Genomic DNA, 58,660 nt, shown 5'->3' with positions numbered 1-58,660 from the left:
CCTTCTTCTTCCACATCCTCAGTCCCTCCACCTTTCTCCCTCCTCCTCCCTTCTTCTTCCACATCCTCAGTCCCTCCTCCACCTTTCTCCTCCTCCCTTCTTCTTCCACATCCTCAGTCCCTCCTCCACCTTTCTCCCTCCTCCCTTCTTCTTCCACATCCTCAGTCCCTCCTCCACCTTTCTCCCTCCTCCTCCCTTCTTCTTCCACATCCTCAGTCCCTCCTCCACCTTTCTCCCTCCTTCTCCCCTTCTTCTTCCACATCCTCAGTCCCTATTCCACCTTTCTCCCTCCCTCCTCCCTTCTTCTTCCACTCCTCAGTCCCTCCTCCACCTTTCTCCCTCCTGCCTCCCTTCTTCTCCACATCCTCAACCTCTCCCACCTTCACCCTCCTCCTCCCTTCTTCTTCCACATCCTCAACCCCTCCTCCACCTTTCACCCTCCTCCTCCCTTCTTCTTCCACATCCTCAGTCTCTCCTCCATCTTTCTCCCTCCCCCTCCCTCCTTCTTCCACATCCTCAACCCTCTCCACGTTCTCCCTCCCTCTCCCTTCTTCTTCACATCCTCAACCCTCCTCCCACCTTTCACCCTCTTCCTCCTTCTCTTCCACATCCTCAGTCCCTCCTCCACCTTTCACCCTCCCTCCCCCTTCTTCTTCCACATCCATCAGTCCCTCCTCCACCTTTCTCCCTCCTCCTATCTTCTTCACATCCTCAGTCCCTCCACCTTTCTCCCTCCTCCTCCCCCTTCTTCTTCCACATCCTCAGTCCCTCCTCCTCCTTTCTCCCTTCCCTCCCTTCTTCTTCCACATCTCAGTCACTCCTCCACCTTTCTCCCTCCTCCTTCTTCTTCCACATCCTCAGTCCCTTCTCCACCTTTCTCCCTCCTCCCTTCTTCTTCCACATCCTCAGTCCCTCCTCCACCTTTCTCCCTCCTTCTCCCCTTCTTCTTCCACATCCTCAGTCCCTCCTCCACCTTTCTCCCTCCCCCTCCCTTCTTCTTCCACATCCTCAGTCCCTCCTCCACCTTTCTCCCTCCTCCCTTCTTCTTCCAACATCCTCAGTCCCTTCTCCACTTTCTCCCTCCCTCCCTTCTTCTTCCACATCCTCTGTCCCTTCTCCACCTTTCTCCCTCCTCCCTTCTTCTTCCACATCCTCAGTCCCTCCTACTCCTTTCTCCCTCCTCCTCCTTCTTCTTCACATCCTCAGTCCCTCCTCCACCTTTCTCCCCCTCCCTTCTTCTTCCACATCCTCAGTCCCTCCTCCACCTTTCTCCCTCCTCCCTTCTTCTTCCACATCCTCAGTCCTCCTCTGCCTTTCTCCCCCCCTCCCTTCTTCTTCCACAGCCTCAGTCTCTCCTCCATCTTTCTCCCACCCCTCCCTCCCTCCTTCTTCCACATCCTCAACCCCTCCTCCACCGTTCTCCCTCCCCCTCCCTTCTTCTTCCACATCCCCAGTCCCTCCTCCACCTTTCCTTCCCATTCCTCCAATTTTTCGCCCTCCCCCTACCTCCTTCTTCCACATCCTCAACCCCTACTCCACCTTTCTCCCTCCTCCCTTCTTCTTCCACATCCTCAGTCCCTTCTCCACCTTTCTCCCTCCTCCCTTCTTCTTCCACCATCCTCCGTCCCTTCTCCACCTTTCTCCCTCCTCCCTTCTTCTTCCACACCCTCAGTCCCTCCTACTCCTTTCTCCCTCCTCCTCCCTTCTTCTTTCCACATCCTCAGTCCCTCCTCCCACCTTTCTCCCTCCTCCCTTCTTCTTCCACATCCTCAGTCCCTCCTCCCACCTTTCTCCCTCCTCCCTTCTTCTTCCACATCCTCAGTCCCTCCTCCACCTTTCTCCCTCCCCCTCCTTCTTCTTCCACATCCTCAGTCTCTCCTCCATTCCCCACCCCTCCTTCTTCCACATCCTCAACCCATCCTCCACCTTTCTCCCTCCTCCTCCCTTCTGCTTCCACATCCTCAGTCCTTCCTCCACCTTCCGTCACCCTTCCTCCACCTTTCTCCTTCCTCCTCCCCTCTCTTCCCACTTTTTTTCAGGGGTGCTGCAGCACATTCAGCACCGCCTAGTTCCCGCGGCTATGCTCACCCCCTTTCCTACTCCACCGCTGGTAGTCTTTGGGAAGGTGGAGTGGAGGTCACTTCTATCGGGGAACCCTGAGGGGAGAGGACCAAAATGGGCTTTTTACCCTCAGAGAGGAGAATGGACTTGACATAAAGGAGGAGAAGAGAGAAGAGGAGAGGAGGAAGGAGGAGGAGGGAGAGGAGAAAATGAAACGAAAGGGAAGAAAGGAGAGGAGAGGAGAGGAGGAGGAGAGGAGAGGAGAGGAGAGGAGAGGAGAGGAGAGGAGAGGAGAGGAGAGGAGAGGAGAGGAGAGGAGAGGAGAGAGGAGGAGAGGAGGAGAAAAAGGAATGACAGAGGGATGAGAGGAGGAGAGGACCCTCATAGGCTTCCTGTGGCTATAATTATTCATGACCTAATGACTACACAACTTGTGACTCTCAACTCTAGAAAACACTGGTTGAAGGATGGAGAGACAGAGTGAGGGAGCCAGGGGGAGAATGGGAGAAAGAGAGAGAGTACAGATATATAAGAGTAGTGAGAGAGAGAGAGAGAGAGAGAAGAGAGGGGGGGGGGGGGGGGGGGGGAGAGGGAAAAAGAGAGAGAGCGAGAGAGAAAAGAGAGAGATAGAGAGAGAGGGGGGAGAGAGAGAGAGAGAGAGAGAGAGAGAGAGAGGGAAAAAGAGAGAGAGAGAGAGAGGGAAAAAGAGAGAGAGAGGGGGAGAGAGAGAGAGAGAGAGAGAGAGAGAGAGAGAGAGAGAGAGAGAGAGAGAGACGAGAGAGGGAAAAAGAGAGAGAGAGAGAGAGAGAAGAGAGAGAGAGAGAGAGAGAGAGAGAGAGAGAGAAGCAGCAGGAGAGAAGCAGCAGGAGAGAAGCAGCAGGAGAGAAGTGAACAAACAGAGATGGAGGGAGTGTGGAGAAGAGAGGACATAACAGTGTTTGTGCATGTGTGACTGTGTGTGTGACTGTGTGTGTGTGTGTGTGTGTATGTGTGTGTGTGTGTGTGTGTGTGTGTGTGTGTGTGTGTGTGTGTGTGTGTGTGTGTGTGTGTGTGTGTGTGTGTGTGTGTGTGTGTGTGTGTGTGTGTGTGTGTGTGTGTGTGTGTGACTGTCTTAAATAGATTTGAGGTATCCTAGCCAGCGCATACAGTACGTGTTGAGATGTGAATGTTAAGTCGCTGTCAGCCCTGTCACAGTCAGACTCATCCTCGAGACTGGGGACAGATCCAGGCCGCAACACACACACACACACACACACATGTCACAGACACAGCCATATGCACGCACACACACAGCCATACACATGAACATGTACACGCACACCTCTCTGCGACCCCGCACTATCAGTGAATGACATGCTTTTCCATCACTAAGTCACATGCCAGGCAGAGAGCAGGAGAAAGCATGCAGGTAGACTACTGGTCACACACAGACTGCTAGACCACAGACTCCTGGACCACAGTCAGACTACTGTACCACAGACAGACTACTGGACCACAGTCAGACTACTGTACCACAGACAGACTACTAGTCCACATACAGACTACTGGACCACAGACTCCTGGAGCACAGAGAGACTACTGTACCACAGACGGACTACTAGTCCACAGACTACTTGAACACAGACAGACTACTGGACCACAGAGAGACTACTAGTCTACAGACAGACTACTAGTCCACATACAGACTACTGGACCACAAACAGACTACTAGTCCACAGACAGACTACTAGACCACAGACAGACTACTGGATCACAAATAGACTACTGGACCAGACATACTACTGGACCACAAATAGACTACTGGACCAGACATACTACTGGACAAGACAGACTACTGGACCAGACATACTACTGGACAAGACAGACTACTGGACTACAAACAGACTCAGTCAAAACGTCAGTTGGTCATGTTGGTTGGATGGAAATATGACCCTTTTACTGAGGCCTGATTTTCAAAAGGTTTGATAAATCCTGCTATTCAAACCTGGTAGCTTTGTCCCTATGCCTATTTGCTAAATGTAGGGAGACATAGGCAGAGTCAGACACATGGCTTAATTGTTGGCATCATAGTTGATTCATTTAAACATCGTTTTGCTATTTTAGATCAACAGACATTTTAATTTCCCCCTCAATATCAACTGAGGATATTGTGATAAATGAAATCACAGCACATGCTGCCAAGTGATGGGAAACTGCTGTACCCCACATTATTGGGGTACAGATTTGATTTGATTTGATTTTGTTTTTATTTTCTAGCTCATCCATTGCTCAGCACCAACCTGGACTCAGGGGTAGTAGACGTAACATATTAAATGTAATCCAAAAGATTTACGGGTATGATATGCTACGTTTCATATGGTACAGTGGCTTGTGAAAGTATTCACCCCCCTTGGCATTTTTCCTATTTTGTTGCCTTACAACCTGGAATTAAAATGTATTTTTGGAGGGTTTGTATCATTTGAGGTACACAACATGCCTACCACTCTGAAGATGCAAAATATTTTTTATTGTAAAATAAACAAGAAATACGACAAAAAAATGGAAAACTTGAGCATACAGAACTATTCACCCCCCAAGGTCAATACTTTGTAGAGCCACCTTTTGCAGCAATTACAGATGCAAGTCTCTTGGGGTATGTCTCTATAAGCTTGTCACATCGAGCCACTGGGATTTTTGCCCATTCTTCAAGGCAGTACTGCTCCAGCTCCAAGTTGGATGGGTTCTGCTGGTGTACAGCAGTCTTTAAGTCATAACACAGAATCTCATTTGGATTGATTCGAAATGCAACTTTTGGGTTGCTATACTTTTGCGTTCTATTTCCACCCATCAACCTTCGCATTAAACATCCACCCATCCACCCGGACCAACCACCCTACTTTAGTTTTTGCCTTAAGTAACCTTCTATCTTATGTAACCACACCAAACATAACATGACTAATTTGAGTATCCCGGATTTATATTTACTATGTTACGTCTATTCTATGAGTCCAGGCTGTTAGCACAACACGGACAGCCAATCCCGCTCGGCTCGACTCGTAAGTATACCTGGAGATTTTAGACACGAATAAAAACTATGTCTGTACTGAGAAGACCTGACGGAACCATGACAGGTACCGAGTGAAGTATTAATAACGGAATATCAAGAAAAGAACACTGCGTGTGTTCCGGAGGCGTTCGAGGTTCGAGTGAGCACCTTTTGGTTCGAAGCGCACACATACGCACGCATCTGAGCAGCGATGGGCGCTTGGACGCTGCTGCTGCTGTGCCTACTCGCCATTGTGAGAGGTGAGTAAGTTGTCTGTCGAGGCTTTGTTAATGGCTCGCCGGAGTCGGGAATGATGCGCTTTTGTGTGGCTCTTCTCGGTACGACCACGAGGTGCTGAAAGCACCATACATTAGTCTTCTATAGATTTAATGGAAGGATGCTTTGAGGGAGGGGTAGTTTGATAAAGGGAGAGGAGAAGACAAGATAGAGATAATGACCGTTTCATTGCTGTGTCACCATCGTTCTCCTAACGGCTGTGTGTGAGTACGTACTAGGCTACAACGGAATGATGATGTTAGGGAGAAATGATACATCATAACTGGCATTACGTTATGCGCTCAACTGGGGTGATCTTTTATGACAACATTACTGAAGGCAACCAGGAAGACAATATTTCTCTTTATGCTACGTGTTCATATATTGTAGAATGCAATACAATGGAGAAGGTGAGTTCCCCTCCTAAAATAAAAGACGCGTTGAATCCTATACCCAAGCAATCCATGATTATTGAGTCCCCTTTACTGTGTGGATATGTCTTCCTTTCTATTGAGAGAATGTTTTTCCCATCGACATAGCCTTTTAGTCTATATTTCTTAGCCATTAATGACGTTACATGACTGATAATGGAAGATTATGTGTCACTGTATAGCTGGCCTTGCTTATAGTACACAGATCAAGTAACATTATCACCCCTAGTTGTGGGATCCAAGGTTAGATGTATGATTTACACACACACACACACACACACACACACACACACACACACACAACACACACACAACACACCACACACACACACACACACACACACACACACACACACACACACACACACACACACTACATGCACACGTGGCAGCAGGTAGCCTAGCGGTTAGAGCATTGGGCCAGTAACTGAAAGGTTGCTAGTTAAAACTGAACCGACAAGGTTCAAAAATCTGTTGATGTGCCCTTGAGCAAGGCACTTAACCTAATTGCACCAGGGACCACCGTTGATAATGGCAGACCCTGGCCATGACTCCACTCCCTGAGGGTGTCTCAATATGGATGTGTACTTGTGTGAAATAGGACAAATATAAGCACTCACATGGCCCACACATACACACATACACCCCCCTACCTACACACATACACCCCCCCTACCTACACACATACACCCCCCCCCCTACCTACACACATACACACCCCCTACCCTACACAATTGAGCCCCACAGTGGACGCGTCATAAAACCTAGCAGTCAAACATAGAAATGGTTCGCTCTCGTGTAAATCTATCTCAGACAAGGAGACGTTTATCTATATATTCAGCTCTATTTACTCTCGGATCCAAAATGCTAATTAGCATCAAGTAGACATCATGACTACAAATCCTTGCAAGCTCTTGCACGTAGACTACAAATCCTAAAGCTCTTGCACTTCACCTCTAGCTGACACGTTTGCTGTCAGCCAGCTATATGAATAAGTTGGCATGGTGTTAGAATGCACTGCTGTATTAAAGCAATTGAGAACTAACTTGTTGACATGTTCTGTTGCAGATTCAAAGCCAAATGAACTCATTGCAGAATGTATCCATAATCATGAATAAATAAGCATATTTTTTTAACCAGAATGCAACAGTCGCCCATCAATCACATCAAACACCTGTGAGAGCGGAATTACAAGATGATGTTATAATACTGTTATTGCATCAAATGGTTGTTTTATAACACTGTCATTCTGGGCATGGTCTTCTGAATTGGGCCCCTGGGGGCTCAATGCTGACCGTGGATTTTACCATGCCTTGGTGATAAAACCTAAAGAATGCATTCCATAGCATGAGTTGGTGTTTGTGTGCTGGGAGGTACCAGGATAGAGATGGCTCCTGTATGCATAATGATGAGAGGAACTTGTTTTTGGGGGCCAGACCCTGGTTTCCGCACATGAGAACAGTCTTTACAGCAGATACTGTCTGCTGTGAATTGTCAATTTATTTTATGCAAATCATTATAACCTATTCCACACATCTGTTGTTTGTCATATAGACTAGGGGGTGATCTCTTTGCTATAAAAGAGATTTGTTTCCTTTGTGTCAGGGCTCTCAACGAATCATATAAGGGTGGTTCGTTGACCAGCCATCACTATTGGCAGGGTACTACATCATGAACTTGTGTGTGTGGTGGCGACCTGCTTTCCTTATTAATAAGTGAATTAAGATTAGTTTATGTATAAATCTGACTTGTGTGATGAGTTTGTCTCTCCTCATTTGATAATAAAGAAATAAACCACCACACACCTTAACTCCAACAATTCAACTTTATACATAAATATAAACATCTGAATGTAAGTAAAGATGAAATTATTTCTTCATCAATGCCACACCAAACCTGGGACATCGAAGAGCACCATATAACTATTATTCCCATCAGAGAACACACAGATTCTTCTGATTTTAGACCAGACAAATAACACCATGTAAAACAGCATATTGTAATTTTTTGGTTGGTGAGTTACAAATGTAGAAACAACTGAAGGTGTAAGGTAGCTTTTATAGAAAATACTATGTCAACTCCAGCAGAATGAGAAACACACCTAACAGACTCAAAACAAGGAAGCCATGCCTAAACACAGCTATATCAACACCCTTCTAGTGTAACAGGTCCATGTAGCTAAGCCTAAACACAGCTATATCAACACCCTTCTAGTGTAAACAGGTCCAATGTAGCCATGCCTAAACACAGCTATATCAACACCCTTCTAGTGTAACAGGTCCATGTAGCTAAGCCTAAACACAGCTATATCAACACCCTTCTAGTGTAACAGGTCCATGTAGCCATGCCTAAACACAGCTATATCAACACCCTTCTAGTGTAACAGGTCCAAGTAGCTAAGCCTAAACAAAGTTATATCAACACCCTTCTGGTGTAACAGGTCCATGTAGCCATGCCTAAACACAGCTATATCAACACCCTTCTAGTGTAACAGGTCCATGTAGCCATGCCTAAACACAGCTATATCAACACCCTTCTAGTCAATGTAACATGTCCATGTAGCCATGCCTAAACACAGCTATATCAACACCTTTCTGGTGTAACAGGTCCATGTAGCCATGCCTAAACACAGCTATATCAACACCCTTCTAGTGTAACAGGTCCATGTAGCTAAGCCTAAACACAGCTATATCAACACCCTTCTGGTGTAACAGGTCCATGTAGCCATGCTAAACACAGCTATATCAACACCCTTCTAGTGTACAGGTCCATGTAGCCATGTCTAAACACAGCTATATCAACACCCTTCTAGTGTAACAGGTCCATGTAGCCATGCCTAAACACAGCTATATCAACACCCTTCTAGTGTAACAGGTCCATGAAGCCATGCCTAAACACAGCTATATCAACACCCTTCTAGTGTAACAGGTCCATGTAGCCATGCCTAAACACAGCTATATCAACACCCTTCTAGTGTAACAGGTCCATGTAGCCATGTCTAAACACAGCTATATCAACACCCTTCTAGTGTAACAGGTCGTGTAGCCATGCCTAAACACAGCTATATCAACACCCTTCTAGTGTAACAGGTCCATGTAGCCAGCCTAAACACAGCTATATCAACACCCTTCTGGTCAATGTAACAGGTCCATGTAGCCATGCCTAAACACAGCTATATAAACACCCTTCTAGTCAATGTAACAGGTCATGTAGCCATGCCTAAACACAGCTATATCAACACCTTTCTGTTGTAACAGGTCCATGTAGCCATGCCTAAACACAGCTAGATCAACACCCTTCTAGTGTAACAGGTCCATGTAGCCATGCCTAAACACAGCTATATCAACACCCTTCTAGACAAATGTAACAGGTCATGTAGCCATGCCTAAACACAGCTATATCAACACCTTTCTGGTGTAACAGGTCCATGTAGCCATGTCTAAACAACAGCTATATCAACACCCTTCTAGTGTAACAGGTCCATGTAGCCATGCCTAAACACAGCGTATATCAACACCCTTCTGGGTAACGGTCCATGTAGCCATGCCTAAACACATCTATATCAACACCCTTCCNTGGAGGGAGTGTGGAGAAGAGAGGACATAACAGTGTTTGTGCATGTGTGACTGTGTGTGTGACTGTGGTGTGTGTGTGTAGTATGCTGTGGTGTGTGTTGTTTGTGTGTGTGTGTGTGTGTGTGGTGTGTGTGTGTGTGTGTGTGTGTGTGTGTGTGTGTGTGTGTGTGTGTGTGTGTGTGTGTGGGTGTGTGACTGTCTTAAATAGATTTGAGGTATCCTAGCCAGCGCATACAGTACGTGTTGAGATGTGAATGTTAAGTCGCTGTCAGCCCTGTCACAGTCAGACTCATCCTCGAGACTGGGGACAGATCCAGGCCGCAACACACACACACACACCCACACATGTCACAGACACAGCCATATGCACGCCACCACACACAGCCATACACATGAACATGTACACGCCACACCTCTCTGCGACCCCGCACTATCAGTGAATGACATGCTTTTCCATCACTAAGTCACATGCCAGGCAGAGAGCAGGAGAAAGCATGCAGGTAGACTACTGGTCACACACAGACTGCTAGACCACAGACTCCTGGACCACAGTCAGACTACTGTACCACAGACAAGACTACTGGACCACAGTCAGACTACTGCTACCACAGACAGACTACTAGTCCAATACAGACTACTGGACCACAGACTCCTGGAGCACAGAGAGACTACTGTACCACAGACGGACTACTAGTCCACAGACTACTTTGAACACAGACAGACTACTGGACCACAGAGAGACTACTAGTCTACAGACAGACTACTAGTCCACATACAGACTACTGCGACCACAAACAGACTACTAGTCCACCAGACAGACTACTAGACCACAGACAGACTACTGGATCACAAATAGACTACTGGACCAGACATTACTACTGGACCACAAATAGACTACTGGACCAGACATACTACTGGACAAGACAGACTACTGGACCAGACATACTACTGGACAAGACAGACTACTGGACTACAAACAGACTCAGTCAAAACGTCAGTTGGTCATGTTGGTTGGATGGAAATATGACCCTTTTACTGAGGCCTGATTTTCAAAAGGTTTGATAAATCCTGCTATTCAAACCTGGTAGCTTTGTCCCTATGCCTATTTGCTAAATGTAGGGAGACATAGGCAGAGTCAGACACATGGCTTAATTGTTGGCATCATAGTTGATTCATTTAAACATCGTTTTGCTATTTTAGATCAACAGACATTTTAATTTCCCCCTCAATATCAACTGAGGATATTGTGATAAATGAAATCACAGCACATGCTGCCAAGTGATGGGAAACTGCTGTACCCCACATTATTGGGGTACAGATTTGATTTGATTTGATTTTGTTTTTATTTTCTAGCTCATCCATTGCTCAGCACCAACCTGGACTCAGGGGTAGTAGACGTAACATATTAAATGTAATCCAAAAGATTTACGGGTATGATATGCTACGTTTCATATGGTACAGTGGCTTGTGAAAGTATTCACCCCCCTTGGCATTTTTCCTATTTTGTTGCCTTACAACCTGGAATTAAAATGTATTTTTGGAGGGTTTGTATCATTTGAGGTACACAACATGCCTACCACTCTGAAGATGCAAAATATTTTTTATTGTAAAATAAACAAGAAATACGACAAAAAAAATGGAAAACTTGAGCATACAGAACTATTCACCCCCCAAGGTCAATACTTTGTAGAGCCACCTTTTGCAGCAATTACAGATGCAAGTCTCTTGGGGTATGTCTCTATAAGCTTGTCACATCGAGCCACTGGGATTTTTGCCCATTCTTCAAGGCAGTACTGCTCCAGCTCCAAGTTGGATGGGTTCTGCTGGTGTACAGCAGTCTTTAAGTCATAACACAGAATCTCATTTGGATTGATTCGAAATGCAACTTTTGGGTTGCTATACTTTTGCGTTCTATTTCCACCCATCAACCTTCGCATTAAACATCCACCCATCCACCCGGACCAACCACCCTACTTTAGTTTTTGCCTTAAGTAACCTTCTATCTTATGTAACCACACCAAACATAACATGACTAATTTGAGTATCCCGGATTTATATTTACTATGTTACGTCTATTCTATGAGTCCAGGCTGTTAGCACAACACGGACAGCCAATCCCGCTCGGCTCGACTCGTAAGTATACCTGGAGATTTTAGACACGAATAAAAACTATGTCTGTACTGAGAAGACCTGACGGAACCATGACAGGTACCGAGTGAAGTATTAATAACGGAATATCAAGAAAAGAACACTGCGTGTGTTCCGGAGGCGTTCGAGGTTCGAGTGAGCACCTTTTGGTTCGAAGCGCACACATACGCACGCATCTGAGCAGCGATGGGCGCTTGGACGCTGCTGCTGTGCCTACTCGCCATTGTGAGAGGTGAGTAAGTTGTCTGTCGAGGCTTTGTTAATGGCTCGCCGGAGTCGGGAATGATGCGCTTTTGTGTGGCTCTTCTCGGTACGACCACGAGGTGCTGAAAGCACCATACATTAGTCTTCTATAGATTTAATGGAAGGATGCTTTGAGGGAGGGGTAGTTTGATAAAGGGAGAGGAGAAGACAAGATAGAGATAATGACCGTTTCATTGCTGTGTCACCATCGTTCTCCTAACGGCTGTGTGTGAGTACGTACTAGGCTACAACGGAATGATGATGTTAGGGAGAAATGATACATCATAACTGCATTACGTTATGCGCTCAACTGGGGTGATCTTTTATGACAACATTACTGAAGGCAACCAGGAAGACAATATTTCTCTTTATGCTACGTGTTCATATATTGTAGAATGCAATACAATGGAGAAGGTGAGTTCCCCTCCTAAAATAAAAGACGCGTTGAATCCTATACCCAAGCAATCCATGATTATTGAGTCCCCTTTACTGTGTGGATATGTCTTCCTTTCTATTGAGAGAATGTTTTTCCCATCGACATAGCCTTTTAGTCTATATTTCTTAGCCATTAATGACGTTACATGACTGATAATGGAAGATTATGTGTCACTGTATAGCTGGCCTTGCTTATAGTACACAGATCAAGTAACATTATCACCCTAGTGTGGGATCCAAGGTTAGATGTATGATTTACACACACACACACACACACACACACACACACACACACACACACACACACACACACACACACACACACACACACACACACACACACACACACACACACACACACACACACACACTACATGCACACGTGGCAGCAGGTAGCCTAGCGGTTAGAGCATTGGGCCAGTAACTGAAAGGTTGCTAGTTAAAACTGAACCGACAAGGTTCAAAAATCTGTTGATGTGCCCTTGAGCAAGGCACTTAACCCTAATTGCACCAGGGACACCGTTGATAATGGCAGACCCTGGCCATGACTCCACTCCCTGAGGGTGTCTCAATATGGATGTGTACTTGTGTGAAATAGGACAAATATAAGCACTCACATGGCCCACACATACACACATACACCCCCCTACCTACACACATACACCCCCCCCTACCTACACACATACACCCCCCCCCCTACCTACACACATACACACCCCCTACCTACACAATTGAGCCCCACAGTGGACGCGTCATAAAACCTAGCAGTCAAACATAGAAATGGTTCGCTCTCGTGTAAATCTATCTCAGACAAGGAGACGTTTATCTATATATTCAGCTCTATTTACTCTCGGATTCCAAAATGCTAATTAGCATCAAGTAGACATCATGACTACAAATCCTTGCAAGCTCTTGCACGTAGACTACAAATCCCTTAAAGCTCTTGCACTTCACCTCTAGCTGACACGTTTGCTGTCAGCCAGCTATATGAATAAGTTGGCATGGTGTTAGAATGCACTGCTGTATTAAAGCAATTGAGAACTAACTTGTTGACATGTTCTGTTGCAGATTCAAAGCCAAATGAACTCATTGCAGAATGTATCCATAATCATGAATAAATAAGCATATTTTTTTAACCAGAATGCAACAGTCGCCCATCAATCACATCAAACACCTGTGAGAGCGGAATTACAAGATGATGTTATAATACTGTTATTGCATCAAATGGTTGTTTTATAACACTGTCATCTGGGCATGGTCTTCTGAATTGGGCCCCTGGGGGCTCAATGCTGACCGTGGATTTACCATGCCTTTGGTGATAAAACCTAAAGAATGCATTCCATAGCATGAGTTGGTGTTTGTGTGCTGGGAGGTACCAGGATAGAGATGGCTCCTGTATGCATAATGATGAGAGGAACTTTGTTTTTGGGGGCCAGACCCTGGTTTCCGCACAATGAGAACAGTCTTTACAGCAGATACTGTCTGCTGTGAATTGTCAATTTATTTTATGCAAATCATTATAACCTATTCCACACATCTGTTGTTTGTCATATAGACTAAGGGGGTGTATCTTTGCTATAAAAGAGATTTGTTTCCTTTGTGTCAGGGCTCTCAACGAATCATATAAGGGTGGTTCGTTGACCAGCCATCACTATTGCAGGGTACTCACATCATTAACTTGTGTGTGTGGTGCGACCTGCTTTCCTTATTAATAAGTGAATTAAGATTAGTTTATGTATAAATCTGACTTGTGTGATGAGTTTGTCTCTCCTCATTTGATAATAAAGAAATAACCACCACACACCTTAACTCCAACAATTCAACTTTTATACATAACATATAAACATCTGAATGTAAGTAAAGATGAAATTATTTCTTCATCAATGCCACAAACCTGGGACATCGAAGAGCACCATATTAACTATTATTCCCATCAGAGAACACACAGATTCTTCTGATTTTAGACCAGCACAAATAACACCATGTAAAACAGCATATTGTAATTTTTGGTTGGTGAGTTACAAATGTAGAAACAACTGAAGGTGTAAGGTAGCTTTTATAGAAAATACTATGTCAACTCCAGCAGAATGAGAAACACACCTAACAGACTCAAAACAAGGAAGCCATGCCTAAACACAGCTATATCAACACCCTTCTAGTGTAACAGGTCCATGTAGCTAAGCCTAAACACAGCTATATCAACACCCTTCTAGTGTAACAGGTCCATGTAGCCATGCCTAAACACAGCTATATCAACACCCTTCTAGTGTAACAGGTCCATGTAGCTAAGCCTAAACACAGCTATATCAACACCCTTCTAGTGTAACAGGTCCATGTAGCCATGCCTAAACACAGCTATATCAACACCCTTCTAGTGTAACAGGTCCAAGTAGCTAAGCCTAAACAAAGTTATATCAACACCCTTCTGGTGTAACAGGTCCATGTAGCCATGCCTAAACACAGCTATATCAACACCCTTCTAGTGTAACAGGTCCATGTAGCCATGCCTAAACACAGCTATATCAACACCCTTCTAGTCAATGTAACATGTCCATGTAGCCATGCCTAAACACAGCTATATCAACACCTTTCTGGTGTAACAGGTCCATGTAGCCATGCCTAAACACAGCTATATCAACACCCTTCTAGTGTAACAGGTCCATGTAGCTAAGCCTAAACACAGCTATATCAACACCCTTCTGGTGTAACAGGTCCATGTAGCCATGCCTAAACACAGCTATATCAACACCCTTCTAGTGTAACAGGTCCATGTAGCCATGTCTAAACACAGCTATATCAACACCCTTCTAGTGTAACAGGTCCATGTAGCCATGCCTAAACACAGCTATATCAACACCCTTCTAGTGTAACAGGTCCATGAAGCCATGCCTAAACACAGCTATATCAACACCCTTCTAGTGTAACAGGTCCATGTAGCCATGCCTAAACACAGCTATATCAACACCCTTCTAGTGTAACAGGTCCATGTAGCCATGTCTAAACACAGCTATATCAACACCCTTCTAGTGTAACAGGTCTGTGTAGCCATGCCTAAACACAGCTATATCAACACCCTTCTAGTGTAACAGGTCCATGTAGCCATGCCTAAACACAGCTATATCAACACCCTTCTGGTCAATGTAACAGGTCCATGTAGCCATGCCTAAACACAGCTATATCAACACCCTTCTAGTCAATGTAACAGGTCCATGTAGCCATGCCTAAACACAGCTATATCAACACCTTTCTGGTGTAACAGGTCCATGTAGCCATGCCTAAACACAGCTATATCAACACCCTTCTAGTGTAACAGGTCCATGTAGCCATGCCTAAACACAGCTATATCAACACCCTTCTAGACAATGTAACAGGTCCATGTAGCCATGCCTAAACACAGCTATATCAACACCTTTCTGGTGTAACAGGTCCATGTAGCCATGTCTAAACACAGCTATATCAACACCCTTCTAGTGTAACAGGTCCATGTAGCCATGCCTAAACACAGCTATATCAACACCCTTCTGGTGTAACAGGTCCATGTAGCCATGCCTAAACACATCTATATCAACACCCTTCCAGTCAATGTAACAGGTCCATGTAGCCATGCCTAAACACAGCTATATCAACACCCTTCTAGTGTAACAGGTCCATGTAGCCATGCCTAAACACAGCTATATCAACACCCTTCTGGTCAATGTAACAGGTCCATGTAGCCATGCCTAAACACATCTATATCAACACCCTTCCAGTCAATGTAACAGGTCCATGTAGCCATGCCTAAACACAGCTATATCAACACCCTTCTAGTGTAACAGGTCCATGTAGCCATGCCTAAACACAGCTATATCAACACCCTTCTAGTGTAACAGGTCCATGTAGCCATGCCTAAACACATCTATATCAACACCCTTCCAGTCAATGTAACAGGTCCATGTAGCATGCCTAAACACAGCTATATCAACACCCTTCTAGTGTAACAGGTCCATGTAGCTAAGCCTAAACACAGCTATATCAACACCCTTCTGGTCAATGTAACAGGTCCATGTAGCCATGCCTAAACACAGCTATATCAACACCCTTCTAGTGTAACAGGTCCATGTAGCTAGCCTAAACACAGCTATATCAACACCCTTCTGGTCAATGTAACAGGTCCATGAAGCCATGCCCAAACACAGCTATATCAACATCCTTCTAGTGTAACAGGTCCATGTAGCCATGTCTAAACACAGCTATATCAACACCCTTCTAGTCAATGTAACAGGTCCGTGTAGCCATGCCTAAACACAGCTATATCAACACCCTTCTGGTCAATGTAACAGGTTCATGTAGCTAAGCCTAAACACAGCTATATCAACACCCTTCTAGTGTAACAGGTCCATGTAGCCATGTCTAAACACAGCTATATCAACACCCTTCTAGTCAATGTAACAGGTCCATGTAGCCATGCCTAAACACAGCTATATCAACACCCTTCTAGTCAATGTAACAGGTCCATGTAGCCATGCCTAAACACAGCTATATCAACACCCTTCTAGTGTAACAGGTCCATGTAGCCATGCCTAAACACAGCTATATCAACACCCTTCTAGTGTAACAGGTCCATGTAGCCATGCCTAAACACATCTATATCAACACCCTTCCAGTCAATGTAACAGGTCCATGTAGCCATGCCTAAACACAGCCATATCAACACCCTTCTAGTGTAACAGGTCCATGTAGCCATGCCTAAACACAGCTATATCAACACCCTTCTGGTCAATGTAACAGGTCCATGTAGCCATGCCTAAACACATCTATATCAACACCCTTCCAGTCAATGTAACAGGTCCATGTAGCCATGCCGAAACACAGCTATATCAACACCCTTCTAGTGTAACAGGTCCATGAAGCCATGCCTAAACACAGCTATATCAACACCCTTCTAGTCAATGTAACAGGTCCATGAAGCCATGTCTAAACACAGCTATATCAACACCCTTCTAGTGTAACAGGTCCATGTAGCCATGCTTTAACACAGCTATATCAACACCCTTCTGGTCAATGTAACAGGTCCATGTAGCCATGCCTAAACACATCTATATCAACACCCTTCCAGTCAATGTAACAGGTCCATGTAGCCATGCCTAAACACAGCTATATCAACACCCTTCTAGTGTAACAGGTCCATGTAGCCATGCCTAAACACAGCTATATCAACACCCTTCTAGTGTAACAGGTCCATGTAGCCATGCCTAAACACAGCTATATCAACACCCTTCTAGTGTAACAGGTCCATGTAGCCATGCCTAAACACAGCTATATCAACACCCTTCTAGTGTAACAGGTCCATGTAGCCATGCCTAAACACAGCTATATCAACACCCTTTTGGTCAATGTAACAGGTCCATGTAGCCATGCCTAAACACATCTATATCAACACCCTTCCAGTCAATGTAACAGGTCCATGTAGCCATGCCTAAACACAGCTATATCAACACCCTTCCAGTCAATGTAACAGGTCCATGTAGCCATGCCTAAACACATCTATATCAACACCCTTCCAGTCAATGTAACAGGTCCATGTAGCCATGCCTAAACACAGCTATATCAACACCCTTCCAGTCAATGTAACAGGTCCATGTAGCCATGTCTAAACACAGCTATATCAACACCCTTCCAGTCAATGTAACAGGTCCATGTAGCCATGCCTAAACACAGCTATATCAACACCCTTCTAGTGTAACAGGTCCATGTAGCTAAGCCTAAACACAGCTATATCAACACCCTTCTGGTCAATGTAACAGGTCCATGAAGCCATGCCCAAACACAGCTATATCAACACCCTTCTAGTGTAACAGGTCCATGTAGCCATGTCTAAACACAACTATATCAACACCCTTCTAGTCAATGTAACAGGTCCGTGTAGCCATGCCTAAACACAGCTATATCAACACCCTTCTGGGCAATGTAACAGGTCCATGTAGCTAAGCCTAAACACAGCTATATCAACACCCTTCTAGTGTAACAGGTCCATGTAGCCATGTCTAAACACAGCTATATCAACACCCTTCTAGTCAATGTAACAGGTCCATGTAGCCATGCCTAAACACAGCTATATCAACACCCTTCTAGTGTAACAGGTCCATGTAGCCATGCCTAAACACAGCTATATCAACACCCTTCTAGTGTAACAGGTCCATGTAGCCATGCCTAAACACATCTATATCAACACCCTTCCAGTCAATGTAACAGGTCCATGTAGCCATGCCTAAACACAGCCATATCAACACCCTTCTAGTGTAACAGGTCCATGTAGCCATGCCTAAACACAGCTATATCAACACCCTTCTGGTCAATGTAACAGGTCCATGTAGCCATGCCTAAACACATCTATATCAACACCCTTCCAGTCAATGTAACAGGTCCATGTAGCCATGCCGAAACACAGCTATATCAACACCCTTCTAGTGTAACAGGTCCATGAAGCCATGCCTAAACACAGCTATATCAACACCCTTCTAGTCAATGTAACAGGTCCATGAAGCCATGTCTAAACACAGCTATATCAACACCCTTCTAGTGTAACAGGTCCATGTAGCCATGCTTTAACACAGCTATATCAACACCCTTCTGGTCAATGTAACAGGTCCATGTAGCCATGCCTAAACACATCTATATCAACACCCTTCCAGTCAATGTAACAGGTCCATGTAGCCATGCCTAAACACAGCTATATCAACACCCTTCTAGTGTAACAGGTCCATGTAGCCATGCCTAAACACAGCTATATCAACACCCTTCTAGTGTAACAGGTCCGTGTAGCCATGCCTAAACACAGCTATATCAACACCCTTCTAGTGTAACAGGTCCATGTAGCCATGCCTAAACACAGCTATATCAACACCCTTTTGGTCAATGTAACAGGTCCATGTAGCCATGCCTAAACACATCTATATCAACACCCTTCCAGTCAATGTAACAGGTCCATGTAGCCATGCCTAAACACAGCTATATCAACACCCTTCCAGTCAATGTAACAGGTCCATGTAGCCATGCCTAAACACATCTATATCAACACCCTTCCAGTCAATGTAACAGGTCCATGTAGCCATGCCTAAACACAGCTATATCAACACCCTTCCAGTCAATGTAACAGGTCCATGTAGCCATGTCTAAACACAGCTATATCAACACCCTTCCAGTCAATGTAACAGGTCCATGTAGCCATGCCTAAACACAGCTATATCAACACCCTTCTAGTGTAACAGGTCCATGTAGCTAAGCCTAAACACAGCTATATCAACACCCTTCTGGTCAATGTAACAGGTCCATGAAGCCATGCCCAAACACAGCTATATCAACACCCTTCTAGTGTAACAGGTCCATGTAGCCATGTCTAAACACAGCTATATCAACACCCTTCTAGTCAATGTAACAGGTCCGTGTAGCCATGCCTAAACACAGCTATATCAACACCCTTCTGGGCAATGTAACAGGTCCATGTAGCTAAGCCTAAACACAGCTATATCAACACCCTTCTAGTGTAACAGGTCCATGTAGCCATGTCTAAACACAGCTATATCAACACCCTTCTAGTCAATGTAACAGGTCCATGTAGCCATGCCTAAACACAGCTATATCAACACCCTTCTAGTGTAACAGGTCCATGTAGCCATGCCTAAACACAGCTATATCAACACCCTTCTAGTGTAACAGGTCCATGTAGCCATGCCTAAACACATCTATATCAACACCCTTCCAGTCAATGTAACAGGTCCATGTAGCCATGCCTAAACACAGCCATATCAACACCCTTCTAGTGTAACAGGTCCATGTAGCCATGCCTAAACACAGCTATATCAACACCCTTCTGGTCAATGTAACAGGTCCATGTAGCCATGCCTAAACACATCTATATCAACACCCTTCCAGTCAATGTAACAGGTCCATGTAGCCATGCCGAAACACAGCTATATCAACACCCTTCTAGTGTAACAGGTCCATGAAGCCATGCCTAAACACAGCTATATCAACACCCTTCTAGTCAATGTAACAGGTCCATGAAGCCATGTCTAAACACAGCTATATCAACACCCTTCTAGTGTAACAGGTCCATGTAGCCATGCTTTAACACAGCTATATCAACACCCTTCTGGTCAATGTAACAGGTCCATGTAGCCATGCCTAAACACATCTATATCAACACCCTTCCAGTCAATGTAACAGGTCCATGTAGCCATGCCTAAACACAGCTATATCAACACCCTTCTAGTGTAACAGGTCCATGTAGCCATGCCTAAACACAGCTATATCAACACCCTTCTAGTGTAACAGGTCCGTGTAGCCATGCCTAAACACAGCTATATCAACACCCTTCTAGTGTAACAGGTCCATGTAGCCATGCCTAAACACAGCTATATCAACACCCTTTTGGTCAATGTAACAGGTCCATGTAGCCATGCCTAAACACATCTATATCAACACCCTTCCAGTCAATGTAACAGGTCCATGTAGCCATGCCTAAACACAGCTATATCAACACCCTTCCAGTCAATGTAACAGGTCCATGTAGCCATGCCTAAACACAGCTATATCAACACCCTTCTAGTGTAACAGGTCCATGTAGCCATGCCTAAACACAGCTATATCAACACCCTTCTAGTGTAACAGGTCCGTGTAGCCATGCCTAAACACAGCTATATCAACACCCTTCTAGTGTAACAGGTCCATGTAGCCATGCCTAAACACAGCTATATCAACACCCTTTTGGTCAATGTAACAGGTCCATGTAGCCATGCCTAAACACATCTATATCAACACCCTTCCAGTCAATGTAACAGGTCCATGTAGCCATGCCTAAACACAGCTATATCAACACCCTTCCAGTCAATGTAACAGGTCCATGTAGCCATGCCTAAACACATCTATATCAACACCCTTCCAGTCAATGTAACAGGTCCATGTAGCCATGCCTAAACACAGCTATATCAACACCCTTCCAGTCAATGTAACAGGTCCATGTAGCCATGTCTAAACACAGCTATATCAACACCCTTCCAGTCAATGTAACAGGTCCATGTAGCCATGCCTAAACACAGCTATATCAACACCCTTCTAGTGTAACAGGTCCATGTAGCTAAGCCTAAACACAGCTATATCAACACCCTTCTGGTCAATGTAACAGGTCCATGAAGCCATGCCCAAACACAGCTATATCAACACCCTTCTAGTGTAACAGGTCCATGTAGCCATGTCTAAACACAGCTATATCAACACCCTTCTAGTCAATGTAACAGGTCCGTGTAGCCATGCCTAAACACAGCTATATCAACACCCTTCTGGGCAATGTAACAGGTCCATGTAGCTAAGCCTAAACACAGCTATATCAACACCCTTCTAGTGTAACAGGTCCATGTAGCCATGTCTAAACACAGCTATATCAACACCCTTCTAGTCAATGTAACAGGTCCATGTAGCCATGCCTAAACACAGCTATATCAACACCCTTCTAGTCAATGTAACAGGTCCATGTAGCCATGCCTAAACACAGCTACAGTGCCTTGCGAAAGTATTCGGCCCCCTTGAACTTTGCGACCTTTTGCCACATTTCAGGCTTCAAACATAAAGATATAAAACTGTGTTTTTTTGTGAAGAATCAACAACAAGTGGGACACAATCATAAATTGGAACGACATTTATTGGATATTTCAAACTTTTTTAACAAATCAAAAACAGAAAAATTGGGCGTGCAAAATTATTCAGACCCTTTACTTTCAGTGCAGCAAACTCTCTCCAGAAGTTCAGTGAGGATCTCTGAATGATCCAATGTTGACCTAAATGACTAATGATGATAAATACAATCCACCTGTGTGTAATCAAGTCTCCGTATAAATGCACCTGCACTGTGATAGTCACCTGCACTGTGATAGTCTCAGAGGTCCGTTAAAAGCGCAGAGAGCATCATGAAGAACAAGGAACACACCAGGCAGGTCCGAGATACTGTTGTGAAGAAGTTTAAAGGCGGATTTGGATACAAAAATATTTCCCAAGCTTTAAACATCCCAAGGAGCACTGTGCAAGCGATAATATTGAAATGGAAGGAGTATCAGACCACTGCAAATCTACCAAGACCTGGCCGTCCCTCTAAACTTTCAGCTCATACAAGGAGAAGACTGATCAGAGATGCAGCCAAGAGGCCCATGATCACTCTGGATGAACTGCAGAGATCTACAGCTGAGGTGGGAGACTCTGTCCATAGGACAACAATCAGTCGTATATTGCACAAATCTGGCCTTTATGGAAGAGTGGCAAGAAGAAAGCCATTTCTTAAAGATATCCATAAAAAGTGTTTGCCACAAGCCACCTGGGAGACACACCAAACATGTGGAAGAAGGTGCTCTGGTCAGATGAAACCAAAATTGAACTTTTTGGCAACAATGCAAAACGTTATGTTTGGCGTAAAAGCAACACAGCTCATCACCCTGAACACACCATCCCCACTGTCAAACATGGTGGTGGCAGCATCATGGTTTGGGCCTGCTTTTCTTCAGCAGGGACAGGGAATATGGTTAAAATTGATGGGAAGATGGATGGAGCCAAATACAGGACCATTCTGGAAGAAAACCTGAACTGAGTCTGCAAAAGACCTGAGACTGGGACGGAGATTTGTCTTCCAACAAGACAATGATCCAAAACATAAAGCAAAATCTACAATGGAATGGTTCAAAAATAAACATATCCAGGTGTTAGAATGGCCAAGTCAAAGTCCAGACCTGAATCCAATCGAGAATCTGTGGAAAGAACTGAAAACTGCTGTTCACAAATGCTCTCCATCCAACCTCACTGAGCTTGATGTTACGAATAACTATGAGTGGTGGGTGGAATCAGGCGCAGAGAGCAGGGTTCTGTCGTTTATCAAATTTATTTCACCGGTGCAACCAAAACGATCACGCCAACACACAGGGCGTATATAAGTTGCCAGTCCAAAACAACAGGACAAAATAGACCGGAGAATAAAGATATGAAAACAAATCACACCATCAAACAACAATTAACAAGCCCGCACAAATACCCGCACAAATACCCAGCGGGCCTAGGGCCCTTAAATACCCTACAAACAAACCCTAATACAAAACAGGTGTACCCAATTAACCAATAACCAACACAAACGGAAAAGGAATCGATGGCAGCTAATAGGCCGGTGACGACGACCGCCGAGCCCCGCCCGAACAGGAAGTGGCACCCTCTTCAGCGAGGTTCGTGACACTCGAGCTGTTTTGCAAGGAGGAATGGGAAAAAATGTCATTCTCTCGATGTGCAAAACTGATAAGAGACATACCCCAAGCGACTTACAGCTGTAATCGCAGCAAAAGGTGGTGCTACAAAGTATTAACTTAAGGGGGCTGAATAATTTTGCACGCCCAATTTTTCAGTTTTTGATTTGTTAAAAAAGTTTGAAATATCCAATAAATGTCGTTCCACTTCATGATTGTGTCCCACTTGTTGTTGATTCTTCACAAAAAAAATACAGTTTTATATCTTTATGTTTGAAGCCTGAAATGTGGCAAAAGATTGCAAAGTTCAAGGGGGCCGAATACTTTCGCAAGGCACTGTATATCAACACCCTTCTGGTCAATGTGACAGATCCATGTTGCTGCTATCAATTGTGGGCAGCACCTTTACCATTGCATTCAGTCTGAACCGCAGCATGAGCAGGAGGACAGAATTTACATAGGTGAAAGAAAGGTAGTAAAAACAGTACACCACAACACTTTTAAATGTGTTTCTGAGTCTAGATATGATCAAATCTGGAGAAGAACAAGTGAAAGAAGCAGCATAGGGAAATTGGGTGAACGTAGGGTGGTTTTACAGCGATAAGATGGAGAGTTAAAAGGGTCTGAAGTTGAGGGACCATGGGGCATGAAAGGCATAGTGTGGAATAAGGGGTAGCTAGAGGGATGGTTGGCCATAGAATAAACATAAAATGTGGTGCTGGTTCGCTTCAACACCCCTTTAGATTGTTGTTACCCCATGTCCAGTCATACTCTGGGCCTCAGAGTGTGTCCCTCGACGTCCTTCCGTCTTAGTTGCAGCATTCAAATCGTGGTCATTGTGTGACATTAAAGACAATGAGTCATCACAGCATTTCCACAAATTGAGCCATAGACAATAGCATTGAGGACAACATTTAGTTGACAACATGGTGGTTTATACTATGTCTACTGTGTGTGAATGATGGAAGAATCTTACCCCAGCTGTAGGTCCATTTGAGTGTGTGTGGCCACTTAGGCCTGCACATCAACCAGTACTGGGTCCATTTGAGACTTGTAATGCTTGCTTTCAAAGTGTTGCTTAAATTTCTTCAGGTCTGCATATATACTGTGCAAAAGTATAAACACAACATGTAAAGTGTTGGTCCCATGTTTCATGAGCTGAAATAAAAGATCCCATAAATGTTCCATATACACAAAAAGCTTATTTCTCTAAAAAGTTTGTTTACATCCCTGTTAGTGAGAATTGATCCTTTGCCAAGACAATCCAGTCCAGAGTGCAGGGGTACCGGTACCGAGTCAGAGTGCAGGGGTACCGGTACCGAGTCAGAGTGCAGGGGTACCGGTACCGAGTCAGAGTGCAGGGGTACCGGTACCGAGTCAGAGTGCAGGGGTACCGGTACCGAGTCAGAGTGCAGGGGTACCGGTACCGAGTCAGAGTGCAGGGGTACCGGTACCGAGTCAGAGTCGGGAACTGAGTCAGAGTGCAGGGGTACCGGTACCGAGTCAGAGTGCAGGGGTACCGGTACCGAGTCAGAGTGCAGGGGTACCGGCTAGTTGAGGTACATGTAGGTGGGGGCGAAGTGACTATGCATAGGTAACAAACAGCAAGTAGCAGCAGTGTAAAGGGGGGGGGGGGTTCAATGTAAAGTTGTTCAGCAGTCTAATGGCTTGGGGGTAGAAGCTGTTAAGGAGCCTTTTGGCCCTAGACTTGGCACTCCAGTACCGCTTGCCGTGCGGTAGCAGAGAAGACAGTCTATAACTTGGGTGCCTGGAGTCTCTGACAATTTCATGGGCCATCCTCTGACATCACCTATTATATATGTCACGTTCGTCATAATGATTGGACCAAGGCACAGCGTGTGTAGAATTCCACATGTTTAATAAATAATAAACTCAACAAACAAATCAGAATAAAAACTAAACGTGAAGCTACCGGGCTGTGGAGACCTGGTGCGTATAGCCGGCATCAATTGTTCTGGAATGTTAACACACTCCTCAGGACGAGTACGGGGAGCTGACTCAGGTGGCACCAAACTGACAACACGTTCCTTTATTCCAAATCCGTGCGTCCTCCACCAACTCAACAACTCCCCCATGTCTCTCTCCTCCAAATTCTCCTTCTTCTCCCAGACTGGCTCTGGTTCACTCCTCGGCTCCTCCGACTGCTCCATGTGCCCCCCCCAAACAATTTCTTGGCGTTTCTGTGGCCTTCCTCCCCGACTTCGTCGCTGTCCCTCATTCGCTGCTTCCGCCTGCTTCCACGGCCGGCTCTTCTCTCCTGCCACTATGACGTGCCAAGTCCAGGATGTTCTCTCCCTAATCTCGTCCAAAGACCAGGATGCCATTACCTCCCGGGCACGCTGCTTGGTCCGTTGTTGGTGGGATCTTCTGTCATGTTCGTCATAATGATTGGACCAAGGCGCAGAGTGTGTAGAATTCCACGTTTAATAAATAATAAACTCAACAAACAAAACAGAAGAAAAACTAAATGTGAAGCTAATAATAGTGCTAACAAGCTACTATCCATAGTCAAGATCCCACAAAGCACAAAAGGGGAAATGGCTGCCTAAATATGATCCCCATTCAGAGACAACGATAAACAGCAACCTCTGATTGGGAATCATACCAGGCCAACATAGATATATAATTACCTAGATGACCAACCCTAGTCACACCCCGACCTAACCAACATAGAAAATACCTGGCTCTCTATGGTCAGGGCGTGACAATATAGGTCCTGGATGGCAGGAAGCATGGCCCCAGTGATGTACTGGGCCGTTCGCACTACCCTCTGTAGCGCCTTATGGTCAGATACCGAGCAGTTGCCATACCTGGTGGTGATGCAACCAGTCAGGGTGCTCTTGATGGTGCAGCTGTAGAATCTTTTGAGGATCTGGGGGCCTATGCCAAATCCTTTCAGTCTCCTGAGGGGGTAAAGGTTTTGTCGTGCCCTCTTCACGATTGTCTTGGTATGTTTGGACCATGATAGTTCGTTGGCGATGTGGACACCAAGGAACTTGAAACTCTCGAACCGATTGGCATGCTGACTGCAGGAATGTCCACCAGAGCTGTTGCCAGATAATTAAATGTTAATTTCTCTACCATAAGCCGCCTCCAAAGTCGTTTTAGAGAATTTAGCAGTACAATCCAACCCTCCTCAAATCTCATGTGACCACGCCAGCCCAGGACCTCCACATCCAGCTTCTTCCCCTGTGGAATCATCTGAGACCAGCCACCCGGACAGCTGATGAAACTGTGGGTTTGCACAACCAAAGACTTTCTGCACAAACTGTCAGAAATCATCTCAGGGAAGCTCTTCTGCGCACTTGCCCTCCTCACCAGGGTCTTGACTTGACTGCAGTTTGGAGTCGTTTTTTTTAATTTTCTTTTTTTATTTCACCTTTATTTAACCAGGTAGGCTAGTTGAGAACACCTTTATTTAACCAGGTAGGCTAGTTGAGAACACCTTTATTTAACCAGGTAGGCTAGTTGAGAACAAGTTCTCATTTGCACCTGGCCAAGATAAAGCATAGCAGTGTGAACAGACAACACAGTTACACATGGAGTAAACAATTAACAAGTCAATAGCACAGTAGAAAAAAAGGGGAGTCTATATACATTGTGTGCAAAAGGCATGAGGAGGTAGGCAAATAATTAAAATTTTGCAGATTAACACTGGAGTGATAAATGATCAGATGGTCATGTACAGGTAGAGATATTGGTGTGCAAAAGAGTAGAAAAGTTAATAAATAAAAACAGTATGGGGATGAGGTAGGTAAAAATGGGTGGGCTATTTAACCGATAGACTATGTACAGCTGCAGCGATCGGTTAGGTGCTCTAGCAGATGTTTGAAGTTGGTGAGGGAGAGAAAAGTCTCCAACTTCAGCGATTTTTGCAATTCGTTCCAGTCACAGGCAGCAGAGAACTGGAACGAAAGGCGGCCAAATGAGGTGTTGGCTTTAGGGATGATCAGTGAGATACACCTGCTGGAGCGCGTGCTACGGGTGGGTGTTGCCATCGTGATCAGTGAGATACACCTGCTGGAGCGCGTACTACGGATGGGTGTTACCATCGTGACCAGTGAGATACACCTGCTGGAGCGCGTGCTACGGGTGGGTGTTGCCATCGTGATCAGTGAGATACACCTGCTGGAGCGCGTGCTACGGGTGGGTGTTGCCATCGTGACCAGTGAGATACACCTGCTGGAGCGCGTGCTATGGGTGGGTGTTGCCATCGTGATCAGTGAGATACACCTGCTGGAGCGCGTACTACGGATGGGTGTTGCCATCGTGACATCGCCGTCGTAACTGACTTCAGTAGGCAAATTCTCACCTTTGTTCACAACGTTGACATCAGCATACCGCTCGCCCACACGACGCCATACTCGCTATCTGCCATCTGCCCGGTACAGTTGAAACTGTGATTAATCTGTGAAGAGCACACTTCTCCAGCGTGCCAACGTTGTGAACAGAGTGCCCCATGGTGGCGGTGGGCATGATGATGCACGGTCCCATGTCGCAAGGATCTGTACACAATTCCTGGAAGCTGAAAATGTCCCAGTTCTTCCATGGCCTGTATACTCACCAGACATGTCACCCATTGAGCATGTTTGGGATGCTCTGGATCAACGTGTACAACAGCGTGCTCCAGTTCCCGCCAATATCCTGCAACTTCGTACAGCCATTGAAGAGGAGTGAGACAACAGGCCACAATAAACAGCCTGATAAACTCTATGTGAAGGAGATGTGTCGTGCTGCATGAGACAAATTGTGGTCACACCAGATACTGACTGGTTTTCTGATCCACGCCCCTACCTTTTTCTAAAGGTGTCTGTGACAAACATACTGTATGCATATCTGTATTCCCAGTCATGTGAAATCCATCGATTTGGGTCTAATTTATTTATTTCAATTGACTGATTTCCTTACATTAACTGTAATTTAGTTATCTTTGAAATTGTTGCATGTTGCGTTTTATATTTTTGTTCAGTGAATAAAGGTCAACTACAAAAAGGAGGAAGTTAACAACCTGTAGCTTTTCTTGAATTCAAAGTTGTCACTAAGCAACCAGTACAATAGCCTACACATTGAGAGGAACCTAAAGGCACATACAGTACCAACCAATACTACTCACCTGACAGACAGGGCAGGTGTGGACCAGTGCTGCCTTGGCTGCAGTCTTCTGGTTCGCAGCTGCTCCCTTCTTAGCAGCCGCCTCCGCGGCATCAGTCAACAAGTTCAACTTGAGTGGAGCATGCATTATATATCAATACCCCCCACCCCGCCTACTAGCTATACTCATGATCTGCTGTCCAGAGGGCAGTAAACATATCAACGTTTCCCGCTGTAAAGACTCCAGAGGATGCTAATCAGTCCATCTCCAAAACCTTTCAAAAATCCAGACTAAAATATCACATTAGGGTAGCTACAAGTCAAGTAGTACTTGAAGTAGGAAACCCGCCCCTCACCCACAGGCACAAACAAACATTATCAAGAACGCCTAGCCCTAGCTTCTCACCATATAAGTTAGCTAGCTAGTTTACTAGCAAATCTAGTTAATCTAGAGATTCTTACCTTTGCCTCAATCTTCAGTCTCGTCGAGGTCATTATGGCCCTGATGACATGAAGCTTGAGACAGGCATCTGTAGTTCTGTATGATAACCTCATTAGCAGCTAATTAGCAGAAATGTGTTCACACTGCTGAGCAATCTGTCTGAGACTAAAGAAAACTACGACTATAGAAAGTTGGGGGGCACAGTGGACCCCTACCTCTACATCTGCATGCCAACTAGGTGGCTGCTGTAAGTCTCTGGCTGCAATAGCAGCCACACCACCCACTCCCCACCACCACCCACTCTCCTCCACCACCCACTCTCCTCCACCACCCACTCTCCTCCACCACCCACTCCCCACCACCACCCACTCCCCACCACCACCCACTCTCCTCCACCACCCACTCTCCTCAACCACCCACTCCCCTCCACCACCCACTCTCCTCCACCACCCACTCCCCACCACCACCCACTCCCCACCACCACCCACTCTCCTCCACCACCCACTCTCCTCCACCACCCACTCCCCTCCACCACCCACTCTCCTCCACCACCCACTCCCCACCACCACCCACTCCCCACCACCACCCACTCTCCTCCACCACCCACTCTCCTCAACCACCCACTCCCCTCCACCACCCACTCTCCTCCACCACCCACTCCCCACCACCACCCACTCCCCACCACCACCCACTCTCCTCCACCACCCACTCTCCTCCACCACCCACTCCCCTCCACCACCCACTCTCCTCCACCACCCACTCCCCACCACCACCCACTCCCCTCCACCATCCACTCTCCTCCACCACCCACTCCCCTCCACCATCCACTCTCCTCCACCACCCACTCACCACCACCACCCACTCCCCTCCACCACCCACTCCCCTCCACCATCCACTCTCCTCCACCACCCACTCCCCACCACCACCCACTCCCCTCCACCATCCACTCTCCTCCACCACCCACTCCCCACCACCACCCACTCCCCTCCACCATCCACTCCCCTCCACCACCCACTCTCCTCCACCACCCACTCCCCACCACCACCCACTCCCCACCACCACCCACTCTCCTACACCACCCACTCCCATCCACTCTCCTCCACCACCCACTCCCCTCCACCATCCACTCTCCTCCACCACCCACTCCCCTCCACCATCCACTCTCCTCCACCACCCACTCCCCACCACCACCCACTCCCCTCCACCATCCACTCTCCTCCACCACCCACTCCCCACCACCACCCACTCCCCTCCACCACCCACTCCCCACCACCACCCACTCCCCTCCACCATCCACTCTCCTCCACCACCCACTCCCCACCACCACCTCATTAGAACATCATGAGTAGGAGGAGTCTGCAGGAGCCCCCATCGAAACACACACACGCCCCTACCTTTCACCTTTCAACCACTCCACAGTGTGTGTGTGGAGGGGGGGGGGGGGGGGGGGGTAAGTGGTTGCTGTTTTCTGGTGTTTTGTGTTGTTTCGGCTCATTAACCTCTCTGTAATTTAGTGTTGATGTCTGCTCAACATGGATTGGCGCAGAGAAGAGCAATAAACACATTGGCCGAGTTACAGCTGCCTTTAGATTTCCAACCAATCAATAGAGAGTGACAGGACAGGGGACTCCCCCTCATCCCTGGGTTAACTAACCATCTATCATCATCAGTACAACAACGAGACACGCACACACACACATTAACTGTATACAAACAGGGTAGTTAACGCATTAACTGTATAAATGAGTAGTTAACACAGAGCGGAGGGGGTGTTTTATACACACATTTGGAAGGCCAAAAAGATCATCAAAGACAAGAACCACCTGAGCCACTGCCTGTTCACCCCGCTACCATCCAGAAGGCGAGGTCAGTACAGGTGCATCAAAGCTGGGCCCTGAGACTGAAAAACAGCTTCTATCTCAAGGCCATCAGACTGTTAAATGCTGTTAAATAGCCATCACTAGCACATTTGGGGCTGCTGCCCTATATACATAGACTTGGAATCATTGGTCACTTTAATAATGGAACACTAGTCACTTTAATAATGTTTACATATTTTGCATTACTCATCTTATATGTATATACTGTATTCTACTGTATTAGTCTATGCTGTTCTGACATTGCTCACCCAAATATTTATATATTCTTAATTCCATTCCTTTTCTTTAGATTGTGTGTATTGTTGTGAAATTGTTGAATATTACTGTTATATATTGCTTCACTGTTAGAGCTAGAAACACAAGCATTTCGCTACACCAACAATAACATCTGCTAAACACGTGTATGGGACAAATAAAATGTGACTTGATTTTTTATTTGACACACGTGTACAGACAACACCCCCTCCACCCTACACACACCACATCTGTTACCCCTCATGTAAACGGGCACTACCTGCTGTGGTGATACAGTATATTCAGCGTATATAGCATCCAGCAGGTGATGGCAGACACTTAATCCTTTGCACCCCAGTATCTCTACTTGCACACTCATCTTCTGCACTTCTATCACTCCTGTGTTTAATTGCTATATTGTAATTATTTTGCCACTATGGCCTATTTATTGCCTTACCTCCCTTATCCTACCTCATTTGCACACACTGTATATAGACTTTTTCTATTGTATTATTGACTGTATGTTAGTTTATTCCATGTGTAACTCTGTTTGTGTCGCACTGCTTGGCTTTATCTTGGCCAGGTCGCAGTTGTAAATGAGAACTTGTTCTCAACTAGCCTACCTGGTTAAATAAAGGTGAAATAAAAAATAAATAAAAAACACACCTAAATGACTGTACGTATTCTTCGCTCTGTTGTTCCATGTGACTTGGGACTGTCTGTCTATTACAAAGCAGTCTGGCAGACTGGGACGAAGGTTCACCTTCCAACAGGACAACAACGTTAAGCACACAGCCAAGACAACGCAGGTGTGGCTTCAGGACAAGTCTCTGAATGTCCTTGAGTGGCCCAGCCAGAGCCCGGACTCGATCGAACATCTCTGGAGAGACCTGAAAATAACTGTGCAGCGAGGCTCCCCATCCAACCTCAGAGCGCTTGAGAGGATCTTCAGAGAAGAATGGTGTGCCAAGTTGTCGCGTCATACCCAGGAAGACTCAAGTTACATTTTTTAAATGTAACCTTTATTTAACTCGTGAAGTAAGTTAAGAACTGCCTTGTTCATGGGTAGAACGACAGATTTTTACCTTGAAGTCGGAAGTTTACTTAGAAGAACTTAGAACATAGTAGAAGTTGAAACTTGTTTTTCAACCACTCCACAAATTTTGTCAGCTGGGGGATTCAATCCAGCAACCTTTCAGTTACTGGCCCAATGCTGGAACCACTAGGTTCAACCACCCCCAGTTATATACAGACTGAATCCAGTTATATGAATCCCCCAGTTATATACAGTTGAAGTCGGAAGTTTACATACACTTAGGTTGGAGTCATCAAAACTCCCCCTTCAACCACTCCACAAATCCCTCGTTAACAAACTATAGTTTTGGTAAGTCATCCGGGATGCTGGCCTTCTAGGCAGAATTCCTCTGTCCAATGTCTATGTTCTTTTGCCCATCTTAATCTTTTCTTTTTATTGGCCAGTCTGAGATATGGCTTTTTCTTTGCAACTCTGCATAGAAGGCCAGCATCCTAGAGTCTCCTCTTTACTGTTGACGTTGAGACTGGTGTTCTGCGTGTACTATTTAATGAAGCTGCCGGTTGAGGACTTGTGAGGCGTCTTTCTCAAACTAGACACTCTAATGTACTTGCCCTCTTGCTCAGTTGTGCACCGGGGCCTTCCACAGCCAGTTTGCGCTGTTCTGTAAAGGGTACAGAGTGTTGTACGAGACCTTCAGTTTCATGGCAATTTCTCGCATGGAATAGCCTTCATTTCTCAGAACAAGAATAGACTGAGGAGTTTCAGAAGAAAGTACTTTGTTTCTGGCCATTTTGAACCTGTAATCGATCCCACAAATGCTGATGCTCCAGATACTCAACTAGTCTAAAGAAGGCCTATTTTATTGCTTCTTTAAATTAGCACAACCGTTTTCAGCTGTGCTAAGATAATTGCAAAAGGGTTTTCTAATGATCAGTTAGCCTTATAAAATGATAAACTTGAATTAGATAACACCAGGTGCCATTGGAACACATGGTTGCTGATAATGGGTGTGATGGTGATGGTTGCTGATAATGGGCCTCTGTACGCCTATGTAGATATTCCACTAAAAATCAGCCGTTACCAGCTACAACAGTAATTTACAACATTAACAATGTCTACACTGTATTTCTGATCAATTTGATGTTATTTTAATGGACAAAAATGTATACTTCATTCAAAAACAGGGACATTTCTAAGTGACCCAAAACTTTTTAACAGTAGTGTATATATACCCAAAACTGGCTTAAATCATATAACAAATGTATACTGAACAAAAATATAAAGGCAACCTGCAACAATTTCAATGATTTTACAGAGCTGCAGTTCATAGAAGGAAATCAATCAATTGAAATGAATTCATTAGGCCCTAAGCTATGGATTTCATATGACTGGGCAGGGGCTCAGCCATGGGTGGGCATGGGAGGGCATAGGAATCCGAATATTTTTTCCCCCTCCTGGGCAGGCGGGATTACACGTAGTCTGCATTTTTGAGGCTGGTTGCATGTACTGCCAAATTCTCTAAAACGGCATTGAGAAATGAACATTCAATTCTCTGGCAACAGCTCTGCAGTCAACATGCCAATTGCACGCTCTGTCAAAACTTGAGGTATCTGTGGCATTGTATTGTGTTACAGAACTGCACATTTTGGAGTGGCCTTTTATTGTCCCCAGCAAAAGGTGCACCGGTGTAATGACCATGCTGTTTAATCAGCTTCTTGATATGCCACACCTGTCAGGTGGATGAATCATCTTGGCAAAGGAGAAATACTCACTAACAGGGATGTACACAAATTTGTGCACAAAATGTAAGATAAATATTTTTTGGGTGCGTATGGAAGAAGAGATGAGATTTCCATTAACATTCAAACTAAATGCCCTATAAGTGCCAAAGCTACTGTCACAATGCCAGTCAACTAGCAGTAATTCTGTGACAAACTATCATTTATCGCTCAATTCAACGAAAGCCTGGTCTGAGTCATATCACAGCTCCTGATTATACGCCAGTAATGTTCCAATAAGTCTTAAATCAGTCTGTAGTGACATTGGCCAATGCAAAGGATGTTAGTTACAGTGAGATACGGACTATTACTGCCATATCTCTTCCTCAGTCTAAATGATCTGTGTCTGTGAGGGTGTAGTGTAGTATAGGGCCTGGCAGTGTGTGCCTGTCGGACTCTTAGAGTTTTGGGCTAATGTCTCTATCTCTGTACTCTGATACAGAATGATGATATGACCTGATATGATTTAATTTGATATGATGTTTGTGAAATGTTGAGATACAATTAGATATTATGTGATTTGATATGACGTGATGTGATATGTGATATGTTATTCTCAGACCAAGAGGAGCAGAAGGATTGTGCCTCTTGGCTAGTTGCTCTGCCTTAAAAGCAATCATCTCAATCAACTGAATATCCAAAAACACAGAGAAAGAAGATGAGGGTGACGGTTTTCCAAAGGCTTTATGACTAACAAAAATGCTGTCACCATATTTTCTCCATTTAATATTTTTTGTCCATGTGCCTCTTCTCCTATAAGACCAGTAGCTGTTTCTGGTGTGAGTTCTGAGGTGTTCCAGAGAGTTCTGGAATGCAGAAACCCAGTAGCTCATGTTGTCCACTCTGCTGTTAGTTTTAGGATCAGTGTTATGGCCTTAGTTATGACGACTGCTATGGTCTTCTGAGAACCAGCATGCTGGAGCCTAGCAGTCCTGCAGCCAGTCTGGCCTGGCCTGTCCTGTCTCCTGGTGTCTCCACAGCCAGCCTGGCCTGTCCTGTCTCCTGGTGTCTCCACAGCCAGCCTGGCCTGGCCTGCCCCCTTGTGTCTCCACAGTCAGCCTGGCCTGGCCTGCCCCCTGGTGTCTCCACAGCCAGCCTGGCCTGTCCTGCCCCCTGGTGTCTCCACAGCCAGCCTGGCCTGTCCTGTCTCCTGGTGTCTCCACAGCCAGCCTGGCCTGGCCTGCCCCCTTGTGTCTCCACAGTCAGCCTGGCCTGTCCTGTCTCCTGGTGTCTCCACAGCCAGCCTGGCCTGGCCTGCCCCCTGGTGTCTCCACAGCCAGCCTGGCCTGTCCTGCCCCCTGGTGTCTCCACAGCCAGCCTGGTCTGTCCTGTCTGCTGGTGTCTCCACAGCCAGCCTGGCCTGTCCTGTCTCCTGGTGTCTCCACATCCAGCCTGCCCTGTCCTGTCTCCTGGTGTCTCCACAGCCAGCCTGCTGGGCTGGGGCCTGGGTCTGGTTGTGGAGACACAAGGAGACAGGAGACAGCATAAAAGGCTTCAGCCGCCACCAAAAAACCTCTCTAGACAGCTACAGAGAGGAGAAGAGACAACAACCCTCCTACTCCCCCTCTAATCTCACCCCTCACCTCCCCCTCCTCTCCCACTGTGCAATAGGGGTTCTATATAAATATGAATCATCATCACTACAATAAGCCAAACAAGATGATTCAATTTAGATGCAGGGTGCTGGTCCTGTGTGTCCCGGTTTCCCCCAGTAGGGTGTGTCTTAACCTTATATCCGTTGGTTTGAGGTGTGTGTCAGTGGAGGCTGCTGAGGGGAGAACAGCTCATAATAATGTCTGGAATGGAGCCAGTGGAATAGCATTAAACACCTGGAAACCAAGGTGCCACCATCCTCCTGTGGTGTGTATGAATGTGTTTGAATGTTTGTGTGAAATGGGCTGTGTGTGTGTAAAGTAGGACACGAGTGTGTGTTTCATGAGTGTGTTGCTGTTTCTTAGACCTCTGTGTTTTGGGGTTCGGAGGGGAAGCACATGAAATCTTGTAACTATTCGAATCACCCCAAAAAATAAACCATGTTTGTAGACAAAACCTTTCTCATCCTTATCTAGACTCATCCTTATTTAGTCTCATCATTATCCAGCCTCATCCTTATCTTGTCTCATCATTATCCACTCTCATCCGGATCTAGTCTCATCCTTATCTAGTCTCATCATTATCCAGTCTCATCCTTATCTAGTCTCATCCTTATCCAGTCTCATCCTTATCCAGTCTCAACATTATTCAGTCTCATCCTTATCTAGTCTCATCCTTATCCAGTCTCATCATTATCCAGTCTCATCCTTATCTAGTCTCATCCTTATCCAGTCTCAACATTATCCAGTCTCATCCTTATCTAGTCTCATCCTTATCCAGTCTCAACATTATCAAGTCTCATCCTTATCTAATCTCATCCTTATCCAGTCTCATCATTATCCAGTCTCATCCTTATCTTGTCTCATCATTATGCACTCTCATCCGGATCTAGTCTCATTCTTATCTAGTCTCATCATTATCCAGTCTCATCCTTATCTAGTCTCATCCTTATCCAGTCTCATCATTATCTAGTCTCATCATGATCCAGTCTCATCCTTGTCTAGTCTCCTCATTATCAAGTCTCATCCTTATCTAGTCTCATCCTTATCCAGTCTCAACATTATCCAGTCTCATCCTGATCTAGTCTCATCATTATCCAGTATTATCTAGTCTCATCCTTATCTCGTATCTTTGTTATCTAGTATCATCCTTATCTAGTCTCATCTAGTCTCATCCTTATCTGGTCTCATCCCTATCTGGTCTCATCTAGTCTCCTCCTTATCTCATCTCATCCTTATCTAGTCACATCATTATCTAGTATCATCCTTATCTAGTCTCATCTCATCCTTATCTAGTCTCATCCTTATCTGATATCATCCTTATCTAGTCTCATCCTTATCTAGTCTCGTCCTTATCTGGTCTCATGTAGTCTCATCCTTATTTAGTTTCATCCTTGTCTGGTCTCATCAGGTCTCATCCTTATTTAGTCTCATCCTTATCTAGTCTCATCGTAATCTAGTATCATCCTTATCTAGTCTCATCCTTATCTAATATCATCCTTATCTAGTCTCATCCTTATCTAGTCTCATCCTTATCTAGTCTCATCTAGTCACATCCTTATTTAGTCACATCCTTATCTAGTCTCATCCTTATCTCGTCTCATTCTTATCTAGTATCATCTAATCTCATCCTTATCTAGTCTCATCCTTATCTAATATCATTCTTATCTAGTAACATCCTTATCTAGTCTCGTCTCGTCTCATCTAGTCTCATCCTTATCTAGTCTCATGCTTATCTAATATCATCCTTATCTAGTCTCATCCTTATCTAGTCTCATCTAGTCTCATCCTTATCTTGTCTCATCCTGATTTAGTCTCATCTAGCCTCATCCTTATTGAGTCTCATCCTTATCTACTCTCATCCTTATCTAGTCTCATTCTTATCTAGTCTCATCCTGATTTAGTCTCATCTAGTTTCACCCTTATCTAGTCTCATCCTTATCTAATATAATCCTGATCTAGTCTCATCCTTATCTAGTCTCATCCTTATCTAGTCTCATCCTCATCTAGTCTTATCCTTATCGAGTTTCGTCCTTTTCTAGTCTCATTTCATCCTTATCTAGTCTCATCGTTATCTAATATCATCCTTATCTAGTCTCATCTCATCCTTATCTTGTCTCATCCTGATTTAGTCTCATCTAGTCTCATCCTTATCTATTATCATCCTTATCTAGTCTCATCCTTATCTAGTCTCATCATTATCTAATATCATCCTTATCTAGTCTCATCTCATCCTTATCTTGTCTCATCCTGATTTAGTCTCATCTAGTCTCATCCTTATCTAGTATCATCCTTATCTATTATCATCCTTATCTAGACTCATCCTCATCTAGTCTCATCCTTATCTTATCCTTATCGAGTTTCGTCCTTATCTAGTCTCATCGTTATCTAATATCATCCTTATCTAGTCTCATCTCATCCTTATCTTGTCTCATCCTGATTTAGTCTCATCTAGTCTCACCCTTATCTATTATCATCCTGATTTAGTCTCATCTAGTCTCATCCTTATCTAGTATCATCCTTATCTATTATCATCCTTATCTAGACTCATCCTCATCTAGTCTCATCCTTATCTTATCCTTATCGAGTTTCATCCTTATCTAGTCTTATCTAGTCTCATCCTTTAGTCTCATCCTTTTCTAGTCTCATTTCATCCTTATCTAGTCTCATCGTTATCTAATATCATCCTTATCTAGTCTCATCTCATCCTTATCTTGTCTCATCCTGATTTAGTCTCATCTAGTCTCACCCTTATCTATTATCATGCTTATTTAGTCTCATCTAGTCTCATCCTTATCTAGTATCATCCTTATCTATTATCATCCTTATCTAGACTCATCCTCATCTAATCTCATCCTTATCTTATCCTAATCGAGTTTCGTCCTTATCTAGTCTTATCTAGTCTCATCCTTTTCTAGTCTCATTTCATCCTTATCTAGTCTCATCGTTATCTAATATCATCCTTATCTAGTCTCATCTCATCCTTATCTTGTCTCATCCCGATTTAGTCTCATCTAGTCTCACCCTTATCTAGTATCATCCTTATCTATTATCATCCTTATCTAGTCTCATCCTGATCTAGTCTCATCCTTATCTAATATCATCCTTATCTAGTCTCATCCTTATCTAGTCTCATCCTTATCTAGTCTCATCATTATCTAATATCATCCTTATCTAGTCTCATCTCATCCTTATCTTGTCTCATCCTGATTTAGTCTCATCTAGTCTCATCCTTATCTAGTATCATCCTTATCTATTATCATCCTTATCTAGTCTCATCCTGATCTAGTCTCATCCTTATCTAATAACATCGTTATCTAGTCTCATCCTTATCTAGTCTCATCCTTATCTAGTCTCATCCTCATCTAGCCTCGTCCTTATCTAATATCATCCTTATCTAGTCTCATCCTTATCTAGTCTCATCCTCATCTAGTCTCATCCTTATCTAATATCATCCTTATCTAGTCTCATCCTTTTCTAGTCTTATCCTTATCTAGTCTCATCCTCATCTAGTCTCATCCTTATCTAATATTGTCCTTATCTTGTCTCATCCTTATCTAGTCTCATCCTTTTCTAGTCTTATCCTTATCTAGTTTTGTCCTTATCTAGTCTCATCCTTATCTAGGTCTCATCTAGTCTCATCCTTATCTAGTCTCATCCTTATCTAATATAATCCTGATCTAGTCTCATCCTTATCTAGTCTCATCCTTATCTAGTCTCATCCTCATCTAGTCTTATCCTTATCGAGTTTCGTCCTTTTCTAGTCTCATTTCATCCTTATCTAGTCTCATCGTTATCTAATATCATCCTTATCTAGTCTCATCTCATCCTTATCTTGTCTCATCCTGATTTAGTCTCATCTAGTCTCATCCTTATCTATTATCATCCTTATCTAGTCTCATCCTTATCTAGTCTCATCATTATCTAATATCATCCTTATCTAGTCTCATCTCATCCTTATCTTGTCTCATCCTGATTTAGTCTCATCTAGTCTCATCCTTATCTAGTATCATCCTTATCTATTATCATCCTTATCTAGACTCATCCTCATCTAGTCTCATCCTTATCTTATCCTTATCGAGTTTCGTCCTTATCTAGTCTCATCGTTATCTAATATCATCCTTATCTAGTCTCATCTCATCCTTATCTTGTCTCATCCTGATTTAGTCTCATCTAGTCTCACCCTTATCTATTATCATCCTGATTTAGTCTCATCTAGTCTCATCCTTATCTAGTATCATCCTTATCTATTATCATCCTTATCTAGACTCATCCTCATCTAGTCTCATCCTTATCTTATCCTTATCGAGTTTCATCCTTATCTAGTCTTATCTAGTCTCATCCTTTAGTCTCATCCTTTTCTAGTCTCATTTCATCCTTATCTAGTCTCATCGTTATCTAATATCATCCTTATCTAGTCTCATCTCATCCTTATCTTGTCTCATCCTGATTTAGTCTCATCTAGTCTCACCCTTATCTATTATCATGCTTATTTAGTCTCATCTAGTCTCATCCTTATCTAGTATCATCCTTATCTATTATCATCCTTATCTAGACTCATCCTCATCTAATCTCATCCTTATCTTATCCTAATCGAGTTTCGTCCTTATCTAGTCTTATCTAGTCTCATCCTTTTCTAGTCTCATTTCATCCTTATCTAGTCTCATCGTTATCTAATATCATCCTTATCTAGTCTCATCTCATCCTTATCTTGTCTCATCCCGATTTAGTCTCATCTAGTCTCACCCTTATCTAGTATCATCCTTATCTATTATCATCCTTATCTAGTCTCATCCTGATCTAGTCTCATCCTTATCTAATATCATCCTTATCTAGTCTCATCCTTATCTAGTCTCATCCTTATCTAGTCTCATCATTATCTAATATCATCCTTATCTAGTCTCATCTCATCCTTATCTTGTCTCATCCTGATTTAGTCTCATCTAGTCTCATCCTTATCTAGTATCATCCTTATCTATTATCATCCTTATCTAGTCTCATCCTGATCTAGTCTCATCCTTATCTAATAACATCGTTATCTAGTCTCATCCTTATCTAGTCTCATCCTTATCTAGTCTCATCCTCATCTAGCCTCGTCCTTATCTAATATCATCCTTATCTAGTCTCATCCTTATCTAGTCTCATCCTCATCTAGTCTCATCCTTATCTAATATCATCCTTATCTAGTCTCATCCTTTTCTAGTCTTATCCTTATCTAGTCTCATCCTCATCTAGTCTCATCCTTATCTAATATTGTCCTTATCTTGTCTCATCCTTATCTAGTCTCATCCTTTTCTAGTCTTATCCTTATCTAGTTTTGTCCTTATCTAGTCTCATCCTTATCTAGGTCTCATCTAGTCTCATCCTTATCTAGTCTCATCCTTATCTAGTCTCATCTAGTCTCATCCTTATCTAGTCTCATCCATATTTAGTCTAATCTTGTCTCATTTAGTCTCATCCTTATTTAGTCTCATCTAGTCTTATCTAGTCTCATCCTTATCTAGTCTCACCCTTTTCTAGTCTCATCCTTATCTAGTCTCACCCTTATCTAGTCTCATCTTTATCTAGTATCATCATTATCTAGTCTCATCTAGTCTCATCCTGATTTAGTCTCATCTTTATCTAGTCTCATCCTGATTTAGTCTCATTTAGTCTTATCCTTAACTAGTCTCACCCTGTTCTAGTCTCATCGTTATTTAGTATCATCCTTATCTAGTCTCATCTTTATCTAGTCTCATCAAGTCTCATCCTTATTTAGTCTCATCTAGTCCCATCTAGTCTCATCCTTATCTAGTCTCATCTTTATCTAGTCTCATACTGATTTAGTCTCATCTAGTCTCATCCTTATCTAGTTTCATCTTTATCTAGTCTCATCTAGTCTCATCCTTATCTAGTCTCATCCTTATCTTGTCTCACCCTTATCTAGTCTCACCCTTATCTAGTCTCATCTTTATCTAGTCTCATCTAGTCTCATCTAGTCTCATCTAGTCTCATCCTTATCTAGTCTCATCTTTATCTAGTCTCATCTAGTCTCATCCTGATTTAGTCTCAGGGTAAGGTCATAATTTCGTACCTCGCCTTCCCGAGGTCTTACCGAGGTCTAATGTGGGAGTCAGTCTGAAATATTCATGGTGTCACATTAACTTTGCAATATTTGCAATGGAAAACAGGCTGGATACAACCTGAGCTACCAGCAGCATTACAACCATTCTGCCTGGGCCTGACTATGACACAGTGGCCGGGGGAGATGGAGGGAGGGAGGGAAAGGAAAGGAAAGGAAAGGTGAAGAGAGAGAAGGAGAGGGAGAGAGAGAAGGAGAGGGAGAAAGGGGGAGAGAGAGAAGGAGAAAGACAGAGATAATGGTGGTCATTTATTCAGATGCTCTCTGTGAGTATATAGTGAGGGATGTCATTAAAGCCTAGCAGCAGGTGCTGACAGGGAGTATTGAACTGTAGTGTACTGTGTGTATGTGTGTTTGTATCCTAGGTGTGTGTGTGTGTGCATAGTGACGAGTGTAGTCAAGGGCATTCAAGGAGTGTGTGTGTCTGTAGTGCATGTCTGAGATCAGGAGCTGAGCCCACAGTGCTTTGTTCAGTAGCAATGTGTATTATTCATGTGGCACACACGCACACACACACGCACACACACACATACGCACGCACACACACACACACACACACACACACACACACACACACACACACACACACACACACACCACACACACACACACACACACACACACACACACACACACACACACACACACACACACACACACACACACACACACACACACACAATCCTCAGCCTCAAGCTCTACCCCATCACCCCTAAAAAACAAACTCACAAAGATAAACACATACACACAAGCACGTCTTTACCCCCCTTACACACACTCACATCAACACACACAACAAACAGACAAATAGCTACACACAGGCTGACAGCATTTGTATTGATGACAGTGATGGGAACGAAGGAAGAGACAATATCAGTCTGTCAGAGAGAAAAAGCGATGGAGATAAAAACAGAGAGAGGGATGGGGGAGTTTACGGCTTATGATTACAGTCTTCATTGATCCAACCACAGCGGCCGTCATTCATGCTCACTGAACACAGAACGCCACAGAGAGAGAGAGCAGGGGGAAGAGGGGGAGAGAGAGAACATGGGGAGATGGAGCAGGGGGAAGAGGGGGAGAGAGAGAGAAAGTAGGGGAAAGAGGGGAGAGGGAGAGAAAGTAGGGGAAAGAGGGGGAGAGGGAGAGAAAGTAGGGGAAAGAGGGGGGAGAGAGAGAAAGTAGGGGAAAGAGGGGGAGAGGGAGAGAAAGTAGGGGAAAAAGGGGGAGAGGGAGAGAAAGTAGGGGAAAGAGGGGGAGAGTGCTTCTACACCTGCATTGCTTGCTGTTTGGGGTTTTAGGCTGGGTTTCTGTACAGCACTTTGAGATATCAGCTGATGTACGAAGGGCTATATAAATAAATTTGATTTGATTTGATTTGATTTGAGAGGGAGAGAAAGTAGGGGAAAGAGGGGGGAGAGAGAGAACATTGGGAGATGGAGCAGGGGAAAGAGGGGGGAGAGAGAGAAAGTAGGGGAAAGAGGGGGAGAGAGAGAGCAGGGGAAAGAGGGGGAGAGAGAGAACATGGGGAGATGGAGCAGGGGAAGAGGGGGGAGAGAGAGAAAGTAGGGGAAAGAGGGGGGAGAGAGAGAAAGTAGGGGAAAGAGGGAGAGAGAGAGAAAGTAGGGGAAAGAGGGGGGAGAGAGAGAAAGTAGGGGAAAGAAGGAGAGAAAGTATGGGAAAGAGGGGGGAGAGAGAGAAAGTAGGGGAAAGAGGGGGAGAGGGAGAGAAAGTAGGGGAAAGAGGGAGGAGAGAGAGAAAGTAGGGGAAAGAGGGGGGAGAGGGAAAGAGAGAGGGGAAGGGGAGAGAGACAGGAAGGGGGGCGAGAGGGAGAAAGAAAGAGGGGAAGGGGAGAGAGACAGGAAGGGGGCGAGAGGGAGAAAGACAGAGGGGAAGGGGAGAGAGACGGAGTAAGAGAGACAGGAAGGGGAGAGAGAGGGAGTAAGAGATGGGAAGGGGATAGAGAGGGAGAAAGAAAGAGGGGAAGGGGAAGGGGAGAGAGAGGGAGAAAGAAAGAGGGGAAGGGGAGAGAGAGGGAGAAAGAAAGAGGGGAAGGGGAGAGAGAGGGAGAAAGAAAGTGGGGAAGGGGAGAGAGAGGGAGAAAGCGAGATGGGAAGGGAATAGAGGGAGAGAGAGAGAGGGGAAGGGGAGCGAGAGGGAGAGAGAGGGTGAGATAAAGGGAAGGGGAGAGAGAGAGAGTTGTTGTGGTGTGTCTCCTGCAGCAGTATTTATCCTCCACTTTGTGTGGTATTGTGACAGCTCTGCCAAAACCAAGCCACTCCAGTGATTTGACAACAACCTGAGAGGGTGTGGGAGTGGGGTGAGGACGGGGAAAGAGAAAGAGTCGGAGGAAAAGTGAGATGGAGGAGGAGAGAAATAGACAGTAGAGGAGAGAGGGAGAGACAGTAAGACTACTTGACTCATTGATATGATATCAGCTCCTGAGCCAGGGAGAGACTAGAGCTGTGCTGACATGTTCCAGCAGGCAGAGAGGAATACCATCATGCCTCATAGACTCCCAGCTTTATACTGAGCACAATGTTATGGAGCAGACTAACATACAGCTTCATCACAAGGCCTCCCCATTAAACAGGTTCAGCTATATCCTTTCTTCTTGTTTGTTGTTGTTGTTGTTATCACCATAGAAAGCGTTTGATGGACATGTCTGTGAACCAATTATTTATTTCTTTACAGGCAGCCTGGGGGCGGATACTGAAGAGCGGCTGGTGGAGCACCTGCTAAACCCCGCCCACTATAACAAACTGATCCGCCCAGCGACCAATGGTTCTGAGCTGGTGACAGTTCAGCTGATGGTGTCCCTGGCCCAGCTCATCAGTGTGGTGAGTATGTGTCTGTGTGTGGGGTGGCCCATGCTCTGTCTCTAACCCACCCACCTCAGAACATAATAATGTCTCTAACCCACCCCAATAACGTTGCTGTGTTCCTCTTTCTATTGCAGCACGAGAGAGAGCAGGTCATGACCACCAACGTATGGCTCACACAGGTCAGTTACACTCTGTCTTCACCTTTCTCTCCTTATCCCTCTGTCTTCACCTCTCTCTCCTTATCCCTCTGTCTTCACCTTTCTCTCCTTATCCCTCTGTCTTCACCTCCTCTCTCCTTATCCCTCTGTCTTCACCTCTCTCTCCTTATCCCTCTGTCTTCACCTCTCTCTCCTTATCCCTCTGTCTTCACCTCTCTCTCCTTATCCCTCTGTCTTCACCTCCTCTCTCCTTATCCCTCTGTCTTCACCTCTCTCTCCTTATCCCTCTGTCTTCACCTCTCTCTCCTTATCCCTCTGTCTTCACCTTTCTCTCCTTATCCCTCTGTCTTCACCTCTCTCTCCTTGTCCCTCTGTCTTCACCTTTCTCTCCTTATCCCCCTGTCTTCACCTCCTCTCTCCTTATCCCTCTGTCTTCACCTCTCTCTCCTTATCCCTTTGTCTTCACCTCCTCTCTCCTTATCCCTCTGTCTTCACCTCTCTCTCCTTATCCCTCTGTCTTCACCTCTCTCTCCTTATCCCTCTGTCTTCACCTTTCACTCCTTATCCCTCTGTCTTCACCTCCTCTCTCCTTATCCCTCTGTCTTCACCTCTCTCTCCTTATCCCTCTGTCCACCTCTCTCTCCTTATCCCTCTGTCTTCACCTTTCTCTCCTTATCCCTTTGTCTTCACCTCCTCTCTCCTTATCCCTCTGTCTTCACCTCTCTAACCTTATCCCTCTGTCTTCACCTCTCTCTCCTTATCCCTCTGTCTTCACCTTTCTCTCCTTATCCCTCTGTCTTCACCTCCTCTCTCCTTATCCCTCTGTCTTCACCTCCTCTCTCCTTATCCCTCTGTCTTCACCTCTCTCTCCTTATCCCTCTGTCCACCTCTCTCTCCTTATCCCTCTGTCTTCACCTTTCTCTCCTTATCCCTCTGTCTTCACCTCCTCTCTCCTTATCCCTCTGTCTTCACCTTTCTCTCCTTATCCCTCTGTCTTCGCCTCCCTCTCCTTATCCCTCTGTCTTCACCTCTCTCTCCTTATCCCTCTGTCTTCACCTTTCTCTCCTTATCCTTCTGTCTTCACCTTTCTCTCCTTATCCCTGTCTTTACCTTTCTCTCCTTATCCCTCTGTCTTCACCTCCTCTCTCCTTATCTCTCTGTCTTCACCTCTCTCCTTATCCCTCTGTCTTCATCTTCACCTCCTCTCTCCTCTCCTAGTTAAACTTTATTTAACTAGGTAAGTTAGTTAAGAACAAATTGTTATTTACAATGACAGCTTACCCCGGCCAAACCCGAACCCGGACGACGCTGGGCCAGTTGTGCCCAGCGCTGTCCCTATGGGACTCTCAATCACGGCCGGTTGTGATACAGCCTGGAAACAAACCAGGGTCTGTAGTGACGCCGCTAGCACTGAGATGCATTGCCGTAGACCACTGCGCCAGCATCACATTGCAGTATGCGGCAGAGAGAGACACAGTTCTGTATTGTTGTTGTGAGAGACTAATCCTGGCATGCTCCTGAGTTCTGACCCTGTTCTACACAGCTGGTTCTCTGTGTGTCTCCAGCTGGGGCCTAAAACAAAACACACTGCCCAGTGGACAGGTTCACACACACACGCACAGCTGTAAATGCACTAATGTGTATAAATCAGTTATGAACAGTTATGGAAACCTGTTTGTGTGTGTCTGTGTGTGTGTACACATGTGCATGTGTGAAGGTGATTGATGGTCTGTAATTGAATAGAGAATGAGCATACGTGTTTTATGAGGCCCTTGGTCGTAGCCAAGAGGAGATGCCAAGGACACCAGTCCTGTAACGGTTTTCTTCCGTTGAAGGAGAGGACCAAAGCGCATCGTGGTTAGTGTTAAACATCTTTAATATAGACGATAACCGAGAACACTACAAAAATACAAAACAATAAATGTGAAAACCGAAACAGTCCTGTGTGGTGAAACAAACACAGACACGGAAACAATCACCCACAAAACAACAGTGAAACCCAGGCTACCTAAGTATGATTCTCAATCAGAGACAACTAACGACACCTGCCTCTGATTGAGAACCATACTAGGCCGAACACAGAAAAACAACCTAGACACACAAAACATAGAATGCCCACCCAACTCACGTCCTGACCAACTAAAACAAACAATTAACACAATAACTAGGGTCAGACTGTGACAAGTCCTGAGCCACGAGAGCCACTGCTATCACTTTCGCCACCATTCTGGCTCTGATAATACCACAACACATCACTGTTTCACAGAGCCACCATTTTCAAGTCATATAGCATCTGGCATCATGGCTACTATGGCTCTACATGGCATACAGTGGGGCAAAAAAGTATTTAGTCAGCCACCAATTGTACAAGTTCTCCCACTTTAAAAGATGAGAGAGGCCTGTAATTTTCATCATAGGTACAACAAAAGTTAATCTCAATACTTTGTTATATACCCTTTGTTGGCAATGACAGAGGTCAAACGTTTTCTGTAAGTCTTCACAAGGTTTTCACACACTGTTGCTGGTATTTTGGCCCATTCCTCCATGCAGATCTCCTCTAGAGCAGTGATGTTTTGGGGCTGTTGCTGGGCAACACAGACTTTCAACTCCCTCCAAAGATTTTCTATGGGGTTGAGATCTGGAGACTGGCTAGGCCATTCCAGGACCTTGAAATGCTTCTTACGAAGCCACTCCTTCGTTGCCCGGGTGTGTTTGGGATCATTGTCATGCTGAAAGACCCAGCCACGTTTCATCTTCAATGCCCTTGCTGATGGAAGGAGGTTTTCACTCAAAATCTCACAATACATGGCCCCATTCATTCTTTCCTTTACACGGATCAGTCGTCCTGGTCCCATTCTTTGTCCTCCAAACACGACGAGTTGAGTTTTTACCAAAAAGTTCTATTTTGGTTCAATCTGACTATATGACATTCTCCCAATCTTCTTCTGGATCATCCAAATGCTCTCTAGCAAACATGTACTGGCTTAAGCTGGGGGACACGTCTGGCACTGCAGGATTTGAGTCCCTGGCGGCGTAGTGTGTTACTGATGGTAGGCTTTGTTACTTTGGTCCCAGCTCTCTGCAGGTCATTCACTAGGTCCCCCCGTGTGGTTCTGGGATTTTTGCTCACCGTTCTTGTGATCATTTTGACCCCACGGGGTGAGATCTTGCGTGGAGCCCCAGATCGAGGGAGATTATCAGTGGTCTTGTATGTCTTCCATTTCCTAATAATTGCTCCCACAGTTGATTTCTTCAAACCAAGATGCTTACCTATTGCAGATTCAGTCTTCCCAGCCTGGTGCAGGTCTACAATTTTGTTTCTGGTGTCCTTTGACAGCTCTTTGGTCTTGGCCATAGTGGAGTTTGGAGTGTGACTGTTTGAGGTTGTGGACAGGTGTCTTTTATACTGATAACAAGTTCAAACAGGTGCCATTAATACAGGTAACGAGTGGAGGACAGAGGAGCCTCTTAAAGAAGAAGTTACAGGTCTGTGAGAGCCAGAAATCTTGCTTGTTTGTAGGTGACCAAATACTTATTTTCCACCATAATTTGCAAATAAATTCATAAAAAATCCTACAAAGTGAGTTTCTGGATTTTTTTTCTCATTTTGTCTGTCATAGTTGAAGTGTACCTATGATGAACATTACAGGCCTCTCTCATCTTTTTAAGTGGGAGAACTTGCACAATTGGTGACTGACTAAATACTTTTTTGCCCCACTGTATACTGTAGCAATAACAGTTACAGAGCCCCTATTGTAAATGATTATTAAGGTTCTTCTACAGCCCTAACAGCCATAGAGCCACTGCTATCTGGACCATTATGGCTCATAATACATCACAGTTACAGGGCTACCACCATCAAGGTCACTAAGAGCATGAGCATGTCACTAAGAGCACGTCAGTGACTGACCCACACACCTTCAATCATGTGTGCCTGGGAGGCAAACTCGCACACACACACACACACATACATACATACATACATACATACATACATACGCACACGCACTCACTGTCACACACGCGATCTGGATACCTCCTTGGCAGGCGGCCATTTCAGTCAGGATGATTAGATGTGTGTTTGAGTGAGTGTTTTTAACTGACTTACTATAGGGTCATGGTAGACATTAGTCCTTCTGTCTTACATCTCTAATTAATGGAGCTGAGTTATCACACTGTTCCTGGACAGGACAGTAAAGGTCTCTATAGGAACATATTTACATGAAGATCATTATGGAAAGTAAAGATGCATTTCGCTGAATGTTATTTCAAAAGTGAAGCTCACAGCAGCTGTTTGTGGGTCTCACACTCTTCTATGACTTTTGATTGGTCACTAATTCTCCTCTGTGATTGGTTACTAACAATCTTCTCAGCTATGTGATTGGTCACTGACTCTCCTCTCTACTTTATGATTGGTTACTAACAATCTTCTCAGATGTGTGATTGGTCACTAACTCTCCATTCTGCTGTATAATTGGTTAGTAACAATCTTCTCAGCTGAGTGATTGGCCTCTAACTCTCCTCTCTGCTCTGTGATTGGTTACTAACAATCTTCTCAGCTGAGTGATTGGTCATTAACTCTGTTCTCTGGTCTGTGATTGGTGTCCAGGAATGGCAGGACTACCGTCTGACTTGGGTCCCTGAGGAGTTTGATGGCATGGAGAAGGTCAGACTGCCTTCCAAACACATCTGGCTACCCGACGTTGTGCTGTATAACAAGTGAGTTACACACACACACACACACACACACACACACACACATCTGGCTCCCCGATGTTGTTCTGTATAACAAGTGAGTTACACACACACACACACACACACACATACACACACACACACACACACACACATACACACACACACACACACACACACACACACACACACACACACACACACACACACACACACACACACACACACACACACACACACACACACACACACACACACACACACACACACACATCTAGCTGACTGACGTTGTTCTGTATAACAAGTGAGTTACACACACACACACACACACACATCTAGCTGCCTGACGTTGTTCTGTATAACAAGTGAGTTACACACACACACACACACACATCTAGCTGCCTGACGTTGTTCTGTATAACAAGTGAGTTACACACACACAATGTCAATACTATTTGAATCCACAAATCACATTAGAGTGAAGAAGGATCCAAACATTTTAAAGACACGGATATCTGGACACTTATAGATACAGAAAGCACCTCCTTCTCCAAACAGCTAAGCTGTCCATGACCGCTGACACAGAGCAGTACCTTGGTAGCAGCTTTGCCTTTGTCCTCTGCAGGCCGGTAATCTGAAGGCCACATACTGTCAGCCTAAGTACATGGCCGAGACTCCCAAATATCAGCGCCACAAGTTTGCAGTGATAACCAAGGCTGTTGAGGCATGACACTATGGGCTAGTGCTTCAGCAACTGTCTGCTCTACGTAGGTGTCAAAAGAGCAACCACCTTCCACACACACACACACACACACACACACACACACACACACACACACACACACACACACACACACACACACACACACACACACACACACACACACACACACACACACACACACACACACACACACACACACACAGTACAGCATTGTTTCTCAACTCCAGTCTTCTAGTCCCTATCTTATCGTAGTCTCTTAGCCCGGTGTAAGTTATCTTATCGGAGTGTCTTAACCCTGTGTAAGCTATCTTATCAGTGAAAGTGAACTGTCTGGCCTCGATCTCCTCTTTCTCTAATGCCGTCTTACACTGATTAACCAACCGGCGGGGGCTAAACGGATCAATATCTTGATCTTCTTCCATTGCTCTCCTTCTTTGTTCCCTACCTGAGGTATTTTACCTGTTCTCTTCTTGAGGTATTTGACCCCTTCCCTACCTGAGGTATTTGACCCCTTCCCTACCTGAGGCATTTGACCCCTTCCCTACCTGAGGCATTTGACCCATTCCCTACCTGAGGCATTTGACCTGTTCCCTACCTGAGGCATTTGACCTGTTCCCTACCCGAGGGATTTGACCTGTTCCCTACCCGAGGGATTTGACCTGTTCTCTACCCGAGGGATTTGACCCCTCTCTAACCGAGGGATTTGACCCGTTCTTTACCCGAGGGATTTGACCTGTTCTCTACTCGAGGGATTTGACCTGTTCCCTACCCGAGGGATTTGATCTGTTCTCTACCCGAGGGATTTGACCTGTTCTCTACCTGAGTTCTCTTGAGTTGTCCTAGCTGTGTCCAGGTTAAGGAAGGATGATGTTCACCTGAGCAGTGACCAGCATGTTTATATAAGGAGTCGTGTGTTACATTGCAGTCCTGATACGCATCACACCCTCATCTGTCTGACCTTCTCCATCTTTCTGTAGTCAGAATGTGTGTGTGTGTGTGTGTGAGAGATATCTTCTGTGGTCATCTTACCTGGCTGTCTGTAACAGTAGAGTCTTACCTGTCCTGCCCCTGTCACCCAGTCCTGTCTGTGTGAGATGTGGCTGAGGCTGTGTGATAAAGGATCTGTAGTGAGACTGGAGGAAATCTAATGAGACACACAGAGAGCTGAAGTTACATTTACACCCATTTATAGGAGAAAACGTCTCGCTCTTTTCTGCTCATTTTAATCTGTATGTATTACTAATTTGTTTTCAAAGATGTGATAGATTTAAAAGGGCATGCATTTTATATACTGTATTTTGATATCTAAAATCCTTCCAATAGTCTAACGTTCTCTCTCTTTCCACCCCTCCTTCCTTAGTGCTGACGGAATGTACGAGGTCTCATTCTACTCCAACGCGGTGGTCTCCCATGACGGCAGTATCTTCTGGCTGCCTCCAGCCATCTACAAGTCAGCCTGTAAGATCGAGGTCAAACACTTCCCCTTCGACCAGCAGAACTGCACCATGAGGTTCCGCTCCTGGACCTACGACCGCACAGAGATCGACCTGATCCTGAGGTCCGACGTGGCCAGCATGGACGACTTCACACCCAGCGGAGAGTGGGACATCATCGCCCTGCCGGGGCGCCGCAACGAGAACCCTGCTGACCCCACCTACGTAGACATCACTTATGACTTCATCATCCGCAGGAAACCTCTGTTCTACACCATCAACCTCATCATCCCCTGTGTCCTCATCACTTCTCTGGCTATCTTAGTGTTCTATCTGCCCTCTGACTGTGGAGAGAAGATGACCCTGTGTATCTCTGTCCTGCTGGCCCTCACTGTGTTCCTCCTGCTGATCTCTAAGATCGTCCCCCCCACCTCCCTGGACGTTCCTCTGGTCGGGAAGTACCTGATGTTCACCATGGTCCTGGTGACCTTCTCTATTGTCACCAGTGTGTGTGTTCTCAACGTGCACCACCGCTCACCCACCACACACACCATGCCCCCCTGGGTCAAGCTGGTGTTCCTCAACAAATTGCCTGCGCTGCTCTTCATGCGCCAGCCCCAGAACAGCTGCGAGCGTCAGAAGCTGCGCCAGCGACGGAGGGGCCAGGAGCAGAGGGAGGGGGGCAGGGATGGGGGCTCCACCGGGGGGCTGATGGTGGGCCTGGGGCTGGGGGGCGGAGGGGGTGGCACGGATAACAACGACCCCTGTACGTGTTACGTGAACCGGGCGTCGGTGAAACAGTTTGTAGGAGAGCTGGGAGGGGGCGCGGGGGGAGGAGGGGGAGGGGGGTCGATGGAGGGGCTGAACGGGCTGAGGGAAGACAGGGAGGGGGGGCAGGGGAACCGGCCCAGGGGGAAACAGGTAGGAGGGGGCCCAGCCCTGACCCAGGCCGTGCTAGGACAAGCCTGCCCTGGGTTGGAGGAGGCTGTCGACGGGGTCCGCTTCATCGCCAACCACATGAGGACTGAAGATGACGACCAGAGTGTGAGTAACGTAGAAATACACCATGTATTCACAGTTCACTACAACTATATATCACATTATATATCTGATGTCTTGACCCTGTTCTGCCATACACATCATAGAATGTTACTTACACTCGGTCTAGAAGGCCATATATCTACACTTATTCACAGCAGATAGGCCTGTTTCGAGACGGTATTGTTTTGAACATTCGTTTTAGGACTGATGCCTAGCACTCTACTCAATGCATTGTCAATAAGCGCTGATGAAGATTTCATGCAAAGTGCATTATAGTGGCTTGGAAATACAATGACATTCAAAAGGAGGCAAATAATTATTAGGAAAACCTTTGGTCATCATTCTGATGTTGCCAGATTGACTTTAAATGCAGTATAACGTTAGCTAGCTAGCTAAGATTGAGGGGAGGCCACCGGATTTGAACTAGCTAACGTTAGCATTGCTAGCTAATGACTTCATTGCCGTCTGTTTGAAGTACATTTGATGACATGATAATGATGTCAAAAGTTGTGTCCTACTAAATATTTGCCCACTTTAGCAATATAATCATATTTCCAGTCCACTATAGTGTAATTTAGACTAAACAGTCAATTGCCACTGTTCAGAATGACTGAGCTTATCACAACTTTTGGGCACCACTATGGTGGAGGGCGGCTTGAGAACGTTCATAACAATGGCATGATGCGACCGAGTGACGGAGGTGCAACCTATGAATAGCTACCACCTACTGCTACATCCTAGGGAGAATAACTATGGGTGAATGGTTATGAATTCATGGGCTACACTTGTTCTGCTCTGAATATTTAACACAGTTTTAATCTTAGCTACTGTATGATATCAGCATTGTGAGTGAATAAAACAGGGCTCTCCCAACGTAGGAGTAGAGGAGTAGAAAGAGAGGAGGATGAACGACAAGGGGGGGGGGGGGGATTTTTCCTTCAGTGGGCAGGGATGCTTAAAGACATGGAAAGGGAGGAAAGAACATTCTCCTGGAATGAGAGACCCTGACACTTTTAAGACCCACCTGATCCTTCTTTCACTTCAGGTCCTCCCTCCTGTCCTCTTCAAGTCATCATCACCCCTCCCCTCTCTCTCCTCCTCTATCCCCTTCCCTGCAGTACTCATCCATCCCTTATTACCCTACACCAGGTCTCTCTTTTTCTCTCCGCTCTCCTCTCTCCTCCTCCTCCCTCTCCTTCCCTGCAGTGCTCATCCATCCCTTATTCCCCTATACCCGGTCTCTCTTTTTCTCTCCCCTCTCCTCTCTCCTCCTCCTCCCTCTCCTTCCCTGCAGTACTCATCCATCCCTTATTCCCCTACACCCGGTCTCTCTTTTTCTCTCCCCTCTCCTCTCTCCTCCTCCTCCCTCTCCTTCCCTGCAGTACTCATTCATCCCTTATTCCCCTATACCCGGTCTCTCTTTTTCTCTCCCCTCTCCTCTCTCCTCCTCCTCCTCCCTCTCCTTCCCTGCAGTACTCATCCATCCCCTATTCCCCTACACCCGGTCTCTCTTTTTCTCTCCCCTCTCCTCTCTTCTCCTCCTCCCTCTCCTTCCCTGCTGTACTCATCCATCTCTTGTTCCCCTACGTCTGGTCTCTTTTTTTCTCTCCCCTCACCTCTCTTCTCCTCCTCACCCTCTTTCAGTGTCAAACCTCATTAGAGCTGTGGTGGAATCCAGTCTCCACTCACATTAACCTTTCAACCCCGCCTCTCACCCCCCTTTAATAGGTGAGGGGGAGGGAAGGAGTGAGAAAGTGAGAGAGACAAGTGATAGAGGAAGAAAAGAGAGCTGTGTTTTCCTTCATCGTCTACAGGACCTTCAGAAAGTATTCCCCCCTTGACTTCTTCCACATGTTGTTGTGTTGCAGCCTACATTTCAAATGGATTGAAATGAGATGTTGTGTTGCAGCCTACATTTCAAATGGATTGAATTGAGATGTTGTGTTGCAGCCTACATTTCAAATGGATTGAATTGAGATGTTGTGTTGCAGCCTACATTTCAAATGGATTGAATTGAGATGTTGTGTTGCAGCCTACATTTCAAATGGATTGAATTGAGATGTTGTGTTGCAGCCTACATTTCAAATGGATTGAATTGAGATGTTGTGTTGCAGCCTACATTTCAAATGGATTGAATTGAGATGTTGTGTTGCAGCCTACATTTCAAATGGATTGAATTGAGATGTTGTGTTGCAGCCTACATTTCAAATGGATTGAATTGAGATGTTGTGTTGTCACTGGCTTACACACAATACCCCATAATGTCAAAGTGGAATTATGTTTGACTAATTCATTAAAAATTAAAAGCTGAAATGTCTTGAGTCAATAAGTATTCAACTCCTTTGTTATGGCAAGCCTAAATAAATTCAGGAGTTAACATTTGCTTAACAAGTCACATAATAAGTTGCATGGACTCACTCTGTGTGCAATAATAGTGATTTTTGAATGACTACCTCATCTCTGTACCCCACACATACAATCATCTGTAAGTTCCGTCAGTCGGGTAGTGAATTTAAAACTGATTCAACCACAAACACCAGGGAGATTTCCAAATACATCACAAAGAAGGGTAAAAATAATATCCCTTTGAGCGTGGTAAAGTTATTAATTACACTTTGGATGGTGTATCAATACACCCAGTCACTACAAAGATACAGGCGTCCTTCCTAACTCAGTTGCCGGAGAGGAAGGAACCTCTCAGGGATTTTACCATAAAGCCAATGGTGACTTTAAAACAGTTATAGAGTTTAATGGCTGTGATAGGAGAAAACTGAGGATGGATCAACAACATTTTAGTTTCTCCACAATACTAACCTAGATAACAGTAAAAAGAAGGAAGCCTGTACAGAATACACATATTCCAAAACATGCATCCTGTTTGCAATAAGGCACTAAAGTAATACTTTTTTTGTCCTGAATACAAAGCGTTGTGTTTGGGGCTAATCCGACATAACACATCAATGAGTACCACTCTTCATATTTTCAAACATGGTGGTGGCTGCATCATGTTATGGGTATGCTTGTCATCGGCAAGGACTATGGAGTTTTTTAGGATAAAAAGAAATGGAATAGAGCTAAGCACAGGCAAAATCCTAGAGGTAAACCTGGTTGAGTCTGCTTTCCAACAGACACTGGGAGACAAATTCACCTTTCAGCAGGACAATAACCTAAAACCCAAGGTCAAAAATTATATGGCAAGACTTGAAAATGACCAACAATCAACTTGACATAGCTTGAATAATTTTTAAAAGAATAATAGGCATATGTTGTACAATCCAAGTATGCAAAGATCTTAGAGACTTATACAGAAAGACTCACAGCTGTAATCGCTGCCAAAGGTGATTCTAACATGTACTGTATTGACTCAGGGGGATGAATACTGTAATGAAACAGCAGGGGGCAGGTCTCGAACCCTCAACCTTCTAGCCCGAAGTCGACTGTGCCCCAAAAGCATGCTTGAGCGGCAGAGTCGATATCCGCGCTTATAAACCCAGGGTCGTTACACTACTTGTGTAAACAAGATACTGTATATTAGTGTTTTATTTTTCATAGATGTTTTACAAATGTTAGAATTGTTCTTCCACTTTGACATTAGAGTATTTTGTGTAGATCGTTCACAACAAAATGACAATGAAATCCATTTGAATCCTATCTTGTAACACAACAATAAGTGGAAAAAGTCAAAGGTGTGAATACTTTTAGTAAGAACTGTACTTATGTAAACCTCTGCCTACACCCTCTTCAGGTGAGCGAGGACTGGAAGTATGTTGCCATGGTGATCGACCGTCTCTTCCTGTGGATCTTTATAATTGTGTGTGTGTCCGGAACGGTCGGGATGTTCCTCCAGCCACTGTTCCAGAACTACACTGCCAAGACCATCACCAACACCAATGGCTGACCAACCAGGTTCCCAGCAGCATCGATAGACACTGCCCCGACCCAATCAGCACAGCAGGACAGGGGCAGGAGGGAGGGACCTGCCCAACAGGGGAAGTGGGTTTTATTAAGTCTGTGGAACTAAATTGGACAGGAGCCACACCTGTTAACCTTTATAGCCTTTCTACTGAACTGTTCTGAACTGAAGAACTTAACTTAACACCAACATCGTATTAAAGATAGTTTTTTTTCCAGAGGAGGGATAAATGGATGGACAGATCTTCCCTTTTTCCCAGAGGAAGGTGGAGTTATGCCTCTCCTCTCTCCCTCTGAGTGACAAGCGGCAGAAGCCAATCAGGGAGAGAGGACAATCTCTAAATTGTTTGACATCCTGTAGAACGCTACGCCAGCCAATCAATGCTCTTCATTCCAGGCTGACTGTGCAAGCTTACTGAGAGTATATTGTCGCACCTTAACTGGTACAGAACTTAATGCTTCAGTAACAGAACCAATCAAAAAAATGTAAAGGCAAGTGGAGGGTTGTCAAGGTTCATAATTGTTTTTCCAAGCCACTTCTGTTAAGCCAACTGATAGTACAGTACAGTATATTTTATCATAGCGTAGCAGTGTACCACAGTATAGCTTTGAATATAATATTATTGCTCTGTGTCTGTTCCTGAGAGAAAGGTAGGGTGCAGGGGTTTGTTGTATGATTCTCTGCGCTTTTAAACAAGAATGTGATATTACCTGTACTACACAGCCTGTGACGTGCACACTAACACTATATGAGATGAAAGAGAGAGAGGGATATTGACAGAGAGTTAGATGGAATGAGATGAAGTAGTTATAGTGAATCCCAAACTGCCCCCTCGCCAATACCAACTCCCTCCGTTGTCACGTGTTGCTGACGAAGCTCCAAGGGTGACTTCCATTCCAAAGAGTGGCGATGGGATCAATAATCCCACCGGGACCAGTCTCTGAATCAGACATAAACACATGCACATGGTATATAATTAGACACGCCTCTCCATTTTTTACAATTCAATTGTTCTAACTTCAGACGTATAGCAGTGAGTGTCGGGATAGTACGTCGCTCTGAAGCCTGCATCCGTGCTGGCTAGGTCGAAGTGGCTTTAGGAGGATCTAATTAGCCCCTACACCCCCGTAATATTCACTCGCTCAGCTTTAGTACACTTGTGCAAATGGCGGAGGCTCGTGTGAACGCGCAAATTGAGTGCCAAGGGGCCAGGCGAAGGGGGTGATTTGGGATTCAGCCTTAGAGAAAGATAAAGTTGTAGGATGTCTGCATATGCAGCTCTATTGGGATAATAGCAGCTTGTGCCATCGGGTACAGTTGCAAGGGGATGAGTCTAGATTCAGTAAGTTCCTGGGAAACTGAGATTGGGTTGAGCCAAGATGGAGTAAATTCCCTCCTTTTACAGTTGAGCCATGATTGCACAAAATTGGGTGGTCGAATAGAGAACTGACAGATGATATGTATTGTTGGAATAAGGATGTTTTCTCATGAAACATAAGCTATTGTATGTTATGAATGTTTGCACAAATGTTAATTTCTGTCATCACTGTGATTCTCATTATCAGAGTAAGACAGTGTCTCACTCTGTCCTCTCTTCCTTTCCTCCCTCTCTCCTCCCCCCCCCTCCTGTCCTCCCCTCCTTCTCCCTCTCTCCTCTCTTCCTTTCCTCCCTCTCTCCTCCCCTCCTTCCCCCTCCTGTCCTCCTCTCCTTCTCCCTCTCTCCTCTCCTCCTTCCTCCTCATGTCCTCCCCTCCTTCCCCCTCTTGCCCTCTCCTCCTACCCCCTCTCTCCTCCCCCCTCCTGTCCTCTCCTCATTCCCCTCTCTCCTCACCTCCTTCCCCCTCCTGTCCTTCCCTCCTTCCCCCTCTTTCCTCTCCTCCTTCTCCTTCTCTCCTCTCCTCCTTCCCCCACCTGTCCTCCCTCCTTTCACCTCTTGTCCTCCCTTTCTCAGATTGTGTTGTGCTCTGTAGCTGACTCTCTCCTCTCCTCCTTCCCCCTCCTGTCCTCCCTCTCTCAGATTGTGTTGTGCTCTGTAGCTGACTCTCTCCTCTCTTCCTTCCCCCTCCTGTCCTCCCTTTCTCAGATTGTGTTGTGCTCTGTAGCTGACTCTCTCCTCTCCTCCTTCCCCCTCCAGTCCTCCCTCTCTTAGATTGTGTTGTGCTCTGTAGCTGACTCTCTCCTCTCCTCCTTCCCCCTCCTGTCCTCCCTCTCTCAGATTGTGTTGTGCTCTGTA

General features: G+C 45.1%; 1 protein-coding gene across 1 annotated transcript; it reads left to right on the top strand.

The window, feature by feature from the left end:
- Positions 1–11,456: 11,456 nt before the first annotated feature.
- chrnb2 (cholinergic receptor, nicotinic, beta 2) lies at positions 11,457–58,101 on the top strand. Its single transcript, XM_031787444.1, has 6 exons — positions 11,457–11,748; positions 44,333–44,478; positions 44,598–44,642; positions 49,231–49,340; positions 51,401–52,517; positions 56,260–58,101. Exons 1-6 carry the CDS (start codon positions 11,703–11,705, stop codon positions 56,410–56,412), a joined length of 1,617 nt encoding a protein of 538 aa, XP_031643304.1. The 5' UTR covers positions 11,457–11,702; the 3' UTR covers positions 56,413–58,101.
- The last annotated feature ends 559 nt before the right edge of the window (positions 58,102–58,660 follow it).

This window comes from Oncorhynchus kisutch, linkage group LG13 (genome assembly GCF_002021735.2).
Source record: "Oncorhynchus kisutch isolate 150728-3 linkage group LG13, Okis_V2, whole genome shotgun sequence".
NCBI classification, from domain to species: Eukaryota; Metazoa; Chordata; class Actinopteri; order Salmoniformes; family Salmonidae; genus Oncorhynchus; species Oncorhynchus kisutch.
This window is presented reverse-complemented; position numbering and strand designations above follow the sequence as displayed.

Excerpts from the sequence above, each read along its gene's own strand:
- chrnb2 (XM_031787444.1), top strand. The coding sequence starts at position 11,703 with ATGGGCGCTTGGACGCTGCTGCTGTGCCTACTCGCCATTGTGAGAG. Across the intron at positions 44,479-44,597 it reads TGGCCCAGCTCATCAGTGTG|CACGAGAGAGAGCAGGTCAT; the intron begins GTGAGTATGTGT and ends TTTCTATTGCAG. Across the intron at positions 49,341-51,400 it reads GACGTTGTGCTGTATAACAA|TGCTGACGGAATGTACGAGG; the intron begins GTGAGTTACACA and ends CTCCTTCCTTAG.